Source organism: Drosophila willistoni (genome assembly GCF_018902025.1).
Source record: "Drosophila willistoni isolate 14030-0811.24 chromosome 2L unlocalized genomic scaffold, UCI_dwil_1.1 Seg196, whole genome shotgun sequence".
Classification (NCBI taxonomy): Eukaryota; Metazoa; Arthropoda; class Insecta; order Diptera; family Drosophilidae; genus Drosophila; species Drosophila willistoni.
Window position 1 is genome coordinate 7914323 of NW_025814048.1, and position 72089 is coordinate 7986411.

Genomic DNA, 72089 nt, shown 5'->3' on the forward strand with positions numbered 1-72089 from the left:
TTGATCTTGATTTTGAAATGAATAGTAATATTCCCAAAGGACCATGTAGTTGCCAGTGGATTTATGCCTGATAAAAATTTCTAGTGGTTTGTTAAAACGTAAAATTAAGCAAAAAGTGTATCGAACCTTTCATTATTTTAATGCAGAATCATCAGTAACTAAACATCTTGTTTTTCGACTTTCATTTTTTTAATAAGAACTTACAAAGTTCCCTGCACTAGACCATTTAGCTAGCACATCGGATTCACCATTTAGCTAGCCATCAGAAATACTGTATCAAATATATCAAATTTTTTACATTTCTGGCACAATTACTAAATTTTCAAAAGAATTAGGATTAGAATTAGAAATTTTAATAAATCTTGAAGTTGGCTGAAAAAGCACCTTCGAAAAATTACTAAGCAGAAAATCTTTATTTTTTTAATGGAACACACTTGAAAATGTGTTCTTGATCTGTTCTTGCCGCATACGATACAAAATCAGGAAAGAGGAAACGATTGGTCCTCAATAAAATAATTATAAACAAAAGGGCGAATTTACAATCCGTGAAGTAAAGTTTAAAATGCTCGCTTATGCGTAAAAAGCAGACCAAACATCCATGTAGCGAAGGAACTCTATTCATGTTGTTGGTTTTTTTTGTTGGCCTTGGAAACATTTTCTCTTGTCTATGAAAAGTTACAAAATTTCATTAAAATGGTTGACATCACGTATAGTTTTCGTACATATAATAAATGCATTGTAACTATTGCTCCCACCTTCAACACTCCCTCTCCCCGGCCAGTCAAATATTGGCAACATAATGGATTTAGTAATGAGAAAAAACTATGTGAACGTTTGGCAAAATAAATTTCCACACACACAAATTCAATGCGCGGCGAAATCTATGCTATACAAACAACCCAATCATTTAAATGAATTATATTCCCGCGATGAACTGAGATGGAGAGAGAGAGAGAGAGAAAGGGAGAGAATGTGGGAACAATAATGCCAATGCCAAAAAGGATGCAGGAAGGGAAATCAATGTCTGCCACCACCACCAAAGACTGTATGGGGTTTTGGATGAGTGTGGCCCAGGAACTGGATATGAACTGCTGCAGTTGGTTGATAGGCGAACAAATTAGCGTGAAGCGTGCAGAAATGGTTGGAAACAAAAAAAGGACGTCATTGCATTTCATGTCGTTGCCATTATTTTTCAACATATCTAAAATGAAACATTTCTTGACACTTTTTTTTGTTTTCCCTGGCAGCTGCAGCCACTGAAGGGAGAGAGAGGCAGCAATCTGTATATAGGGGAATCGGATGAGGAGGAGGTGAAGGCAGCTTGCTTAGGGCAAAGATAGATTATTTTTACGCTTATTTCGATCTGCTGGGTGGATGTTTGCTTTGGACTGTTAGAAACGCATGGTGTGACTGAGAAAGCACTATTACTTCCCTTGGCTTTAATTTTTAGGGTTGTGGAATTGTTATCCAGTTTAGCAGCCATTTGCAAACGCATAGAAAAATTGTAAAAAGTCGTTTTCAGTGCGAAATCTTGTTTCTTGTGCAGATGAGGAAATGAGTTATTAGTATTTGACACACTCGTCTCTTAATTAACTATGTAGACTAAGACAAATTGCCAAAGTCATTCGCATTTCTAGGCTGCAAGGAAAAAATAACAACTCTTGGACACCTTTAAAGGACACAACTAAAGCCGTTAATACGCCATGACCAAGTTGAATTTGATGCGCCGAAGGAGGCAACTTAGATCAGGTCAGTTCTGGGCGATAGATTCCTGATCTAAGATTGCGCACTGCTTAAAAACTAAGCTGAAAATCCAATAAAGCCCAATAAATATTGCTCAGAATCAGAAAAAGGTGCAAGAAATTGTGTCAGGGCACAACATGACGTTGACTTTTTGACCCATGGAGGCGTTTACTCGACTTAGCAACAGTTCGAGATCAGGATCAGGATCAGTGTCTGCCAACCTGCTTCCTCTCTCTCTCTCTCTGTGTGTGTGTGTGTGTGTGTGTGGTTGTGTGTGCGTGTATGATGAGTTCATCTTACCATTTTTTTGGCTCTTGAACTTGCTCCTGGTTCAGCCTCAGGTTGCTGCACAAGTGTAACAAGTGCAAGGATAATGATAATCCGTTGCACACGCGCAACGTTGTTCCTTACCCTCCTCCTTCTACTTCTAGGTCTACTTCTTGCTTACTTTTGGCCAAATAAATAAATTGTAATCCGCTTTTGTGTGTTGATTTCAATCAAAATGCAGCAACGCCCTCATTGCCTTTGGTCCAAAAATCTGATGCCCTTCTTCCTCTTCACCTTTACCTACCGTCTCTATCTATATGAAGATTTAAGCTTGCCCTGAGGCTTTGGCTGAGCCATTTCAACGTTTGACAACATGCCGTTCTCTTGAGCTATATAATCGGATATAGCAAAAAAAAAAAAGAAAAAAATCTTTTGATTCTAGTGAAAACACAAGAATTCCTAAGGTCTTAAGAAATTCTAGAAAATATTTTGAGTGATATTTCGATTTTGTGACAATTTATGGATTAACTTGTGTGATCGCATAAAACCATTCTTATTCTTGTGAATGAAGGAATGTTTTTTGCTGCTGTTCAATGTCTTTAGCTCTCGTTTTAATATTAACTTGCATATGATTATCCAAAGGATAAATATCAAGAGCAAAAGGCTAAATTGCCGTTAGACTTTTTCTTTGTAGTTTAGCCGATCACATTGTTCATATCGAATAACTAAATCGACTTGATCTCATGGCATCAGCAACATCACTTTGCCCCAGGAAATTGGCTGGCTCAAACACTATGGATCACTTGGAAAGAACAAGACTCTAGAGCAAGGCACATCTTTTTTGACCAAGAAGAAGAGAATTGACCATTAACATCTTCAGGCCAAAAGAGGCGTTTGGAAGTGCTCTATATTCTGGCAACCACTAGTGAATTGAAGAGTAAAACGAGTAAAAGCCAATCTATCGATTTCTTTACTGGCAAACTAAAAAAAAAAAATTAAAAGACATTTAACTCGAAATGCAACGGCGCAATTTGTGTGTGTGTGTGTGTGTGTGCTCACTGAAAAGGAATGAAAATGGGAAAAAATGGCTAGCATCCACTAACAAGTCCAACAAGAAGCAAAGTTTACAATTTTTTTTTTGGATTTTTCGTTTTCTAATGGGCTGTGTGGGTGGTTCATTACATGACTTAAACTTGAACATGAAAATGACAACGAAGATGACAGCGACAGCGACGACGATTTGGACCCTAATTGATGATATATGTTTGTTGGTCTTTCTAGTCCTAATGGTTTAATGCATCCGAAGGATTTGGTTAGAGTTTAAACACTTAAAGCATTCGAAGCAAAAGAAAATTAAAAGGGTCAGACTAACTGCTTGCAGGTTTTTGTGTCATTCTTTCGTCCACTAAAGTGAAAGGAAGAACTCTTTAATTGAAAAAGAAAATTAATATATTCTTCAGTTTTTAAGGATGTAATTTAGATCAATTAATTTCAAAGAAATTTAGATGAGTTTCTATTTAATTTTGGTATAGTTTAATTAATCAGTTTCAAAACAATTACTTTAGAAAATCGGAAAGTCCTTTAAAAATATTTATTTCTAGCATTCTTCTAAAATTTGAATTCAACAAGAAAATATTTCTAGTCATTGATGTCGTTTGCCAAAGGAAATCCGTTTGAGTGCCAAAGGACTTACTACCCCAGTACCCATAATCGGCTGTCTTTATAACTGAGGTTTCGCCGATTCAAGGGGAAATATTTGGAATAATTTTGAATTATTTTTATGCTGCCAACTACTGATTCTTCTAAGTGCTTGGAAAATTTGTATAAGTTCTTTAAAAGTGACCCCTCAAATATTAACGTGTTTTCTCAGCCAAAAATCTAAAATTTTTGATCAGTTGGTTGTTGAACTCAATGAATCATTATTCATCTTGAAAAAAAAAACAGAGATGGGATTGATTTTACCTGGAATAGCATATCGCTGAATTATAGCCAAAAATCCCTAAATCCACACTATATCCTAATATGGTGGGCACTTTTGAAGAGAATTGAGAATTCTTAAAATATCAGAAATTTATGTTGCTGTTATGCTAAAATAACATTTTAGCAGTTTTACCTCTGAAGTATTAATAAATATTATTTGTTTTTTTGGTAGGTGGGCTACATTTTTTCAATCGAGTTTTTTTTTAATATATTAATAAATTTTTCAGTCAAGGTAATTAAATAATTTGGTTTCTATTTATTTCTGATGTATTTTAGCTTGATTTACCTAAAATTTATAATGAAACTCTATTTTGATAAGACGATATTAAGTTTGAAGTAATTGGGTCAGATGGGGTGCAAATCGACTGTTCATGAATGTAGAAAGTAAAAAATTAAAATAAAAAAATAAAAGAAAATATAAGGGTAATAAGAAGCAATTGTTCAAGCATCACATCAAAATTACCACTTGTAAAATTTCTTATCGTATACGAATCTCTTTTGAATATACCTTCTGATTAAATGAACCTAAATAATATCGTTATCTGATCTTAAATGACTCCTTTGTGGGGATAATTTTTACCCTAACTATGCCCTTCTTTTAATCAGTTTCGACTGCATTTTAAAACATATTTATATTCATAAACGATTTGTTCTATCGACTAATCGTGCACCACTCGTTAGAATATGTTAGAATCATACTTTGTATCATGAGCCAAGTAATCTAGAGTGATATTTTGACTCGTGTCCGAATAATTTTAGTGATACTTTGATATTTATAGTCGTATTTTAGTTAAGAAATAAAATAAAAGTTCTATATAAACATCAGGTTTTAAAATATACTTATCAAGTTTACTTCTGTTAAAACAATTTTTCCAATGCAAAGTAAAATTTTCTAAAAAATTTTCCCTATGATTTTTCGAACGGATCATGCCTCTCCAGAGCACATGCCAAGATGTTGAAGCCGTTGGCGATGCGGATGCCCCTGGGAGTGAGCAGCATAGCACTATTGCATTGCCTTAAGAACGTTGACACACCCAAGTTGCAGTCACAGTCCCCGTCCCAGTCTGGGCTCGAGTTAAAGTTGGTATTTGTGAGTTGTGAGGTGAGTCAGGGTTGATCATCGGCAAAACATGACAAGACACCGCAACGAATCGCCATTTTTGCGCTGTCCTTTTGGTCGGACGATCCTGTCACGCGATCGTTGTTTCACGTTTATGTACGGGGTGTTTGCTATTTGCACAAAAACATTTTCAAAAGGTAAACGTTGAATGTTGGAATATTCTATATTACAACGAATAAAATAATGGGCAGAAATCTCTCGAAAATGACACTAAAAATCGTTCTCTCTCTCTCTGTCTCTCTCTTTCTTTTGCTTATTGGGTGGGGGTTCTCTCCAGGCATTGATTGGATTTAACTTCACACATTGCATTTTATTGTTTTCACAATTAGTTACGATTGGATGGATAAAGACTGCCTATACCAGTGCCATAGTCAGGATTCATTTGGTTTAGCATGCAGGCGATCCTGTCGGTCCATTGCTTCGTGTTGCTCATTTACAGCAGATTAGCGACGGCGGCTGCCAATGGTTAGACTATTGTGGTTAAAGGCTCGGGCTTGGATCTAGGGCCAATTGACTTGAGGAACTGAAAATGTTAGGTATGTCATACACACACTCACACACACACATCTGCCGCTTATGCAATTTGTTGCGCCTCACTGGGATTGCCTCCTACTTGCCACATTGGCACGGTGTATTCTACCCTCTCTTTCTAGAATTTATCGTGTGTTTCGTGCTGTTTATGAGCGATTATTTATGACTTTTAGTCTTAATAAGGAAGGATTCAATGGGGGTTGACCATGTCGCAGATGCATCTGATGGGGGAGGAGGAGGAGCATTCTGAAAAGGTGCCGTATAAGTGTAAGGAAGAAAAAAAAGTAAAGGAAAATAAGCCAAACAATCTAAATTCAAAATCTAATCAGGCATTAAAAAGTCCTGATTACAAAGACAAGACGCCTAAACAAGGATTGTTTTGCTATCCCAATAATGAATCCTACGTAGTCTATAATTGTTTAATCAAGACCAAAATCTAATAAGGCAAATATATATCAGACTCAGAGATTACTGCAGTTAGACTCCAAAATGTAAAGGATAACAACATTTCTATGCGATGTTAATGTTAATTCTGCTCAGTGGCGTCAATAAAGGAACATAGGATGTTGTGCTCAGTGGCGGCAAAGGCCTAGAGTGCAATGATCGCAAGGATAACACATGGCTACCAGTATTTACAGCATATCGTAGTCTATGCTCAGTGGCGCCAGCAAGTCTTAATATCGTAAATAGTAAGATGTCAAGGATAACAATGTTTCTATGTAACCAATATCGTAAATTGTGCTCTGTGGCGCTAATAAGAGTGAACCCAACGATCTCAAGGATAACAAGGATAAAACAGCTTTATACGAAATTCTCTTACTCGCCCCTTTTCAAGTCACATTTCAAAACAAATCTCAATCGGCAATCTTCTTGTCCAATTTGTGCAATGAAATATTTATGCTTCTTAATAGACATCAACACGTTTCAGAACCGAACGATGCCAGAGAAATTGTTGTATGTAGATGTGAAGGAGGACTCTTCCTCTTTACTTATACATGTATATATATATTCTGGTTATTTTATTACCCACGGCTGGGGCTGGAATTGCAGCGGCGACCTGCGCTTCCAACAATATAATAATTTTATCTTGAATGTGCCCTGCAACGCCCACCACTACAGACACGCCTCCGTTGGATCCTCAAGGGTACCACAACAACAACAACAAAAGTTTGTACGTGCTGTCATCGAACGCGATCGTGGGATATATACAGATATATGTATGTGTGTTTGTAGGTATGAAAGGAAGCGAAAAACTTAGCAATAGTTGGTCAACATCACAGAGAGTGAGAGACCTAAGCTTGCCTTTGACTACATGGGGCCTAATGTGATTACAGACTTTAGGTTTATAAACATCGACTGGCCGCAATGATGATGATCATGACGATCATGATGATGATGATGATGATGAAGATGAGGCTGCTGTTGTGCTGTTGCTCCTGGTCTGAGGGGAGTTTTGGGGCCCTCCTGTTGGGTTGCAATTACGGCGCGTGCAGGCCTTCTCTCTACACACTTCCCCCGTTTCATTCCGCCCTTCTTTTCGGTATACATGATGAATTCTTATTAGCTGTCGTTGGCCGCGGTAAACATCACAACCGTTGGCTTCCTTATAACTTTTGCTCTACTTCTTGGAACTTACCTTCGTCTTTTGTGGGATTGGGATCTCCCTGAAGATTGTGGATGCCTCCACACTGTCTGCAATGGTCAGCAACATATTAGTTGTTGCTGCCGGGCCTCAGCTGGGCGAGAAAATGGTAAAGAAGAAAACAACCAAAAATTGGAAAATCGATGCCAAGGCACGTGCAAATTCCTATTAACATTCGGGTAGAGGTCACAGGGCATTGCCTGGTTGTATTTTTGGGATAAACTATCAATAAACTCTTTTATTTTGTATAGATAAATATTATTTTACAAGCACACATTCATTCTTTCAAATTCATTCGTTCATTCATTGAGATCAACACCCTCGCCGTTTACTTGAATGGTAATGTGATCCCTATCTCCGGGATTGACAGTCTCAGGAGCCATTCCAGCAGCTCCAAAGCGGCTGCGACCCGCTCTTCTGGGCAGGGCACGCAAGGATATCTCATCGCTTTCTCGTCGCATGAAACGACGTCGGGTCCGAGCAAAATCAAAAGTCTCTGTTTGCCTTTGACGCGATTGGGCATAGGAGGCATCTGTTAATTGCTGCAAGGCATGCGAAGAACTGGAGCGACGCAATTGATTAACCTCTTGAAATTGTTGGGTTGCGGTTGTTGCCTCGCGTGGCACCTGCTTCTCATCCTGTCCCTGTATAGATGCCTGACGTTGACGTCCACCAAAACATCCAGTGCTATAACGACCATCTGCCGAACGTGAACGACGATGACGCGCCGAGTCACGAGCACTTAGGAGTTGCTAAATAAGAAATCAGGTTAACAATGTAAAGGAAAAAAGGTTTTCTCTCTTACCTGTTGCATTTCGTCTTTGCGTAAACGTCTTAGTCCCTGTTGTTCCTCTAGCTTATTACTCATCAGGCACATCCAATCCCTGGCTTGTCGCAATGACAAAGAACTCTGCGATCGCTCTGGTAGACGAGTGGGAAATAGAATTTCCCTAGCGCCTACCACACTGCCGCTGTCGAGAACAAAAACGCGTGGAAAATCTATTACGAAATCCCGACTGCGAATCAATTCCGCTAAGGCGCTGGGGCGTGATGGTCCAGCAGCCGCAGCACCAACAGTGGAGGTGCCTCCATTTGTGGGCGCCAGTATAACATTCGAGGCCGCATTTGCATTTGCTGGCACTACAACACGTTCTGGTTCATACTCCAAAATACTTTCCTCGCTACCCAGAAACTGCAATCGAATACAAAATGGAGACATAGACAGACGCCTTCTCTATTCAATTTAAATGCGACTGATACAAGGAAATGGGCGTTTACCAAATAGAAAATTCGATTTGTAGAATGATTCTTTTTAAGCATTGGAAACTTGTAGTGTTTGGTAAATCAATCAAGCAAACCAAACTTCCTTTACTTCTAAGCATATGAGGGAGAAGCAAAACAAGCAACAAAAAGCACTTTTAAATTCAAGTATTTATTTCTTATATTCTTATATATTCTTGAGTCCACATTTACTTTCGAGTTTAGCCAGGGAGTTGAAATCATACGAATATATGCTTATAGCAATTCAACGATGCTGTAATGCAGGCAAAGATGGCAACTAAGGAGTTTAAATTATGTTGAACTCATATATAAAAACAAACAAAAAGTGGAACGAAATCATATTATGAATACATATTTGAATATATAGCGGAGGCAAGGGGATAAACTGGGGTTAAACTTAATCTTTTACAAGAAACTTTTGCATATTCAACGCATTCACAGTTTTCTAAAAAACATAAGGACTTAATTTGGTACTCAGAATGATCTAAATTACTTTGGGTTAGTTGTTTCTAAGCAGCACCGGAAGGGCACCAAATACCGATTTAAGGAGCAATGATTTCATGTTGCATAGCAAAAATGTGCTAGCTCGCTCACTCTTACAAATCTTGAGCACCTTAGCGCCGCTACTGGCAAACGGCTAATTTCGCCCTTATGGCCTACCTATTGAAAAACGGTACTCATAACTTAACTATTTTAATTCCATTTTTAAGGAAATTTAGTGAATTGATGAATATTGCAATATTAAATCATTGTACCAAGTTTAATTAGCACAGTTTAAATATAAGGATAGAAAATCGTTTTTATTAAGAAGACGTTTGAAAAATTTGAAATAAACTTGCTCAGAGTGCATACTGCATGAGTCTATGTATATATCAAATTTGGTGGCTCTTGCACTTAGAGTTTCAAAGATCTAACTGTTTCAAATACGGACGGATGGACATGACTAGTTCGTCTCGGCTGATGATAATGATCAAGAATATATATTGTTAATGGGATTGAAAAAGCTTCCCACTGCATGTTACATACATTTCGGAGACTTTAATAGACCATTTCACCCTGTGGGCAGATCTACGACTGTAAAATGGGGGGAAATAAACTCCTTTAACTGTGCAATAGGCTGGAAGTGCTCAATATTTGCAAAAAGTTAATAACTTTTCGTATGTCTTATAGCTTCAAAATTCTGTATAAGCAATGCTAGATTTAGAATTTTCCAAACCTTCTTTATATGTTTCAAGAATCGAAATCTTGGTCGGCTTATTGCATAGTTTTGGGAGCAAAATTTCCCTCATTTTCCCCGCCCTGAACCCCACAAAACTTTATATCCCTTAAACAAAACTTTTATCTATTCCAAAGGATTCATTTTATCAATTTTCTCCCTTATAAATGAAATCGCTGGAATCATATTTACACATATTAAGCAAACAATAAACCAAAATGAAAACAATTGAAAAATATTTATGATTAAATAAATAAAAAAATGAAAAAAAAACGATGTAAAATAGCTAATTATAGATTTATTCAATTTGAACAACTAAAAGCAAATACTTTGGCACCTTCGTAATGAAATATTGTTTAAACATTTATGCATAATGTGTGCTGCATGTGATTGCATATTTTGTATGAGGAGTGGCGGTGTGTTCGGGTGTGAGATGGGGAGAGCATGTAATTTCTCGTTTTGCCCTTGACTAGCAAAATAGGCGCTGGATTTTGCTACAAATTGTTTGCATTCAACATTACAGCTACTTGGCTAGGCAATACAGTTTATCGTTTAAACATACATATATGTAATAATATATATATTTATATATATTTAGCATATGTAGTTAAGTTAAATTATAGTTATTGTATTATTCTTAAGTATTTCTCTTCTTGTTTTTTTCGCGTTTCTTTTATGTTTTTTATCGACAATTGGTACACTTATGAAATTAGATTTAGATATATGTATATATAACTTAGAACTCTATGCGCTTTAGGGATACATCCGTTATCAAGTTGAACTTCTAGCGGTAATTTTCAATGTGCGTGGGTTGGTTGGTTTGTTTGTTTGTTTGTATTGTTTAGAAACTAAAATTGAAGTCTTCTTATCAGCATTCTTTAAGTACAAATGTAGATCTAGGTTTTGTTTTCTTTTTGTTTTTTTTTTTTGGGCGACATGTTTTAGTTAACTTAAACATCAGTCACCTGATGACTGGCAGTACAAATTATTGCATGGGGCATTGTGGCTGGAGCCGAATTCCGCCTTCCACGCTGGGGCTGGGGTTGCTCATGGCTCTGACTCGGAAACTGTCCCTGTCCCCCATTTATTTGTGGATTTTGTGTTATTAGGGGCGGCTGCAATTGGAGTTGGAGTTGGAGCTGCTGGGGTTGCTGCTGTGGGTTACTACTACTAGGACTACGACTACGCAGTTGATGATGATGATAATTGCTGGCACTAAGACTACTGATGTTGTTGCTGGCCTGCGGCAGGGCCACTACAATAACGGGCACATCCTCATCGGAAGCGGATAAAGCCTGAAAATGTTGTTGCTGTTGTTGCTCCTGTGGGGGACTAGCTGCAGCTGCCAATGCAACTGGCGCATTATGCTGCGGACTGGGTGTTTGATAGATTTGATCACCCACCACATAGCCATAGAATTTCAGCACATCCAATTTACACATTGGACAAGTGCGATGCTCAATAAGCCACGGATCGATGCAGTTCTTGTGAAATTCATGCCTGCAATGGAAAAGTATACAAAATTCAGTTAAATAGTTAAGTGCAAACATTAAAATTTTACTCACTTGCAGGGCAAAATTCTTATGATATCAGATGGTTTATAGGCTTCAATACAAATGGCACAGCAGTCGCTGTCCAAGTCTTTCTCGTCACTCATTTTACCCGTTTTCGTTGGTATTTTCATTATAGCCTTTTTCGTAACAGAGCAGAGATTGCGCTTAAAATAAAACAAACGTTTAGTAATTTAAAGTTTGCAATTAAAAGTGTTTTACGCTTACCGATTGTTGGTCCTTGGCCTGCATATAGCGGAATCTTTGTATATAGTAGAAAATAAGCCAAACCAAAGAAATGATCATCAGAACAATGAATGAGATCGATACAAATAACACAGAAGTTCTGAAAATACAAAAAGAGAGGAAAAATTAAATAAGTTAAACCAAGTACTGTATCATTCGATAATCTTCTAAAAGGTATAATCAAATGAGTTTACCAAACTTGTAGTTAAAAATAAGATATATATGAATTTATAAGTATTAAATGAAAATTATCTGTCTTAAATGGCATTCCAGTCAATCAAATAAATCCGAATCTGCATTATCTAGAATTGCGAGCAAGGCAATAATCTTTAAGCCGATTTTCATTATATTTTACGATATTATAGAGGAAAGATAGATTTGTCTAGTCCATATTGGTTATTCTTTTAAATATTTAACACAGCCTACACAGTTGTTCTACAACATATCCAAAATTCATCAAAATCGGTGATTCCCATACCTGAAGTTTCCCTTGTAAGATTAAAACTGCCAAAACGACGGCTAAAAGAACTTTAAATCTAAATTTTTCATTCAAATTTGTCGACTTTGTCGCCATTTTACAACTATAATTTATATTGACAAACTTATATATTTATACTGCATAATAAAGGAAACATGATTACCTGTCAAAAAAGACATCTTAAGTAACTTTTGGAAACAAAATGTGCAATATATGCAATATACGATTTTATTAATTTTCCTTGTTTTACGTTTAAGGACTTCCATCTATATTTTTCTTTAGATCTGGGGCAAAGAGTCAAGCTGTCGTATATGTATGCAACAATATATTTTACTATATATTACATATAAAAAACTAATATTTTTAAGTCCACTTCTCAAAAAATGACATCCTTTTGGATTAGGAAAATATTATATTTAATTATTTTTGTCGCAGATTCTGTTAAATTCCACAAACTTAATATTAATTATAAAATAAAAATTATATACTAATTAAATATATTGAATATAAAAAGCTAGACTAGATTCTAATACTTTAATTTCATTAAATTGTTAAAAAAACAAAAAAAGGAAACACAATTCCAAACACTATCGAGTGGAGACGCCGGGGTTTGAACCCGGGACTTCTCACATGCGAAGCGAGCGCTCTACCACTGAGCTACGTCCCCATGATACCTCGGCATGACTAAAGTGCCAATTGATATAAGGAAACTGCTTTACGCACAGTGTACAGAGCACACTGCTTTGCAAGTGTCGATAAAGCAGTGTGTTTGTTCAAAAACAGCTTAAAGCTTGCCTTAAAAGCTCGATAGCTGGGCGCGAAATTTAAAAGCGGAACATTTCACTTACCGATTTAAACTGCTAACAGTTCTGACGCCGCGACGTCCTTCGGTTATCCAAAGGGTAACATTATATCCTTTGTCCACCGAATTGGCCAATTCCTGTCCAATATTCTGATATGTTATCACTGCTGCAATGTTGCCTATGGAAAGAATTATAAATTTAATGATGATTTGAGATAATTTTGAATGGGCATTCTATGAGACTTACGTGTTTTCACCTTAATTTGCATCTTCTCCAGCTGCATCACCTGCTTGTCATTGTAGATAATAACACCGACGGCATTGTGCTGATAGACATGTTTAACCTTATCCTCGAAAGTGCAGCGACCACGGCGTACCAGCGCAATCCAGGTCACACCCTTCTCTGGCAACGATGAGCCCATTGTGCCGTGTATAAACGGAGTGCAGGCATAATCATCGGCAATATCATCCGCCGTGCTAATGTGCACCAATCGTCCGGTTACATTCAGGACACGGCCCTCACCGTAACGTGCTTGCTCCTGTGGGAAATCCACGGTCTGTAATATATTATCATGATCCACATACGACCAATTGAGGAAGGCATAGTTGTAGATATCCGAGGCCATGCGATCATCAATGCTGGCAAATGTGTGGGTGGCATTAGCCGGCCGAAAGAAACGCTCCAAATCCTGATTGGCAATCGACATGGCTGCTACCAAAGTGGTTGTGGTAGTGGTGGATGTTAAATGGGGCAAGCCACCCAATAACAACACAATGCAGGCTAACAAAAGCTGTTCCCGGAAGTACATGGCTGTGTAACTCAATGTGTCTGTCTAATCACAATGCGGCATTTACTCTGGCCCAAAGTCAAAAAAGTACTAACTGAAATGATACAAAATAGTAATAGACGGGTGAAATTTCTATTTTTTTTTGTTTTTGATTTTGCTTATCAACCGCGTTAAGTGGCTGCCAGCCATATTTGATCATTTATAACCGTTTTTATTTTTGTTGTATTTTAAACTTAAAACATTTGATAAGTAAATTTCTTATCAATTGTGCGCAGTTCTTTGACACACGGTGGAATATGTGGATGCTAAATATATTTACAATTGGCTTACAAATTATTACTAAACATTAGATTAAAGTTGTCTAGGTCAAGTTCATCATATGAATACCATGCTATTAAGAGACTTAAGAAGGCATTTTAGGCCTAAATCGGCTTAGATATATGCTATACTTTATCCGATATATCAGACATAAGTCATTGTGTATGATAATAAAAATCTTAGAAACTACAAGTACTACTTATAAATTTAAAGTTGATTTCCTACTTGACACATTTGACACTTTACTTGACAGGGTATACCAAAGTCGGCTCATCGACTTGCATAGTTTATTTTATTTTACCAAAAAGAAAAATAAGAACTAAAATCTTTATTAAGATTCTAAACCTAGTAAACTGCTATAGCCTAACAAACTGAATAATCAAAAAGTAACTTTTTCTATAGCATATTTTCGCTTTTTGACCATAATATGTACTTATAACTCAACTGGGCGTCACATTGCAAATTTTGTATGCATCGATGCATTTTATTTCAACATTCGGTTGTTGGCATGTGGAATGGCTTGGACAAGGGCAACTGACCAGCTTGGCCAGCTCTGCCACATTGCCAACCAAACCATTTAACGGAGACAAAAACAAGCTGTGCCAAAAAATAAAAAAAAAAAGACAACAACAAAAAAGAAACAGCAACCCGTGTTGCCTGTTTAGGATAATGACCCTCGCAGTCTGTGAATATGTATCTGAATAAAAGTGAAAAATGGCATGAATTCATATTCACTTTGCTACACATGCAAAGAGGTATACACACACATACATATACACCTAGACCTCGCTTTGCGTTGGGGATACGTTCCAAAAAAACACGACGCAAACTGAAACGACGCAAAGTGAATTAAGATTTTCTATAGGCAACCATGGAAAAATCAAAGATAGGTTCCCGGGCTATGAAAATACTAATTTCTAGAAAGAAAAATTGAACAAAGTAAACTTTTAAAAACAAAAATGTTATTGCATTCATTCATAAAAAAAAACTACTTCCATTAAATCAAAATAACCTATTCAATTATTTTATCTATATGAGTTTTTAGTAGCTTCGTTCGCCAAAAATTTGTCCAGAGTTTGGTGAATAGCTTTTTTTTGTAAATTTAAATAAATTTCTTTGTATCAGTTGATGTTTGCAGCTACCGCCTGGGATACCTTAAAACTTTTGTCATTGTCAGGATCGTTTTTTATAAAAATTCTCCATTGCTTGGTCAATCAAGCCCATCGCTTTTTAAATTTGTTTGGAGGTTAAACACTGTTCTACGAACATTTCTACTAAACCTTCCCCGAGTTTTGATAGCAAGACGCAATTATAAACAGAAGTAGGTAAGCTAGATGTAAATGTTGAAAAACGTAAAACAGCCAATAATTCAAAGGCAATGTTGGTAAAAGTTGGTATTGGCGTTGCCACAATGTCTGATTTAGAAAAAAAAGTTAAACACTCGAACTCAAATCAACGCAACAACGAGAATATAACAACGCACAGTGATAATTAGTACTAATAAAGCAGCGACGCAACTTCGAAAAAACGCAAAACGAAACGACGCAAAGCGAGGTCTAGGTGTACATACATACATTTATTTATTCATTTTTATGTATTTTCTTATTTTTTTTGTTGGTTTGACTTTTGATATTGAAAACAATGTTCATCGTCCTTTTGTTGGTTTGGAATCAGAATGTTGGTAAAATATTTTGTATTTGGTAAAAAGTGGTCAACTGAATGCATATTTGGCAAGATAGTTGAATATGCAGAAATATGTAGGGTATTTGTGAGGCAGTTTGACAGCTTACAAAATTTATGTTATCTTGCGGTGCCAAAAACAAGGCTTACTTTACAACCAGAGTCGGATGAATGAATGTTTTTTTAAGAAAATAAAAATTGTATCTAAAGACAATTTAATGAAAAATTTTAAGTAGAGAATGGAATTAAAATAACTTTGGATGCTTTTTACAGTTAAATTTTGAAACTTAACTATTTGCAGGTATAATATATGGTTTTTAGAAGAAAATATCCCTACTTTAATGTTTCGATAAAATAGAAAACTAATATTTGAAAACAGTTATGTAAAAGAGTTAAAGAGAAGCACAGAATTAAATTGGACGGATCAATAAATCTAGATTTTCAGTGATTTCGGTAATGTTTGTATGATGATACACGATCTCTTCAAACACTCAGACGAATAAAGAGGTGAAAAATTTTCAATAATTATTTGAAATATTATTAATTTGTTGGACCCGAACTCCTCTCCTGGATCCGCCAAGGTCATGACATATCAAAGAAGGTGGCCCTTCTTGGGAGGGGCAGATCTGGCTCAACATTTTGGTGGTGATAAATCTCTGATTAAGGGCAGAGGGTATTTAATAGGGAATATGGTTCTTATTTTCAAGGGTAAAATATTGGGTTTAGTGGAAGACTTCCCTCTTTCTCTCCCCTATGAGGTTTTGTCTCTACATATTGGCTAATTGAAATTATAAGCCAATCGAAAAATCTTTCTTAGTAACTTGGTATAATAGAGGCTCTTGCTTATCTTATATTACAAGGTGGCGCAAAAGAAGTCATCCGATGTTGTTTGACTCTCATTTTTTTCTAATTTTTTTTCATAATTTAAAAACAGAATCAAAGTTTTTTATAATGACTTCTTTTGCGCCACCTTGTATTTTATTATTGCATATTGTTTTATTAAATAGCTTGATGTTCTATTTCTTTTATAATTTATATTACTCTTTCTTTCACAAACTTTTGCTGGATATATTAATACATATGTATATACAACTATAATTACCTAAATTGATTTATTTGATTTATTTTTCTATTTTCCGAAATAGGAATTCATTTTCATTCATTAATTTAACCACTTTGAATAAATGTATTACATTTGGTTTCTGAGATTAATATTTACAGTTAAAAGTTCATGCTAAAATTAGGCACTTCCTACTTAGTTATATGTACATACATGGGTAGCTACTAGCTAGTTAAATACTGTTACCTAATGCATGTTTTTCATGTGGTTCGAAATATTTAGAAATAAAACCCATTGAATGCACAAAGGCAAAAATATACTAAGGAATTTTGGTAAAAATGTATTATTCGAAATATTTTTCATTCCAATCGTGGCAAATTGATTTGTTTATTGTTGTGGTTATATGTACATATATGTACATATGTAAGTATAGTATAAAATTTAAAAATATACATAGGTGTGATTGTTGTCGTTATTGCACTTTTCTTTGTTTATATTTTCGCCCAACTGTTTTATTCATTTTGGCAAATCGCCAATACAATAAAGTATTTCCCCACACTTCCCACCATAAGTATGCCTCTAGAATAGCATATTCTATACGTACATATATATAATATACTTTAATTTGTTCTCTGTGTCTCTCTTTCTATATATATAACATTTTTTTTTTGTTGTTTTTGATATATTTCTTTGTTTACTATAGCAGCAAACGTTAAAGCTTTTCATTCACATACAGATCTACAGGTGTCTCTATTTTTAGTCAATATTGCTTCTTGGTTGTTTTGTTATTTTCTTTTGTTTGTTTCTTTTTCATATCTAAATGAATTTAAGTCTAATGGACAAGATTGAGTTATATTGGATTGCTAATTCTATATTCTTGATAAATCATAATTTCTACAATATTTAGAAACTCTTGCACAGTGTTGACTTTATTTTAAATATTTTTTTTCTGGAATATAATAGCCAAAAAATGAAATTTATCATTATAAACAGTAAAAATATAAATGTAAAGTCGTTGAACTAAGCCAAATAAGTAAATTTATGTAGTTACCCACATAAATAATTAAATACATAAGTACTTAGAGATAAATACTTTTAAATTACTTCCTCATTCAATTCACTTTTTCTGCACAGGCTTGAGGTATTGAAAACCAAAACTATTGAATGCCAAACAAAAAATCGCATATCTAAATCTAAAAATAAATGGTAAACATTTGTATATACATAGTTATAGATTAGGTATACATACAAATATACCTATGTGTGTGTGTGTGTGTGTATTGTATTTATTTCGCTTGTCTGACTGTCGGCTGGTGTATAGACTAAAACGTGATTTGGCAAAACGTGCTGCGAATGATAATGATTTATTTATGTTTATTATTCTTCAGTTTTTGTCTTTCCCTTGTCTATTTGCTTCACATGTGTTTCGTTAAATAAATAAATATTTAATTTGTTTGCCGCTTTGCATATCAAATGAACCAACAATATGAGAAACTCTACACACTTCTCGTCTCTGTCGTTTCCTCTGGCCCATCTGATGACCAAGGAAGTGGCCAGCAAAGATTTGATAAAGGATAATCAAACAAAAAAGGGTCCAAAGGTACAAAACCAATTAAAATTGAATTAACAAATTGTGCAAAAATTATCGAAATTTGAAATTTTCATTCATTTTTTGCGATCGCGCTTGGAATTTGGAATGAGGAAGCTAAAATTTGTATACTACAAAAAAAAACTCTTAAAATATTTTATAAAATATTTTCAAGTATGGCATAATTTAAGCCGTATTGCTTCAAAAACTTGTTATATTGTTTTCGCTTTTGATGCAGAAATAAAAAAAAAAGTTTTTAAAGTAAATATTTATGTTTAATTTGCAGAACAAAACTAGAAAAATTCACAAACCTTTTTAATGACAGTTTTGAACATAAAAAAATTGAATTTTTCATTCAATTGCGTTTCATTTCTCTATGACAGTTTTGAGCATAGAAAAATGAAATGAAATTGAATATAGAGAAGGGATATACATATAAAATTTTACCCTGAATATAGAAAAAAGTGATTTTTCATCAAGATTTATAACCGTTTAACCAATTTTAGTTAGACTCAACAATACAAATTTGTCTAGATTTTATTGATACCCTCTTTAAAAACGTATGTAACTCTTTTTCCAAAAAAAAAGGGAACAATCGATGGATATACACATGGATATTTGGAGAGATTCTGCAGCTGATAAGTCTATATGTAATAGATATTTTATGAATCAACTATCGTCTGGGCTTATGGTTAAGTAAAATTTACATAATATAAATACTTGAATAATGTAATTAAAGTGTAGCCATAATAAAAGTAAAGTTTCTCTTTTAAAGCATGTATTCAATATTCAGATATCTTTATCTGTTATATCTACAAATCATGTCATTATGCCATAGAAACGTTCTTGGAAAACAAAAATGAAAAACAACACTTTTTAATGCACCTCATGATAAATGGCTCACATTTGTGCAAAAGTGACAAAATGAGATAAATGAGAGACCACACCTAATTAGGACAAGGTGGTTTGATTTTTTCTATGCTCTATTTCTAATTAACTTTTTACATTATATGCATACACCTGCAGAAGTAACATATGAGTGATTCTGTTGCATTTAATGCGCTCTGTTGGCTAATTTAATGCATTTCGCTGAACTCGAAATAACAAAAAAACAAACAAAAAACAAAACTTTAACAAGAGGGGGAGAAAAAAAAACAACGGAAAAACTAGTAGGGAACTAAATTCATGGCGAGCTTAGCACGAAAAGGAAATATGCACTGATTATGAATTTAATTTCTGGCGCCCCATACCCCTTTCCCCTATGTATGGATTTCGTGTTGCGTATAGACGTACATATGTACTTAAATAATACATAAACAATTGTAATTGAGTAACAACAAAAGCTGGGCAACAGTAATTAGTATTGTGCAAGCAACCAAACTGAATTATCTCGAATTGGACTTGCGCCATTTGGCTTCACTTTGATATCTTTGGTTGATTGTTGCAGTTTGATGCTCTTGCCACGATGCCTCAATTGCATCACAAGCATTTCAATTTGCTTAAAGTGCTTTGAGAGACAGAGAGAGAGAGCTAAAGATGCAAAGTGAGAGGGGAGAGAAATGAACATTTTGTCTGATTCAACTTTATTAGCAAAATTTGTCTGTCTTCTGCTTCAGACTCTCTGCTTCTGATCTGTCATTAGCAGTTGAAATAAAAGGACACTCAAGTCTATATAGACTCGACAGGATGCTGACAGCAGCTGCCTTTGCTGCTTAGTTATCCTTGTTGGCATCAAGAAGTGAAACGTTCAAGGCTGCCAAGTAAGTATTCTAAGTATTGGTAATTAAAGCTTGACCCAAATCCACAAACACATAACAACAAATGGTAGAAAGAAGTCAAAAGTTTTCCAACTTTTTTCCCAACTTTGCTTCTATATACATATCTCTCATGTTATATCTTACTACAACTTACTTCGCTTTTCGAAAAGACTTGGTAAAATACGTTTATAAGCACAACTTGGCCATAACAATCAATAAAAATTTATGCAGAATCGATTGTATCTATTGATAATTAAATGAAAATTAGTTTTATTCGATTTATGGGAGCGAGAATCCGACAAACATTTGTAACACATCTTGGGATGTCTCTAGCTATAATTGTTTCCGATATCTATATGCTCATAGGGACGGACATGGCTATAATGTCTTGATCAAATCTCATCCTTTATATATGTATATATCTATGAATGAATGGTAATTCATTCGCAGTATTTAAGTATCATTAGCATGAATAAACTCTTCAACCTATCAGCACAGAAAATTAATTTCAAATCAAAGCAAAATTGTAACATTTCTGCACAAAAACTTCTACAAAGAGTTTGTTTTTCTTTTTAAAGTTTTAAATGAATGTTTAAGGCAATAAAAACTAACTAAATGGAAATATCACGAAAAGAAATTGATATATACTATGTTGATAATAAATTACAATTACTTCAGACTTTACTCGGAATGCCACAAAATATTTTAGACTTGAGTTTAATTTCAATTTTCAAAGTTAGTGCTATCATTTTTCACTTGCCTGCGGTTTAGTCATATTCGTATCGTTGGTGGAAAACCACAAGCAAGTGGAAATTAAGTAAGTAACACACACCAACACACCAAAACACACACACATACACACACCCACAGCGACAGTTACAAGAAATATACACCAACTTTGTATACTATATTTCGTATTTATGCAAATGTTTTTCCAAATGCTTTTATTTACATAGACCGAATGAAAATTTCTTCTTTTTTTTATCAGCGTGGTAGTTTCCTTAGTTTGTTGCCTGTTTCTTGCAATTTGGAGACGTTGTCCATGAATATAATTCAAAATTTTTCGACATGGACGTAGCCATCTAGGGGGAAGGTTGGATGCATAACCATTTCATTATCTTTACAATCTTATAATAAGAAGTTCTTTACTTTTTTTAGAATGACATTAGTCTTCAGTAAGTATTGTTTATTGATTTACAATCATTTTCCAATGATTCAACATTTAAGAGATTTAAACCTAGGGGTTTAAAGGAAAAGCTTTATCAAGTTTTAAAAAATAGACACCAGTCTCTGGTGGGTCTTAATGTGAGACTTTTCCATTGTCGAGGAAATTGAAGTCTTTACTCGTAAGTGCTTAATGACCTTTCAATTGTTGCAATTGTTCATCCTGAACAAGTCAATGAAACGTTTCAATATAAGAAGGATAAAGGTATCATATTGCATATAAAACACTTTTCTTTTTCGAAATCTTAAACTAATGTTGCGCTAAACGACTCATTTTGATGAACCAGTTCACTGATTCACTTTTACTCATCTGTTAATTAGGGAACAAGTTCATTTACTCCGTCACTCAACTGAGTGGCAATTGCCCCATTGACTTACTTGTTCACATGGCTCACTGACTCACTTTACTTTACTGTACTCACTGAATCCCTTGTTCACTTGGCTCACTGACTCACTAGTTTACTGTACTCACTGAATCACTTGTTCACTTGGTTCACTTATTCAATGTGTATTAGTACAACAAAGTTAGTTTTATTGTGTTCTGAAGTCCCTGTTGAGTTCTTATACGCCTTTAAAACAAATATATTAACAGTAATCGAAAGTTTTCAACGATTAAAGCCTCTCATATTATGGATAGAGCTTGGAATACATTTTGTCAATTTTATTATTTTAAAATTTAGATACTAATTAATCAGATATGTTTTTACCGTTTGTCTAGATTTCGACCTTTTTTTGAAGTTAATATAAACTGGGTTTTACTTTACTTGAGGTCAATAAATCTTACTAATTTCTAATATGTTTACCTTTTTTTATGTTTTTGTTTTTATCTTGATTTTATTAAAAATATAGATTAAGCATTTTCAGAAAAACACCGAGAAAAGTAAACTTTATTAAAATAATTTTGCTTGCAGTGTGAGAAAAACTGAACTAGGAAGTCAAAGAAACAGGTGAGTCAATGAGTTAGTGATTTGATCAATTCTTTTCACACATTTTTAAGCAAATAGCGAGAATGAAAGTGTTTTCTCTTTAGAAAACAAAGATTTAAATCGATTCCTCTGTCCTTACAGATTACCCCTTGGTAATCACTCCGAATCACTTACATCGATTTTATGTTCAGTAGAAATCTTAAGGTTGACACAGCTGCCCATTTGGCCACCCCCTCCCCCCTACGCCCCTGTTCTTAAAAGAGTGCAAGGCACAATCTCACTATCCCTGCCTTCGCGTTGTTCTCTTCTGTATGCTTTTTCACTGTCAGCTGCCACCTTGTTCTGGCACTGGTGACTGCTGTTCCGCTTGTTTGCATATTGCAACATCTGTGCAAGCGAGACCAATTTAAAACATATCCCCACACACATGCTCACACAGACACACCCACACATCCTCTTCATATTTCTTGAATCTAAAAATATATACATATCTCACACTATATTTTTCTTTCTCCTCTTTTTTCTCTTGATTCTTGTGAGTTTGGTATTTCACTTAAGTTTGAACTTCAATCCGTTTTCATTACTCATATGTATAAATATTTTAATGTCCTCTCTCCCAATTTAATTGGTCACATATTTGGCACATTAGCACTTTGATCTCTTTTCTACCCCAAGAGAAGGGGCGATGGGTAAAAATATTTCAGCAATTAGTCAAAAAATAAAAGTGGATTTCATAACGGCGAACTCATTTTTGAGTGACTATTTAAACAAGTTTGAACTCTTTAAATACCAAAGTTCAATTTCGTTACAAATCTTTGACTGAGATCACTTAATACTTCTAATAAACAGAATATAAAAAGCTATTCCTTTGCTAGTTTATGCCAATGTCTACTTGAATTTGAAATCAAGTTTCATTTCCTGTATATTTTAAGACAATCCCAACTAAGTAACCCAAATCAAAAAACAAAAAAAAAACTACAGCAACAAGATCAAAATGTAGTTCTTTCAGTATTTACAGGAAATGTACATACATATAGAGGAAAAAAATCTCTCTCTGTTTGTTTTATTTTGACACAAATTGAAATTGCTTTGCCACAGAAAAAAAAACAAACTAAGGGAAACAAACTCTGAAAGTTTTCGATGAAGCTGCTTCTGAGACTTCCTCCCAAGTTTTCTGCAATTGCGGAAATCTAAAAACTTGCCACTTCGTACTGAGAGGCAGGCAGTGTGTCTGTGTCTGTTGCTGATGTCTGACATGCACATAAATTATTTACAGAATTATAGACAAAAGAAGTCTTAATGTTAAGTTTAAAGTAAAGAGAAAAAAAAGGAACAAATCAGCAATATTTCTTCATCATAATTTTCAGTTTACATTAGAATAGTTCCCAATTATCCAAATCTCAACGTTCTTTCAGTTTATGGTCCATGTATATCTTCACTTTTGCTTTCACTTACAATTATAAAGAGCTAGAGAGGGAGAGAGAGAGTTGGGTCCATTTGTAGTAAGAGTTTTGGCCAAATGCCAATGTAAAATGACTAGAACTGAAAATGGAGCTTGGCTCTGTCTAGGACAGGTTTTTTTTGTTTTTGATTTGGCAATTGCATAGCCAATTTTCATTGCTGCAATTCCTCATAAAGACAATTGGCTTCTCAATTGTCTTTTCTTGATTGTCATCAACATTTTATTCCTTCGTTCACGGTCAACTTTGCTTTTGATGCTTTAAACATCATCTATGTAGGGGAAAAAATCAATAAGGAAATGTGTTTAAACTTTTGAAAAAAATTGTCGCCATTATGCGGTATATAAATATTTATGGGACATGTAATAACAACTATCAATTTTATAGACCGGAGACGGCAGCGATTTCAAGTTTCTTCTGCATTGTATATCACAAACAGTTAGAAATGTAATAGTGCTTTCCAGTTGTAGGTGAGGGAGCAGGTAACATCTTTCTAATAAAATGCATTTGGTTAAGATATATGTATTTTTCCAGGTAGCCCAAGCAAAGACATGGAAATGGAACATAAAAATATTAACACCAGAAACACATGCGACAAACATTGGAAGAGAAAGAATGAGACGGAGAGAGAAAAAGAGAAAGACCAAAGACAATGAAAATCACGTTCACAATAGTCACGTTAAAAGGGGGGCAAAAAAACCAAAAATAACTGCAGCCGACTTTTCATTTATTTCCCTTGGTTCGTTGCGTTGGTTGGTTCTTGTTGTTCTTGTAAGTACCCCAAGAATAGTGGGTGCGGCTATGGGGGGTGGGGGCGGAATTAAGGCTAACAACATGTGTAAACCCCAGCGCCCCGTCAATGTCATAAATCTCCACACACCTTGCCTTGGTCCACCCACAAGCCAACAATCCCAACCCCTTTCACCCAGTCGGAAGCAGACTTGGTTTGGCATTTTGGTTTGGACTCGTTGCCTGTCTCTCTCGCTACCCTCCCCACCACCACCACTACACACCCAACTAGGCCTGTGCCTTCCTGGCATTAGCCAGCCACTCGAACGTCAGAATTGTGAAAACGTGATTTCCGCTATTTGCCCGCTACATTTGTTTACATTTACAGAGAGTTGATCCCCCACTTCTTTGTCTACTACTTACATTTTATACAGAAATAACGGTTTATTAATACTTGTTTTAAATATTTATCGTTGAGATTTAAAAAATCTGATTAAAATTAGTCGACATTCTGTTATCCCAAAAAAAATGGGCTATGTTTTAGAGCTATTGGAATAAATCTTGTTGAGTTATGTTTTCCAATTATCTTGTTCAAAAACTTTGTTATATTTTAATAGATTGTAGTAAAATTTACTATTAGATCGTACCAAATCAGATAGACGACTATATAATACAGTTTCTCTAGGAAAGATGTGGTGGAAAAGAAATTTTGGTCACAAAATATGTTTCTAAGGGTCACAAAAGTAAAAATACTTACAATAGTCTTTGTGGAATTGCAGGAAACTTAATAGGGATTGAAGGTTTTTTGCTGATGTCTCTTATTCTGCTTGATAGTTGAATGGTTTCGATCTATTTGTGGCATTGTCAATAGCAACAAAACCCGCACACCATGTAATGGAACCAAATTGACAGTTCAGTTCCAGGTCACCCCATATCATTTGTTTTCTTCAGAAATCAAATTTAAATTGCATTCGAAGCTAACTTTAACCTTTTTACACTTGTTTTTATTGGCCTCACCGATGATAAGATATTCTGTAGGACATGCTCATGTAGGTATATGTGTCATGTGCTTTTCATATTCTATTTATATACCCTTGTATATATTATTTATTTGTTGTGTAGTCGTCCCAACATCGGCAAAAGCAAGTGACATAAAAGAAAACACACGTGGCTTGCCACGCGCTATTCCGCCCCCATCACCTGCCGTTCCACTTACCACCCAATGTACCCATCTTTCAGCCATTAAAGGCCCTTCCACCTAGCCACAATTGGTAATACACATTGTTTCATTGTTTTGCAGAAGAGTCGGTAAAAAGTTCGAGAGTATTTTTTATATAGAACACTGAATCTAATAAATATTGTAATTATATCTACATTTCAATCTGATTCTCAACTAGAGACACGTGGCTACTGTACCTACTTAATAAATAAAGAATTCAAATGAAATTGCCAACATGATGCCTGAAAATGAATTTGTTTTAAACAAAATTTTCGGAATTAGAAAACACTCAACATAAACAGAGAATATACATGAAGTGCTGACCTCATATACCCACCAAAAACCAAATTCTCATCACCTAAGATGCTATTTTATTGAATCAAAAAAGTCTATACTTGTATGAATTTTAGAAAAACAAATGTTTTTATTATCTAAATATACCCTTTGTACCACAATATTTAATATTTTGTACACATTTTTGCAAGTTAAAAAGGAAAAACAACAAATTTATCTAAAGTTCAATTACAACTTTGTCTTTTAAGGTTTTAGATAAGGTTGAACATTTTTTAATTATTGTTCTATTAGTTCTTCGCACAATGTGTTGTTAAACAGATAAGGTTTTTTTTGTTTTGTACGCCAAAAGCCAACAAATACCTCCAAAAGTATTTTTTGCATCATTTAAATTAGCCAACCGCAAAGAAAAGTTAGATAATTATAATGTTGACTTGTTTTTGGCGGAAATATGTATCTATGTGTATATCATTTGACTTGTTTTAATTAACTGACTGTCACGAAAGTTGACACCATTTATTTTGAAATATGTAAAACTAACTAGAAATATTTGTAACGTTCAAACTTTCACGTCCTAGTTACCAGCATTGGAATGTCAAAAAAAAATAGTTGAAAACAGTATAAAAGTTTCTGACTCTTACCACAATTTTCAATTTCCCTTATTCAGCTGGCCAGAAATAGTTGGTTTTGTCCACAAAAACTGCAATTAAATCAACAATCAATAATTCAAATTAAATAAAAAATCAGTACAAATATATGCATGTGCTTATATCAATTAGTAAATCATTGTGATTTAATGAGTTGTTTAAATATTTTATTTGTCAAAACAGTGCCGGATTAGCAAACGCAAGGCGCATGGCCCCCTTGAGGAGCCACGCGATATTAGAGGGCTGCTAAATGATTTTTAATCATTGGAAAGTTTATTTAATTTTCATTTATTTACTAAAATTTTGTTCTGAGCTACATCTATGAAACTGGCAAAAATATAATTTTAAAAATTCTGAAAGTATTAAAAAACCCTTATCTATGCGAGTCTTTAACTCAACCAAATTTTAACTGATTTTCGAAAGTAATATCTAATTTTAAAACTTTTGAAGTCAATTTTAAGATTAAAATGTAAGTTACGCTAAATATTAGATAATCTTTGTAATAAAATAAAAAATGCCAAAATCTCTTAATTTTATGATGATCCATTTCAGTCAATTTTTAAAGCATTTGAAAACTTTATGTCATTATTACAAAATTTTATGATAATCAGTCAGTCAAAAATTTTATGATTTTAGTCAATTTTTTAAAAAACTTGAAAAATTCAAAATGCATTTACATATATTAAATTTGCAAAAATGTCTTTCAATCTGCTCTCAAATCTGGAGTACTAAATTTATGCACTATTCCCGCAAAAAAAACGTGAATCAAATCGATTTGAAAAAAAATGTTGTATATATCGAATCGATTAGAAAAATTTGTGCAAATATCCAACTGTTGAATACCATTTAAATTGCGTTTTAATTGAGATATAACTGACCTCAAATCGGTTCGAAATTGACTAAAATACAGTCAACAAAATATGGTCAAATGTTCATATTAGTCAAAAAATTATTTTTAAAATATTCTAAAAAAAACTAAAAAAAGGAAATCTAAATCTAAAAATTTCATCTTTGCAAAAAGCTTTTGACCTATTTTTATCCACGTTCTAATTTCAGTGATTTTCTCATTTGCATTATGACTCCGATAGCTAATATTTTTTGTTACAGGCCCCTTGCTCTCTTAGTCCGGCCCTGTGTCAAAGTAAGGAAAAGGGTAATATATAGAGAAAACAATGAATTTTCAAAAAGGAGAAGAGGAGGAGGACCCCAATTGACCTTAAACCCACTCAAGTCAATATTTTCATATTTATTTAATATTGAATAAGTCAAGAATTTATAGACTTTAAACCATCTCCCGCCAATCCACTCACGTTTCGCTTTTGATTTGTTTAGTGTTTGCCACTTGCTGCCAAAACGTGATGGCAAAAAACTAAAAAAAAAACACACCAAACATTAGTTGGATGTACGAATGAGCCCCACCCCATGAGAGAGAGACATTAATACCAACATTAGAGACGTGCAGCGTGCGCGTTAAAATGTTTAGCACTTGGTAATTAGTAAGTCGCCAGCCAGGTCCCAGTCCCAGTCCCAATCCCAGCCAGCAAACCAACGAACCAACACCCACCCACCCGTAATTCATGCTGTGTGTCAAAGAAGATTCCGTCATAGCTATTGGTATGGCAACGTGCTGGCGATTTGCGTGCCCAGATTGTAAAACAATATTGATTATTTTTTTTTTTTTTCATACAATGTCGATGTATTTAATCATCGTCAGAACCAGAGGATTCGCATTTTGTATCCAATTAGCGAGAGGGAAGCTCTTTATTACGTTTTCTTTCTGATTTATTTTGAGTGTCATTTTTATTGATATTGAATTTTTACGCACACATCACACATCCATCCACCTTACGCTCATGTCGTGATTTTGCAATTAACAATTTAATTAATGCACAATTTGTGACTATATTTTGTACATTTTTTGTTGTCACTTTTTATTAGCACTCTTACTCTTTCTTAACGATATCATGTAAAAAACTATACCCTTTCTTGCTAAAGAGTATCAGAAAGTCATCCCCTACATTTGATTTGGAATTGATTTAATTTGATTTGAATTGATTTGCTTTGCTTTTTCCCCAATGCGGAAAATAGTTTGCCATAGTCGTCTCTCTATGCTGTCGATTCTATGTATTGATTCTGTGTCTCGATACTTTTATGCAAATGAATGGAATGCTTTTGTCCATTTTGTTTGGCTCTGATACCACTTTTAATTTATTAATTTAATAAACAAGGTGAGTCGGTGAGCCGTTTTCGCATTTTATTTTATTTTTTGTCATCTGTCAAAGTATCGTTTTGCTTCCGTGTTCCCGGTTTTCTGTGTGTAGTCAATCTTTATATTGTTATTTGCCAATAAAATGTGTTTGCTTTCTATCTATCATGTGCAAATTGGTTTAAACAAGTTTGATTTAGCAGGGGGAAATCGATATCTATTAGCTAGAATCTTGTATCATGAGAAAGAGAGAGAAAGTTGCTAATGAGTGGAAAAGTAATTGCAGAAATTATTGCAAATCGATTGATCAGTTTTCTTTTTTTTAAGCTTTTGTTTGCTTTCAATCCAATCAAAACAAATCGATTATTCGCTTGACCCTTAGCAACGTCATTATCAGAAAAAAAGAAAAAAAAAACTATTTTAGGCTAATTCATTTTATCTATTCATGGTTACTTTCACTTTGGTTAGTTTACGTTTTTTGCAGTAAATCGATAAAACAAAAAAGTTCGAGGGCAAATGCACCTAACAAATTGATTTGGTAGACATACCAAAACTTTATTACTATAATAATCCGAATAACCTCAGACATATGCACAAACTAATTGAACTGACTGCTAAAGTAGACATCTAATAACACGTAATAACCTACTACGAGCAATATATATGTACCTATATATTAAAACTTGTGTGCCCATATAAAGATATAATTATTCCCTTGCCAAATGGGTATATTGCCTTTGATCAGATATATAGAATGAACCTTTTCTGATAAGCTAGAGAGTTTATATTTTGACTGTAGTGTTCGTACCACTATATCATATGGCTTATATGAGAAAATTCGATCAAAAAGTTCGGAGTATTAGATTATATATGCCGTTGTTTTTCTTATGATTTTATCAAACAAGCTAGTACCTTTTAAGGACATTATACATATACATTTAAACCTTTGTGGAAATTTTAACAAGATCATGATGGTATGATCATTTGATATGATCCTCTTTTAAAAGAGAGCGAAAGATCTGCGTACATTCAACCCAGTGGGTGAAAAAGTATGTATATTAAAATCGCCAAAATTTATGAAAAAGAAGATAAGACTCTTTGAATAACCCATAATTTATATAGCCAAGTCATTCAGTCTGTCTGCCCTATCGACTTTCCTTCCATTTAAACACCTAAATCTCGAAAACTATAAGAGCTAGACATTTGATAACATTAATATACCATTTCTTTCTCTGGTTACATGGTATTAATATAGCTAACAACTGCAAATGTTTAGCTTAAATAGGAATGTTTTATAATTTTCCATTTGATTATTAAACTGTTGTTCACACAATCAATACTAATTAGCCTCCTTGAAGCTTAATCCTCTACTCTCACTCTGCCTCTCTCTCATTCTTTTTCTGTTAATTACAATGCATTGCAAGTAGAAAAACAAAAAAAAATAAAGAGGGGAGACCGAGAAAATAAAATAAATATTTTTCTTAAGCGTACCAAGCCCCAAGCAGCGTTTGTCGATCGTTTTCCACTTCAACACGCATCTGTTTGGAAAAACACGCTATAAAAAATTTAAGAAAGCATTACAACAAAACAATTTCAGAGTAAAACTGTCGACAGTAGAGAAGAAGTGGGTGGGGGGGCAGCACTGTTGGGGAGGTCGCCAGACTCTATCCAACATATTGGAGGAACAAATTTGTCGCTTTAATTAACGCAACGCTGCGGAGTTCTTCATCAGATTGGTGTTGACTGAAAGTGGGGGGAAGTGTAGTGGGGGGAGTGGAAAGTGAATGAAGGGCCCCAAGAAGGCTGCCATGAGAAGGATGGACGCTGTATGCTACTGCCATTGAGTCTATGTGAATAAAGTCCATTTGAATGAGTCACTGAAATATTTTACAATTCAGTTTTTAACATGCAAATGCGTCTCCTGCAGCGTTGGAATTAAGGCGCCCTTTGACATGGATTGGTGGTGGATTTCCCAGCAAGTTAACCCTGACTATGACCAAGCCCATGTCTGCAATTGTGGGAGTCCATGTGACTCACAACTTAATAAGGTAGAGATCCTTTGTACTACCTACAGTTTATTACTGTTTTGTTTGCCCCTCCTCCTCCATATCTATATTGGACCATATTATACGTAGACAACATTTTTCGAGTTTTTTTTTATGAACAGTGGCAATCCGTTATCTTGTGCACTTGTTAAAGTGTCCGTATAGATAATAGAGATAATATTCCATACATAGTATCAACATCGATATCATTATCAATTTGTGTGGCTTAGCTTCAAACAGTTTGAACATATTTATTTTGAGCTTACTACTGTTTCTGTTACCAAAATGTAATCACTGTTTGTTACATGAGAATCTTAGTCCCATTTCTGTTAGCTATGACTTAAATAATAATTTTCAAAGTAATTTAACTTTCTCGACACTTAAAAAAGTCAATATATAGAAAGCAGAAGGCAGACTAATTGCAGCCAAAACGAGGTTTATACCAAGTTGGATAACCAAATTCTTGACTGCTACCATCCGAGATTGATCATTAAGCATGGTAGTGTCGGATTTAGTGATAATTTTGTAAGAAAGAACAGAATTTTTGATCTAAAACCAAACAAGAACAACACAAACTCTATTCTTGATTAATTTTCTATGCGAGCTTGGTGATTCATTTGTTTGATCTGGCTAAATTCAAGACGATAAGACTTTGTATTAGTTTTGATCTGAAGTTAAGACTAAAGAGACTGAACTCATAACTTAAGAGTCTTAACTTCTGTTCAAAACATATAGTCTTTTTGTAAGGGCGTCTTAGGAATTCGTTCTCTAGAAATAGGTAAGCTATAGTATCGTTTAAATAAACCAGAAAGAGAGATGGAAAGCAATTTTCACTTAGCCCCTTCTATTAACTGGCTTAATGTAGTAAAGTATTAGCGTAATTCGACAGGGTTCGAAACAGTTAAGTAAATCTGTTAAGTAAGTAAATCAGTTAAGTAAATCTGTTTCGAACCCTGTCGAATTAACAACCATTAGAGAGCTACATCAATGTATTCAATTCGACATTTAAGACTAAAATACTAATCTAAACTAAAATAAATTGCAATGCTAGCGTAGACGACGAATTTATTCATTCAGCTTCCATAAATTGATCGCCTATTCCAAGTCGTAACTTCTAAAAATACTCTGTAAAAGTGTCTTTTGGAGACATGTATCCCAGCCGAAGCTTCCTAAAGGTCAAAGGTCACAGAATAGCCGAATGATTGAGTCTATAATTCATTCGGTGACGTATGAGTATTGAAAAATCTGTGAATAATCGGAGCATGCCATGTTTTTAAATGCTTCGGTCATTCAATCATTCGGTTTCCTTTTCTTTTAAGTTTCTAAAAATTACTTTAAGGAATTCTGAGAAATTGCGAGAATGAATACTTGTTAATAAGCACTTAGAGTAACCAATATTTTGAATGTATTCATGCAGCTTTGTACTAGGTATATAATAATATATTATCAAAATTAATTGTATATTTATCAGTAAGATTATTTCAGTTACTTTGCTTTAATCACTTGTAAAGTGATATCTTAAGAAAGAAACGCCTATTTCTATATTGATATCCTATAAAATGAGACTTAACTCATGTAGGAAATTAAACTTAGTTCAAGTAAAATACTGATCAGTAACTAAAATTAAGATAGAACTTTGTTAAAAAACTCAATTTAGAAAAAGTGTAACTTCAAGTCGTCCTAATAATTTCTTTAAAGAAATTTGGTGATATTTTTCCAAATTAATTAAGAAATTATATCTACAAATTATATCTTTAATCCCATATACATATGCGTTTAGACATATATATGTACATTATGTGATATGTTTGTAGTGAAAACATGTCTCTTTGGGTATTTACTGATTGAAACCAGAGCAAACTTCACAACAGCTGTGCAAAGGCAATGACAACTGGTTTGAGCCAAGTCAGTGGCCTCAGTCTCAGTTTCAAACTGAAAAAAAAGAATTGTATTAGACAAAAGTCAAAATTAAATATCATGCCAGTGGCTTGTCGACGCACTTGTCTATCTCTCTATCTCATAACGTAAGTACATTTTCATTTGTATATATATGTATGTATATATGTATTTATATTTAATTTGTCCCGCTAACGAATTGCCATGACATGCGTTGCTAATTTCTCTGTCTGGGTGCGAATATCCTAAAGTACTTTATACACATACATATGTATGTATATCTGCTTTTCTATACCATAAGGCCATAGTCATTGCCATTGCCATTGGGCACATCGCATCATCGTTTTATGACTTGGCTGCTGCTGCTGCTGCTGCTGCTCGAGGGGTTTGTTAACTCGTAGCCCAAAGGCATTTGAACTTTTAACGGATTCTTATTCTCTTTCTAAAGTTCATTGTTAAATTGTTTTTCCCTTCTTTTCTTCAACTACGAAATAATTTATTTCATTTTATTTCTGCTTTGTACACTTGGGCGTGTGGATAATGTTCAGTTTTCTGCTAGTTTTCTAGGAGGATAAAGAAAAATCGATTTGTCCAATTGGTTTTTGAGAACTTTTTACTCTTACGTCTGCAACAAAGTTCACAAATGTTTCTTATCGCATATTTAGTATTTCTATTAAATGAAGCCAATAAGCCTGGTTTTCTGCTTGGAAACAACAAATCAATTGACTTAACACTTGTAAAAATTGGAAAGCATTTTTTTTTGGGTTTTCTGGATGTGTGTGGGCGACTCTCAAATTAAGTTGAGTCACCTGTAAAAACAAAATTAAAATGTCTTGATTTCACTTTTTTACCACATCAAGTGATTGATTTTGCGGGTGGTTCTTGAGGCCGTTTTTACTTTCATTTATAACGGTTATTTAATGATTGTCTTCTTTCTCTCTCTGTGTGTGTGTGTGTGTGTGTTGTGAGCGCGTGTGCAATTATGCCATAAATGCCTTTCCAATTAACATAATTTACACTTCACGCTTGAATCAACAGTGAGCAAAAGGTGGGTGGCAATCTTAACAACAACGAAAAAAAAGACTCTGACTCACATTTACCGTTCAATTTGTGGGCTTAAAGTGTAACGAATTTTTTTGTTTTTTGCTTAACTATTAACTCATTTCATCTTTCCCACCTCTGCCTATGTCATTCTCAATCTGACATTTTTAATGAGCCATTATCATAATCTTAACCATCATTTGCTGCTAGCCATTTCGTGTCACAGTTCCGTTAAGAAAGTATTGCAACGAAAGAGCTGGGAATGAGGAAGAGAGTTAACCATTTGATTTCACTATTCGATAGCTATTCTCATTAACCATTAACCTGCGTGTTGAGAAATCGCAAAAAAGCAAATAGAAATTGCGTTGAGGTCAGAGAACTACCTTAAGCCAGTGGCGGAGCATCGAGGGGGAAACGAGGGAAATTTCCTTCCCCAAAACCGAAAGTCAGGGCAAGTTTCTATATCCAAGACGCTTGATTTTATCCCTAATGGCCAATTTTTTCAACCAAAATTATGAGCTAGATCCGCCACTGCGTTAACTAGTTAATTATTATATCTAAACACGACATGACGCTGTTTTATCCTGGTTCCATAGTATAAAAGTGTTGCCAAAAATATATTCAGTCCATTCTCGATCCCTTTTCCGATCTCTTTTCCAATTTATCCATTTGTATTTATAAAAAAATCAGAGTCTATAAAATCAAATAATCTAAAATTGATTGCTATTGGATTCTTAACCTTCTTTTTAAGTACTCCACTTAGAGAAGAGTATTGCAAAGTCGTCACAATGAAGCACTTTCTACCCTTTTTAAGTACTCCACTTCGAGAAGTGTATTGAGAAGTCGTCATTATGATGCACTTACTTCTTTTTTGGCTCAACAATTAAAGGTCATCATAATTCCAAAACTCACATATTTCGCCTCTAATTTTCAATGGCTCAAAGTGTGTGTATATTACAAACTAGTTGGCTTGGCTCACAAAACCGGTTATGTAATGCACACATTTATTTATAAATATGTATTAATATCGTGTTAGGCTGCCATTGTATATACTAGTCAAATAATACAAATTAATCGTACTCATGAATATGCAACAAACCAAAACCCAACCAAACAAACAAACAACACAAACGCATCATCTGCAGCAGTTTCAGGGACTTTGGAGTTAGAAAAAATAATAACCAACCAAATACAAAGTTCCATTTCATGTAATAAATCACTAAATTTAATTAGAATTAGGCTTATCTTCTCAAGTTTGAGGCGTCAACCATGAGTTCAGGGCTAGGGCAACAATAATTATAAACAAATTAGCGGTGAAAAAAACCTTTTTTACACTACACTTATATATATAAGGCTAATCTGTGAATCTATTTGATTTGGACAGACAAATAATAAATATAGACCACGAGTTCAATTTAATGAATTAATGCAATAATAAACAATTTTTATTCGTTAACATTTTTTTCGGTTTTTATACCCTTGCAGAGGGTATTATAAAATTGGTCAGATGTTTGTAACGCACAGAAGGAGACGTTTCCGACCCCATAAAGTATATATATTCTTGATCAGCATGAGAAGCTAAGTCGATATAGCCATGTCCGTCTGTCCGTCTGTCCGTCGGTGCGTACGCGTTTTACTCAGCCATCTTAAGAGCTATCGGGATAAAATTTTTTTTGGGAGCTTTTTTTTACCCGGGTGAGATAAAGTATGAAAATCTTTGGGATCGGACCACTATATCATATAGCTCTAGAAGAAACATTTTTGCAAAAATTGGAGTATCCCCATGAAATTTACCAATATGATAGTAATAGATATAAAATCTCAGATCCCAAAATTTGAATCTGATCCGATAAATAGAACACAAGTTACAGTCAATATAAATCGGTTCAAACGCTGCCGGCAGCGCTGCTTGCTGCCTACTACTGCCATCATCAAATCAACAGAGCACACGCATACACACACAGACGCAACGCTACATGAACTGTATGTGTATGCGTGCCGTGCTTTGCTTAGAAAATGATGGAAGAAGAAAAACTTGTGGTAAAAAGAGAAATAATATTTTGTTTGTGTATTGATGAATTGAGTTGCAGGGAAAGAAATTTCAAAAAGGAAAAATATTATTGCCAAGTATACTGCAAGGGTATATAAACTTCGGCATAGCCGAAGTTAGCTTCTTTGATATTTTTTGATTAGAATGAGAGAGCAAAATGTGTGTGTTTGATACTTTTTACGAGTAAACCAGAAAACCAGAATGTGACGTTGTTGCCGGTCATTGCTGGTTTTAACCTTACCATCTATGAGGAACTAGATTCCCATATCTTGCTCTCTCTCTCTCTCATCTCTCTCTCTGTCTGTCTCTCTGTTTCTGTTGGGGTTTTTAGCCGGGTTTGGGGCCATAACAAATAGCAGCTGGTTTTAAGCTGTTTCATTTCAATCATGTGTTATTTCTACTTGTCTTACGCCTTTCACCGTCTCACACACACACACATATTGATTGACGTCAGATTTTAAGTAAAACCAACTCGAACTGGTCCTCTGGTGGTCACCCTGTACAATTTATAATTTGTCAAATGGTTTTTGCACTTGATCTATTAGATCATTATGCGGAAGGAAGTAAAAAACTTAAGCTCTCAAGGCAGTTTCCCTCTCTCATACCATCAAATACTTGAATTATATGTGAAACACACTGAACAAAAATGATATTTATTAAAGAAGTTTAGCTAAATTAGACCGGAAATAAGTATATCCTATATTTCCTATGAAAATATATCATAGTTTATTTTATAGAAATCCATTTCGTACAAAGTCTTTGCTTCTTTATGTCCCTGTATCTTGTATTATTTCACAGAAATCATTAAGGACATTTTCATAAACATAAGTTTGGTGGAGTAAAGTCAGCTATATCGTGTTCAACTTTTATGGGGTCACATGAAACCAATTACAACTACAATATGCATGTGAAAACCATGCGATAGGGCGATTAATGTAATTAAATAAATATATATACACTATATATGTATATGTATCTGTATATGTTTATATAGATAGAGAACATGTGCTTAAATTGTAATGCAATGTAAAATGGATTTGCCTCTGGCACGAAAGAAAATGAAGCTGCAAACTGCACAAAAGGTTGGTCCATGCGATAACACAAACATTTCAGGCGATTAAAAATTTAAAGCAGATTTTCCCCTGACTGACAGGCGGCAACTTCTGCTGCCTCTGCTGCTGCTGCACTACTGAAGCTCAGAAGTTGACTTAACGGCATGGCCACACATTGCATGACCAACAAAGATAATGCCAAACCTCAGCCCTCCACCCCCCTTCGAATGGTGGTGGAGAAGGGGAATTGCAGGCGTAGAAAGCAGCTAATTGACTTTTGTGGGCGCTACAATTGTTGAGGGTGAGGGAAAAATTATGAATAATACAAAAAGGAGAGGCGAAATACAGACCGAAGTTACAGGACAGGAATGTGTCTTAAAGCTTTAACTGGCAAAAAGTAAATCCACTTCATTTCACCCACTCGGCACAAAACACACACCATTTCCCCGAAGCTCTTGATGATGATGATGATGATGTTTCGGAGTTTACTCTTGTTAAATGGTAGAAAATGAAAAGGGAAAATAGTTTTTCTACCTAACACGTACGTACGTATATAGACAGGTACCAACTAGTTGCCCCCTTTGGTACAATTTGCATGAACAAGCTGATTTGTAACCCCCAACCCTTGCAGCTTTTTGCTAACTCTCTATATCTAGAGTTGAGAGGGAAACATGAGAAACGATTAAATACATTTTGCACTTAATACCCCAGATGATTGCATTGCATAGGGAGTGGGTGGTGATTGAGAGGGAGTTCATTGCACTTTACCAAGGCGATAAACATTGAGAAAACATCATATACAAACAACAAGAGAGAGGGAGAGAGATAGCACATATATTGGCATTGGCTAATAAAAACATACACAATTTTCCTCAGATTAATTAGTCGAGAGAGAAAAACAGTGTAAAAAGTTAACAATGTCAATCAGGTGAAAAAGAACAGATTCATTGTTGAGGAATGCGGAAATGTTAAGTTTTACTTTTCTTTAATTAAAGACTCCAAAAGTCAAGGAATTAAGACTGGCAGTTTTCTGTTTGTATTTCAGTTTGCATAAATATTATGCTTATTTTTTCTGACATTTTCTAAGCCACCTTCTTGTTATGCACTATCACTTTGTATGTGCATCTCTAAGAAGTTTGCCAAGTGCATGAGGAACCGCCTTTTTCTATGATAAACACATCCGCTCTAGATATTAGTACAAGAATATTATTTCAATGTGACCCACTTGAGAGAAATGAATGAAAATATTTCAAATTAACATTAACGAACACGACTTATAAATACCCAGTAGCACTTAGTCACTTGAAGTTATTTAGGGAAAATTCATAATGTGAAGTCTAAATTATCAGATGTAAGTATAAGAAAGGGTATAAACGGAGTAGAAAGATAATAAACAACTAAAAATATATAACAAAAGAACCTATAAGTATATAGTTAGTTAGTATATAGTTCTTATATTATATATTTTTAGTCGTTCTCTCTCTTCCCAACATAAATCTGTCCATTTATTTTAAAAATACTTTCTTCTAATGACTTCAAAGTGTTATTAAGTTTGCATTTAGCGTATTGTACTTAATTACAGGGTAGCTATAAGTCGTTTCCCTTACTATGTATTCTGTTAAAACGTATATACAAAGTGATAACAGAAAGTCAAGTCGAGTAAGATGGAAAAATATAGTATTCATATGACGGAGGTATTCCGCTTTTGGGATCCACTTCTTTAACATGAAGAGGTTAAGAAGTGATTATGAAGTGGATATATTGTTGAACAAGTGACTTTTGAAAAATATTTGGAGAAATTTTTCCCTTAAATGTTTAATTTAAAAGTAAAGTTCGTTTTAAAGCTACTACAAACAAGGCCCAAAAAGTGTAATAGGGCAAGAACTTATTAATTGTTCTAAGACTTTTACTTATTCTCATTAACTTGAATGCTGCTTTTGAAACGTAAAAACGTTTTCTAAGTTGCATTTGACCATGTTAAATGGCAATTGTTATAACTTATGACGTCAAATTTACATAATTGTTATTGTAAACTTATTTTTAAACCTTTTGTCAGCCATTTTGACATTGACTTTGGCTTAAATAGTTGGCTAATCGCTTGAATAACTAACTAAATCTACCCTCAATAGAAAAATGTTCTCTTCATTTAGAGATATTCTCATATTTATCACTATATATATGTCATCAATGTGTTGTCGTTGGCAACTTTCACTATTTGGCCAAACTTGAACAAAACTGTCAATTGCAATTCAAGTGCGCTCCACATGTTTCTATGCCACGCCCCCTCCCCGAACCCAAACCGAAACCCAACCCAATTGCCAGACTGGCGGATTAATGCCAAAAAGTTGAATTGCATCGACTAAGTTCTTTGGATGGTTGAAAAATCCCAAACTCGTTTTTGGATTTTTTTGTTCATTTTTTTTTGTAAAGCGCTGCAATTTTGCCCATTAGCAGCTACAGAAACTGCCAGAGGTGGAGGGGGAGGCGGAGGAGGAAGACAACAAACTAAGAGTCTGGTGAGGCAGGAGCAGACGGAGGAGGTGGATAGGTGCATAGGATACATACAAGCGACACAAATTTCGTTGTGCCCAAAAAAAAAAGAGGAATAACAATGGTTGGTCCATTGTGAAGCAACAACAACAACAACAACAATAGTAATAATACCAACAACATAAACCAAAAGGAAGCTTTATCATTGTTGTTTTCAGTTAAACTAGATAGATGTATAAATGGAGAGAGACAGAGAGAGAGAGAGAGAGTGAGAGAGAGAGAGAGTAGGAGAAAGCTTTGCGCCTGCGCTAAGCCTTTCTCTCCTTCTGTTCCTCCCTCAAGTGCTTCTCATTTTTGTTTTTGTTGATGAAAATCGAAAAGAAAAACTGCCAAAAAAATCTGCTTTGTTGCTGATTTTCCCTTTTTTTTTTTTGTTTTGAATGACAATGACTCGGGCTAGGACTTAGGTAAAGAAAGGTAGGTAGGTGAGGGGAGAAATGAAAAGTCGTGGAGGGTCGACGGGTTGAGTGACTCCTGCTGCTGCTGCTGCTGCACTTAATCACTTAACTAACTTAATGAGTCTCATTTCAAATCAGCTAAATAAGTTTCATGGGATAAACCTTAAATATCCTTTGACAGTTGAAAGGAAACTACAAAAGTGGTTTGGGTGGGGTGTGGGGGGTCAGTTGGGGGCTTGTGGGAGCACTAGCCGCTAGTCGCGTGCGTTTTTATTGATTTTTCCCACAACGCAGCGGGGACTTTCGTTTGTTTTGTTTTTTTTTGTCTTTGATGTTGTTGTTGCATTTATATTACATGCGTGTTGTGTATGCATCAAGCTTCCTGTTCCTGTTACTGTTATCCCCGGACACACACACACACACAACAACAAAAAAAAACACGAACACTCACACTCAAAAGTTGAAGAGTTTTATTAGCTTGGTTAGTTTTCATATATAAAACCCGGCCAAAACTAAAGCCAGTGAAATGAAACGAGGTGCAAAACCAAAAAATTCTTTTGTCCTTTGACAATGCCAAAATTTAATCAGAGTGTTGGTTGCAAAAAATCTCGAAAAATAATTGCCAGACTGAGGTTTTTTAAAATTTATTCGTATTTCATTTCTTATCAGCATATGTATGTGATTGTAACAGGTACAGTGGGCACTAGGCTGCAATGGAACTTACCTATTAAATGTGTGTGTAAGGGTGACAAAAATCTGGTTCTTCTAGCCAAAGAATAAGTTAATTATTTGTTGGTCTTAACCAACCAAAAAGAAAATATGCAAAAAAACCAAATTGAAATCTTGTTGTTGTTGTTGTTGTTTTTTTGGTATTGTTGCTGCTGCTGCTTTAACAGCTGTTTTCGGTTGCCGCACTCACATCAACACACTCTCACACACACTAGCACACATGTATACAAAGGGGACACATAAATAAACAAATATTTACATATGTATGTATGAATATTTCTGTATTTAATTTTCTTCTTGCATATTGTAGTTAAAAATTTTTGAATATTTTTGTAGAATTTTTTTGTATGTTTGCACACGCGTTTTATTTTTTGTTTTGAAACCTTATCTCTGTTATCCTACGCAGTTGGTTTTAGATATTTCACTCAGCCAAAAACCGCAGAGAAGTACAAACTATTTTTCGTTTCACTTTTGTTAGCCTTTAAAAAATCTTATTAAATAATTTATTTGTTTGACATTTGATTTCGAGGGAGCAATAAACAAACTAGAAGCACTACTAGCCAGCACAGCCAGAGGGGCCCCAAGCCGGAGAAGATATATCTACAGATGTATTTGCTGTGTTGTTATCCAAACCGAACCGTTTTGGCCAGCGTTTCATTGACGAATGACATGGTGGTGGTTAACCAGACGCACGACCACGGTACACGACGTAGACGACGACGAGAGCTGTAACAACTGATTCGAGCAGCTACAAAACAAAAACTGAGAGGTCCACATTCAACCAACGCACATAGGGGTGCGGAGCCGTTTTTTTTAACCACTTAAGACAATTTTTAAAAGTTTTTGAAACCCAAATATTTTGATGCCAATTTATAGATAAAATATCAAACCACATTTCTGCATACTAGGTTTTTCAAAATTATTCAACACTGGTGAGAATAACGCTGTCGAAAACAAGTGTTGGGATCAAAACAAAACTGCTTTCATTTGGTGCAAATTGTTGCTTGACTTTGAGTGTATATAACTTTTAAAAGAAAGATGTTATGGATAAAACTGAAAATGCAAGTGGAAAAGTCGGATTTGTACTATGTGTTAGTAGATTTGTTTTGTTATAAATTTAGGTATGTTTCTTAAAATCTGGCTAATTCTGAGGGACTCTCAAAGACAAAACTTGTTACGAAATCTCAACTTTAGGACGATTTTAAAAAAGACGTCTACCAGTGTCCAGTCTAATACTTTTACTATTGGATAGAATAATAAATTTTTTGTAAAATATAATACAAATAACCACTTTTTTTGCAATTTAACTTTTTAGCGCATAACCTCATATTCCTGCATATGGACGAGATTTTTTGCACCAAAACATTTAGGATCAATTCGAATGTTTTTAAGTTCAGTTTTTTAGATGGCAGATGCAAACGACCTTTTAAATAATAGGGAATAGCTCCAATAACAACACAAAAATCGTTTGCGCGACTTTAATGTCTCATTTATGCATACACAAAGAGGAGAAAGAATCAGAAAATAATGTTAGCTACCGAAAGCGGTAAGGAGTACTACATAGTTCCTGGTTGCTACGTCACGCCAAGAAGAACAACAGAATCGCATATTTTAAAAACACTTTCCGTATAAAAGTGTATGTTCAGATTCCTTGATTTTCGCTTTAAGCCTAGAAAAAAGCATTCCTCTAATTCCACGACCGACAGAAGCAGTTGCTTGCTTAAAGTGTCTATATTACTTATGCTGATAATGATATTGACCAACTTTAAGAACATTTTCTAGATTTTTCTATAAATCTTGGCCCTAAACTTAAGGAAAATATTAAAACCACAACGGTTGTATGAAAAGTATTATGTTGAATAAGATTATTGTTAAACATACATTTTTTAATTAAATGCTCAAAAAACAGCTCCGCACCCCTATGTGCAACGGCAACGGTTGAAATTGAATCCCACGCAAGCGCAAAGAGCGAGAGAGAACTGAACTGAGAGAGAGAATGAGAGAGAGTAAGACCGACCAGGCAAGCTGTTTCGCTTTCAGTTTCCATGCAGTCAAAGATAGAGATACTAAGATACCTTTACCGTTGCACCGTCTAAGTCTTTGGCTTAGCTTGTTATTTTTAGACGGGGCAATAGTACTTTTTTTTTTGGTGTGTGCGGGTGACCCTGTCACATGCCGCTAGTCTTTGTCTTAGATCCATCCGTCTGATTTGGCAATGTGACCAAGCCACCAAACCCCCACACATCATACACATCATTGGGGGAGGCATTGTTAGGTTGTTTTTGGTTCCCTAATTGTCAATGCATTGCAGGGTATTAGGAGCGCTTGGTGCCAGTATCGGTTGGTTATTTCCAATTAGTGCTGGTAATTAATAATATAGCATGCCAAGTACAAGTACAAGTACTAGTAACTAGTATATGTCGATTTGTAGGTGTATAAGGTTACGCTCAGTGGCGTCTTATCAAAAGGAACTCGAGAATCGGAGACCCTTTGACCATGTTTTATTTCAGTATAGAGCCTTGCCTGTCTAAACTTGAACGTTACACGCATAAGCACGCATAACGAGCTGACTTACTTGGAATATACAGTAGCGAGCAAGAAAATAGTAGCGTGTAATAGTCGCAGCAAGATAATATTTTAATCTGCTTAACATTTCTAGGTACCGTTATCAGCAATGTCTAACACTTTTCCATTACATTGTAATCTCAGTTGGTGACTTAACTTTTTTGCTACTTCATTTTTAAGCTTGATTGCCGAGCAAAGTAATAGTAGTGAAGGAAATTTCTTTTCAGGAAATTTAAACTATTGCTAGAAGTTCATGTGTTTGCCATAAAAGATTCATTAAAGTATTCCAATTTGCAGATTTAAGTGGGCAGCAGCTGTATGTGAGTAGTTTGTAAGTGGGGTTTTTCCGCGAAAACCAAACCAAAAGATTGCTCTTTCACTAACGTTATCCTAAAATTCGCGTAAAATTTCGCCAGTTGAAAGGAAAAGTGCTGTATCTGAGTAGTGCGAAGTAATCCCGTCGAAAAAATCATTTATTTTTATATTTTTGTGCGCCGGTATATATGTATTTTTTATATATTTTGTGTAACTTCTTGAATCGTCTATTCATGTGGATAATACTTGACCCCAACAAGGAACATTTTTTCAACTTTGAGCTCAAAAAACAAGATGTCTCGAACACAAAATTTTAATATTAACCCTAGACGACGAAAAGAATTTAATTTTTAAAATCGTTGAAAATATGGTGTTTGATTATTAGTTTTACTACATTTAGATAAATCTAGAAATATTATTTTACTTATCAATTCATAGTCAGATGAATACACAAGATAAAAGTATTGAAAAATTTCAGCCTTGGGAACATACTAAAGTTTGTCGTAGACAAAGTGTGATCAAAAATGTTACAGAAAGGATTTGCTTGTGACAACTATTTATAGTAATAAAGGTTATAAAGGTTTTGTTCGAAACTGCATACCCCTTCCTATAGTAAGCCACTGTTAATACTAACTGCTGGTTGCATTCAGGTTGATGGTACATAAATGTATGCATACAGGTTGCTTGGGTTCAGGTCAGCAAATTGAATGACTGATAGAGAAAATGAGATAGATGAAGCTTCTGCTTGCCTTGGCCTTATTATCATACACACACACACACACACACACACACACACACACAAACATACTTAAATATAAATAAGTATACTTGGTACACATATAAAAAAAAACGTACTTCCCATTGTTGTGTATGCACACACTCTGCAAACATTTTGCTAATTCCATTCAATCTTTTTATTTCAGTCTTCAGACACGTGTATATATATATGTATATGATAAGATGCGATTCCATATCTCACACAGTGACGCAACTGACCTATGGAATTCCGAAAAATAAACAAAAACAATCATCATTATTTAGGTAATTTTGAAATCACATCAAATGCAAATCGTTTCTAGTGCCATTCAGAACACAAAGACAACACAACACTGCAGTCGCACTTGACTTAATGACGACGGGCGGCTAGAGAGTTCAATGCCTGCGACGGCGACTAGAACAATAACCATTAGGTTAAAGAGGGCGGGCCGAAAACATTCGGATGGATTTGCATGCAAAAACACATTCGCAGATAAAGTTCCAACGGCAGACAGTGGACCACCAAATGACTGACATGATCCGGGCTGAGACCCAGACCCAGACCCAGACGACATTGCTTTGTCTTTTTGAAAACATTCTTTGTTGGATTTCTGTCAGCATCGTCACTGGCCCGTAGAAATACAATACGCCGCAAAGCATCCTCACACATGGTTTTCCACCACACTGGACAGGCCCAAATATTGATGAAGCATACAGAGCAATACAAATGAAGTGGGTACCTTAGTTTATGTTAAAGTTTTGCCATCAAAAGAGGTGACTTTAACTTTACCCCCCAAGCGCATTCATCAGATATGAACGAACACACATATAGATAGATATGTTGCTTGCTGCCCGGTTATTTCAGCTATTTGCTGTTTATTCTCACATTGCAATTGGTAGGAGGGCGGGCGACGGGGGGGTCTCAGGTCATGCTGTCAGTTGTCAATGCATTGCAGTTTGGATTATTCCTGGGCCATCGTCAGATATGTGACAGTCCATTGCATTCTTGTTGACAATATTCACATGATGTGGGTTATGGCCGCTTGAATTAAGTGGGTGGCTGGAAAAACTAGCCTGAACAACAATGAAAAAGACCAGTTCAATGTTGAACGAACTGATGGCCAAATCCCTATTATTGTATTTGGCTACTGCAGCACAAAGGTTCTGCATGTTTAAACGACCAATACATGTACTTTGGCATTTCAATTAAACCAACCTGATAAATTGCTACTAAAAATTGTTTGTATAATAGGAGTCTTGGCAATCGAAAACTCAATTTATCACAGGTAAGATGTAAGATTGACATTTTCTGCTGAAATAAGAATTTTTAAGTTTTGCCACTTTCGTTTAACGTTCAATGTTTTATTGTTTCTTCTGCTGTGTTATATTTTAAATTATGCCGCTAATGTCGCAAACATTTATCGAATTATCGATGCTATCGAACCATCTCTAGTTGAGCATTGCTCATGAGCATGTTCACTTTTTACTCACTTGCTCACGATAGTTCCTCATAAATATCGATAAGTTTTTTGCCCAGCAGCGCCATCTGCAGAGCAATTTGCTAACTATGACTTTATTCTGAAACATAGATGGCTACATAAAACACGTTAAGTTTTAAGTTCATTTGTTGATTTGAGTTAAAAGTGGCCAACACAGATGTATTTATGTATATATCATCAGGGCCGCAGAGAGAAAATCAGGTCCCGGAGGTAACCATGTTCGGGACCCCTACTTCCCATCAAATAAATTCGCTATTTTCGACTGTGATGTTGGCGGGCCCTTCTGAAAACTGGTGGCCCGTTGGAAACCCACCCGTCAATTTCTAATCCACATAGCAATCTGAGTTGATATCAGTACTGTCAATTGCATTGTTGTAGGTTCTACTATCTAGTGAACAATCGGAAATTAGAAATCTCAGAAATTAGAATTTTACAGGTACTTTAAAATTTAGGGTAAGCCCTTTTTGAGTAACATTTTCTGCGAGAAAGTCTTAAATATGGCACTTTTCTCTAGTGTTTGTAAAATTATCCGGCCAGAAACTGCATTTTTTCAGATGTTATCGGTCGAATAATTACAATATACGACTTCAATTAAAGAAACATGTAAAATATGTAGGTTCCATTAGGTCTTCAATTATTAATAATAGTACATATAGCACACATAAAAGGTTCATTCATTGTTCCGAGCATAATAAATAAATTGACAAAAATTTATAATTAAAATATTGTATAAGGTTTTTATCAACATCTAACCGATTTTTACTCTATTTAATGCTTTAAAATTCTCATTAAGCGAGACAAAACTATCAATTGACAGCAATATAATCCAATAAATCTTAATTTAATAAAGTTTAAAGACTTATTCAGTCAATTTTTGGAGAAGTTAAAAAATGCATAAATTTATATTCAAGTTCAATATTCATTAAAATATTGAAAAATAAATAAATTCTGATTTTTCCCAAAATTTGATCAAATTTAATGAACTTTTGTGAAATATCTGATGTGTTTCATAAAGTTTAAGAATTGGCTTTAATATTTTTTCAGAAAATGGGTTGAAACTAATGCATTTTTGTAAGATATCAGATCTTTTTGAAATGGATTAAAAATTGGCCATGCAGTTTTTTGAAATATCTGATGTTTTTGAAATGGTTTAAAAATTGCCCATAATATATAGTCTGTGTAATATGCACATATATCTATCGATTGATCAGAATTTATTTTTAAGAAATTCAAAAACCAGTTTTCTTTTCATTTTCATAAAGTTCCTAACTTATATACTGCAATGCGATGTTCTAATACGCATTCCAGGACATATTGAAACATATGTTTGGGTTTTGCGATTTCTTCAGCCCCCACATTGGCTTAATACAGAACTAATATAGTCTCCCATACCTTAAATGTATATGAAACCCCCAGAAAACTTTCTCCCCATAATGGCCAAAAGTGTGTGCTTTTCATTTAACGTTTTTATTTAATAACTTTTTACTATTTTGTATATTTTTATGCCATTTATATAATTTCGGTTTTGTTGTTTTTACTTACAATTACAATTTATTTTATTTTATTTTATTTATTATTTTGTTGTTGTTGAATTATGTTTAATTAATATTAAAATATTTTATACTTAATCCATTTACGTTGAGCTTATAAATTACTAAAACTATGCGCGGGGGAAATGAGTCCACAAATATATAATTTGCAAATTTATTTGTATTTCTTTACAAAGTGAATTCAATATGAAAACGAACCTCTAAGGGGGGAAGATGAAGAGAGAGAGGGACTCGGGTCCTTACATTTACAAAGCCGTCTCTATGAAATGCCACTGAAATGTGGTTCTGTTTTTTATACTTTTTCTTTTTTTTTTGGGCGGGGATTGTGCACAACTATGATTTCTATTCCTGTTATGGGTGCATAAGATACAATTCGATTTTTGTTTTCTTTTATACAGATACAAATTGTCTACTATAAATACTTAAGAACTACAACTACATAATTGCCGCTTGTTTTTGTTTTTTTCGTTTAGGTATATAAAATAACATTACAAATTTTGGTACAGTCATCATCAATACTACGATGAGTCGGGGTACTCATGTGGAATACCCCTAATGCTGATGTTGCCTTGTCTGCTTTTGGTTTTGGTTATCTTTCGTCTTTTGCCTATTTACACATAAAAATCGTTTCATTTTCACTTATTATTTAAAATTATTTTTTTTTTTTTGATTATTTCGTTATTGGTAAAAAACTATAAATATGATGAACTACATACATATATATGTATATATATAGATCGGTGTGAATATACAAATAATATATTGCCTCAAATGCTTTGTAAGCTTTGTCATATTCAATTACTTAGCCTTAAACTTAAATAATTCTTTTTTTTAAAAACAAATTACAAATGATTACAGAAACTGTGGAAGTGGAATAGGAACTAAAAGCACCAAAATCATAAACATATACACACTATACATATTTTAGTAGTTAAACATATATAAAATATAAACTATAAGCCAATCAATCGTTGTCAAATCAAATATTGTCTCTTTTGAGAAAGGGGGGGGGGGGGTCAAGAGAGTGGGAAGCTTTTCGGGGTTTATATATAAACTAAATAATATTGCATTAAACTTCACATCGTTTTTGTTTTCGTTCACAGTAGTTTTAAGTTCTTAGGGGCGTTAGCGGTGGGCGTGGTGGTGGTGGAGCCACTGTGGGCCCAGGGACCTGCATTTGACGTTTCTTGATACGCTCCCGTTTTAGTTTGCGTCTCGCCATAATAAGGCCCGGATTGAAATTGAACTCACGGCAGGCCTGCTCCTGTTGCTCTTGTAGCTCTAGATCGAATGGCGGGAAGTACATTGGATTGGCAGTTATAGCTCCCCAATCCCGCCACATATTTCAATCCTGCCCATTACCCGAACCATTTGCTTGCGTCAGTTGTTGTGGTCCATTTTCGCCAGATCTACGCGGTTCGGTTAGGGGCAGTGGCAATCCCTGACCGGGGACAGGATAATCATCGTCCAGCGATGAGGATTGCTTGGAGCCCACCGATTTACAATCCTCATCCATGGTCACGCCCAAATGGTGCATAGCCGCAGCTGCATGATGTCTTTCGGCAGGCGGCAGAAGATTCAGCATGCTTAGGGGAAGACCAGGGAATCCGCCAGCGAAATCTGGATAGAATCCTTGGGGATTGAAGGGATTGAACAGAGGATTGGGACCACCGAGAAGGTCGGGCTCCGAACTGCCACTGCGTGGTCCTCCTGGCGGACCCAATGGCAAACCCAGCTCCAAGTCCAAAGGACCTAGGGGACCCATTTCACTTGGATGTGGCATGGGTGGCAGGCCATTACCGCCATTATTAGAGCAGCTGCCCGAACTATTACTCGAACTGCCGCCCGATCCTCCACCTCCTCCGCTCTTATCCTTATCCTTCTCCTTGCGTTCCTTGTGCTTCTCACTCTTACTAGAGCCTCCACCGCCGCCACCACTGATGCCCATCTGCAGCATCTCAATGGGGGGCCCACTGATGCAATCCTTGCGCAACTGTTCCAGCTTCAGACTCTTGCCGTACTTGCCCCTCACATACATCAGCAGCGAGTTGTATGGTATGCCAAAGATGCGAGATGCCTGAGAGGTGGTCATTTTCTTGTTCCACACATGTTGCAGTGCCTCCGTTAGCTCTGTGTTGGTCCATGAACGCGGTGGACCACCTCGTGGTGCTGAATGCTGACCCTTGGGGCGTGGCACTGCAAAAAAAAAAAACGAAGAGAGATAGAGGTAAATTAGTCAAAAGGATTTAAAAGGATTGAGGCGCCACACCAACAACCCAAAATAGTTGCTTCAAGAGTTTTTATCTTGCATTCAAAATCTTTCGCTAATGTTTCAATTTTCTGCGACTCCACAGACACATATGTATATGTTTTGCATCTACAACAACCTAGACAATTTCGTTGAAAGTCAACCATTGTCTGGAAATATCGACAAGGAGATGGAGCGGAGCGGTCTATAGACAATGTTGAAGTTTGCCTTCAGCTTATACACACCCTGCTGCGGATGTGAAATGCTGAGATCGCGCTGCGGTGGTTCCCTAACCCGTTCTTCTGAACCCGGCCCTGCCCTCCTGCCTTCTTCTTCCATATGCAAATTGCGAGTATGCAAGCGACGGCGGCGGCGTCACATGCGCCGCTAAAACTTAATTTAGATTCGAAGATATCGAAAAAAGAAGAAAAAAACACAACACGATGTGAGCGCCACAGAAAAGCCACAGGTTCCTTTCAACCACAGACCCTCCTCTTATATAAGAGGAGACAGAGGAGTTGGAGGTAGGTCAAATGTGGCAAAATTTGCAGATCTTAGAAAATCATTTATAGCTCATCCGGAGGGGCATTAGATAATATGATATTTGTCGCTCAATTTCTTGATTAATAGAATTATCAACAAAAAAAAAACCAACAAAAAATTCGTCTGGAATTTGCTGTAAGTTATGTTCGTAATAGGTAGGCAGGATCACAACGTGGGTCTGACCTTTGTTTTCCAATGAACAAGTCCAAAAATGCGCTACATTCTCTCTCTCCCCTCTCCTTGCTTTTGTTTGCTAGACTTTCACATAAACGAAAATTTGAATTTGTTACAAATCGCAAATCACGTTTCGGCAACAAAAACAATCGCAAAATGAACAAATGAATGTGAACAAATCAGTTAATCACACCCACACGAATACAGGGCCATGACGACGTCGACGTCGACGACGACGACGACCACGCCGATTGAGCGCATCGAACCTGTGCGAGTGTGATGAGAAGAAGCAACCAGCTAGCAGCATCGAGGCACTAGCTCCAAGTCTTTTTTTTTTTTCTCTGCTCCAGCTTCTCTAGATTCTTATCAGTTGTCGAACGGGTTTTTCTTTTTATTTGTCTGATTTTTTTGCACTAAAGAATATCGTGCTATACGCCAGATTTGCGTTTTCTTTGTTTACTGTTTTTGTTTTTTTTTCTTTTTAACAATTTTTGTCATGGTTGAAATTGAGTTAAAGAGAGTCGAATGTAACTCTTGTATAGTCATGATAGTCTGCCGTCTTTTGTGATCACTTGAAAATGAAGCAATTATATATACATATGTAAAGGAAATTGTTGTCGTTCCTTTCACCCCTCAAAATGTAGTTAATCTGCTATTAAACTTCAGTCCAAAGTTGGCGCCTCATTCGGCTTAGTCTACTAGCTTGAAGCACTTAACCCATCAACGCCACACAACTGTCAAATAAACTGTCAAAGCAAACAGCTCACATGGCTCATATCAAGCCAAAATCTATGGAACATTTCCTCTCCTCATTTGTCAATCATATACATCTATGTATATGTATATGTATCTTAAGATAATTGATTTCTGAACCACTTTTAAAGGAAAAAAAAAACTTTATTAACTTTCTGAGGTTTCACTTGCATTACATCAACGGAGAGTCATGAATAAAAAACGAAACATTATAGTATAGACTCGCCTATTTGTCAATCAAAAACGCAAGAGGGAGAGAAACAAAAACGACGTGTTCACGATATGCATAGGTGCACATGTTGTTTGCCCCAATGAAGAAACCAATAAAGAAACAAATAAACAAACAACAATTTTCTTCAACGATTTCCAACCAAGCTGTGCACAGGAAAACCACAAAAACAAATTTGCCGCCTCACATGATCGCTCAAGTGATCGGCAGTGTGATCTTGCATCTGGAACATTTAGAATGTGGCTCTAAAGAGGAAATGAAGTTACATACAAGTGCCTTTTTTTTTTTGTGAAGGGCATTGATCGCATTGTGAATCAATCGATCGTTGAAAGCGTTCTAAAGGAAGGGAGTCATATGCTTTACCTTAGGGGAAAACATGAAATAATGATAACATCAAGTTGGCATATTAGGGAAAGTGATCTCCAAATTGGTCAAGTGTTTTATGCTTTAATGAGATCCCTATATTATTAAATTCAAGGAGGACCACGATGTGTTTTAGGAAAAGATTTGTTGAAAAAGTCAACGTAAAGTTTCTTGAATATCTTGTCTGAAATCGTTGATTTCTTTTTATATCTCACTAAATTGATCATATCTAAGAATTCATTACTATTTTAAACCAAAACTAAGAGTATAGACAGATGAAATGAGGGAAGTCTGCCCCTTAAAGTATGCAATATGATGGAACAGGATGTTTTTAAACCAATTTATAACTTTTCGTATGCTTTGTAACTTTAAAATTGTGTTTTAACAATGTCTAATTCAAAGATTATATCTTTATCCAGAGGACATTACAAAATTTCTTTCTTTACTTTTAAAAAGTTTCTCTATTATATAGTCGTAGAACCCCAACAGTCTAGGAAAAATAACTAGGTCACTATCGATCGAGTAAAACGAAAAAGTAATCCTTCAACCCGAACTATGACTAATCATTGTCTTTCATCTGCTCCACTAAGTATGATATTCCCTCCCTTAAAACTTCTTTAGTTAGAGCAAATATTGATTTCATTTCAGCTGATTAAAGTTGCTAAAAAATGTTTGCCATTCAATTGATTAATATTTTGCGATAAAATTTAGATCTGAAGAGCAGTTATGATCATTTCTATTTGCTCTTCAATTACCCATAATTGTTGGCTCTGGGCTCACACCAAATTGTTGTTCAACTACGTGAGCAAAAGTGCAGTAACAAAGCAGCACTGAGTCTTGACTTTTACCCTCGAGTTGAACTCACACTCACTGGAGAGTCGAGATCAATCAGTCAGGTGTGAAGCATGGATCCCGTTCCACTGCAACTCAACGTGATCGACGCCAATCAATGTTTTGAACCTTTCTCGTCTTGCCGGGTGTTTGTCAGGGATTAATTAGTTGTTTGTTTCTTCTTTTTTAATGTCTGGCGAAAGTTCATTTTCGTTTTGGGCTACTTACTTTTCTTTTTGAGAAATGGCGGCGGTCCGCCGGGCATATCTCGAGGATCGCTCATTTCCATGAGTGGATTGTAGAGTTTGCCGGGATCGATGCCTGGTGGAAACAGGCCAAGTGGTGAGTCTAGGCCAAACACTGAAAATAAAATGAAAAGAATTTCAAATATAAGAATATTGCTACTAACAAATCGTAAGATTCTATCATAAACGGTTCATTTTCCAGCTCAACGAGCAGTTTTATCATCATCATCATCATCATCATCATCATTTGAGAAACAATAGACTATGGCAATTGACTGGGATAGTAGTAAACAATAGTACATCATTATTCTATTAATAATTTACGCTTGAAGTGCACTTCTACACATGAGTGAAACAATTGAAGCGCTGATGAGGCAACGCGGAAAGGTAGTCAGAATCCTCCAGTGAGGCAGGAATAAGCCAGATAGACAGCACATGGATGAGATGGGTTGAAGCTTAAGGTGAATGCGAGGCAAACGCATAATATTGACATTGGTGGCTGCTGAAAGATTTCATAAGTACACGACTGCGGACTCACCCACAAGACAATGGCAAGCTCTGGCATATGAATAAAGGAATGTATCTGTAGCTTGTTTTCTCTATCTCTCTCTCTCTCTCTCTCCTTCTTTCTCGCTGTCGTTTCGTGTGTTTCTGCACTACATAATGACACAAATAACGAGCTCACATTGTTTGCCTCTTAAGAAGACAACATGCCTTTGCCTTGCCTCATATCCCACTACGTATACGTAATATGTTTTCCCTCTTCTTTTGATGGTATGCAAAATTAGTGGATTTCTTTTCACATCCTTTAGGGAAAACTCATCGACAAAGTTCCCGTTCCCTCTTAGCCACGTCACATGCTATTAGTTCAATGATTTTCACGCCGAAAAGAAGAAAAATTGCAAAAAGAAGGAAAATATATCACAAAATACCAGAATAAAAAACTCTGGCTGAATCTCTCTCCTTTTTGCCTGTCTGACTTCGCACTATGTGTGTGTGTGTTTGTGTGTTTGATTTGTCGTATCCTTGACTGGCATTCATTGCCCTGCAGCCTGTTTATGCAGTAGTTAGCGATTTGCCTGCATACATCGCGACTTCGTGTTGTTATAACCCCCCCTTCCCTCCCAGCCCAACCCAAAACCAAAATCCTTACTCTCCCCGCGATTTACTGTTTGATATGTTGACTGAAATTTTTGTCGCATTAAAAGGTATTGCGCTTCCTGGCTCTAGCTCTAGCTCCAGCTCCATCAAAAACTCCACCTCTTTTGCCTTTACCGTTTTCGTACAATTTTTCATATTTTTGTGCCTTAATTTATTTTATATCCTGTGTGCGCGAGTCTCGCCTCTTTTCTTTTGCCAAGGTACTGGCTGGGGTCCTCCTCAAACGGATATTATTAATATGAATATCGCGCGAGACTTATATGTTGAAGAAGAAATACTAGAAGGGAAGCCAAACCGCGAGACATACTCGAGCATACATTTGTCCTTCGGTCCTTCTTTCTCTTTACAAATATATTCTTTTTTTTCCTGTTTTATTTATGCCGCCAACGCTGCCAAAGTTATTTGCCAAAAGGTTTAAGTTCACTTTAGTCCTGTTCTGTACTGTTCTGTCCTGTTCTGCTTGGCATACTTTAAATAAAAACACATGAGGCATGAGGGAATCTTGCTACTGGCTAAATGGTGGTGTGGGCGTGGCTGTTTGGCAACTTAAAAGTCATTTCGCTAAACGTCTGTCGACAGTTTTTCAACTTAGTCTGCAAAACTCACATGTGGCGCGGTGGGGAGGAGGGAGGAGGACTAAATAAAAAGAAAGAAAGACACAACATAAATTTCTTGTGCTCTTTGCACGCAATGCTGACAGAAAAGGAAACCTCCTCCTCCTAAGCCTCAACCTCTTCCTGTTTTCACCTTTGCACCTCGATTTGTGTATATGTATGTGTGTGTGTGTGTGTGTGTGTGTGTGTGTGTGTATGTGTATTTGCCTCTGAGTGACATAAATATGAAAAATCATATAAACCGCAATTGAATTTATTTTCGACTGCAATTTCAAGTCGCGACTCTACCACGACCGCAAAATGCATTTGCAGTTGCCTGCCAGTCGTATTTCCCAGCAGATTTTGCCAGGCCCCCCATCAGTCCCTCTCCTTCCTCATATCGACCTGGGTGTTTTTTTAGGGAGAAGGCAGAAAACTAAACTGCCAAATTATTGGGCCCAGTTGTCAAGTTTCAGTTCATTTCAATATATCTTATGAGCTGTCAACAGTGCAAAACATTTTTATGACTTAATTAGCGTTGAAAACCCCATCGAAAGGGTGAGAGAGAGAGAGAGACAGAGCGGAAGAGAAAGAGGAGGAACTGAAAAAACGGCGGTTATGAAATCAACCAAACAACCCATGAAAAAGAAATGTCAAAGAAAGTAGCAAACAACAAATTGGAATGGGAAATAGGTGTCCTTAATACGTTTAGAGAAGCTCTTGACGGAGAGAAAATAAGGATGTGGAGCCACTTTGATGTTGCACAATGGCCACATGTTGCTGCTTCTTGAGGAACTCTGAAGTACCTTTTTTTATTGGGCACATCCGCTTTTGCTTGCCTTCCTTTAACCTATTGACCTCAGCATAGCTTTAAAGCTTAAAAAAATAAAAAGGATATACTACTCACTGTGATGGGGTGGCGTTAGCGTCAACGCCGATGACATACCGGGAAAGGGCAGCGGTGATGGCGGATGTGGTCCATCGGGTGGATTGAAGTGCCCAGGCAGACTCATAGGCGATGTGGGATCAAAGTCTTTTCCGAACTCCTTGCCGAACTCTTTGCCGAATTCCTTGCTGAATTCCTTGCCAAACTCTTTGCTCAAACGATTCATACTCTCCTCGAGGCGTTCATGTGGTGCTTGTCCGGGGCAGCCAGGTCCATTGGCACCGCCCGGAGTTCCGGGGCCACCCGGGCTTGGTCCAAAGGGCGGCATTCCCATGGGTCCCAGCAGATTGCCGGGAAATCCACCATGCTGATCTCTGGGTTCTCGTGGATCTCGCATTGCTGCTGCTGCAGCAGCTGCCGCCAGTGACATTTCCATCTGATGTTCCATGTGATGAAACGGATGCTCGCCGCTTGCTCCAGCGGCAGCAACGGCTGCTGCTGCTGCAGCATGCATCTGAGCTTCTAGTGCTTCCATGTTGCAGGGCGGACTATCAGGAAGCCCTGGTGGCCGCATGCCGGGAGGGGGAAACGACAGCAGTCCATTTCCTCCCGATGCACAACTCGTGGGTGGGTGTATGTGATTGTGATTGGGTGTGGACGATGAGGAATTCGGCTTGGCATTCAATTGCCGAATGTCTTTCAAGGATAGCATTATGCGTTGATTGTTGTCCTGCAGTTTACAGCTATTGTTATTGTTGTTGTTGTTGTTGGTCTCAGTATCGGATAAGGAGTTATTGACAGCAATTTTATTGCTAACATCCTTGTCCTTCTTGGTTGTACAAAGGTCCTCGGGTCCATCGCTGGGACAGGGTGAGGGTGAGGGTGACGGTGAAGGCGACATGGCCGCTGCATTGGCTGCCGCTGCCGCCGCCTGACGCCTCAATTCATTTGTGGTGTGTATAAGCTCTTCGATATCCTGTTCTTCTTCCTCTTCCTCTATGTGTTCATCCTCGGGCTCTTCCTCATCTAGCTCCTCCTCATTAATGTTTCGTTGTGGCTTCTCAGGTGGGTCAACTTCTTCGGGCTGCTTTTGGCTAGGCGGCTCTTCGCTCGTCTGGCTCTCTTTAGCATCCCTGTTGTTGTTGTCCTCCTCCTCCTCTTCATCGTCGTCGGCCACATTATGTTCATCTTCAGGTTCTGGGTCAGCTTCCCGCTCCATTCTTTCAAGTAGTTCATGTTTGATCACAGTTTCCGTGTCCGGCTTGTTCAGGGCAAAGTCATGAGGTGCGTCACCCGACCGTCTGCGTGGTCTTGCCTGCTTACGTCTCGGCATCGGCGAACTACCGCCTAGCTCTTGGTCACTCTCCAATTCGCGCTCACTGCATTCCTGATCCCGTTTCCGACGTAGACTCAGCGCTGCTTGCATTGCACTAGCAGACGGATTGCCAAACAGTCTTGAGGGCATTATGAGTTGTTTACTAGCTGCACTTGGTCTCACCATGGAGGGCGACTCATCCTCATAGCTGGAGGACAGCAGAGGTGACGCATCCATCATAGCAAAGTCATCGGGCGAGGCGGCCGGTGTCGGCGTATGCTCGGGCACTGAGCTCTCCACAAGTCCACGAACCTGCAGTGACTCACCCGCTTGGATGAGCGTCTGGAGGCGCTGTTGCGGCACACTGATCTCTCCGCGATACATAAAGTCCACGATGGCTTGCACTACCCAGCCACGAAAGTCCTTTAGCACTATGACCGGATGCTTGCACGGCGTCTCCGCAAAGACACGCTGAAAGAAAGGCGAACAGGCGGACAGGACCATTTTGTGGGCACGTATCGATGTCTCGGCACAAACTAAGGTCACGTCGACCAAAGTTTTTGTTTGCAGCAAAGCATCGAAGGCTCGCAGGATATGATTTTGATGATTATTCCATCGCAGACTGTAGTGATCAGAGGCTACTGGGGCTGCAGCTCCTGCTGCCGCTCCTCCATCTGCTGAGCCTGAGCTGTGCGCAGCAGTGGGCGTGGCAGGTGTACTATGACTATTTGGGGTTCTCGCCGATGTTGTCGTTGACATATTTAACGGCAACGGAGGCGGTGTGGGCGGCGTTGTGGGCGGTGTTGTATGCATGGAGGCATGCTCCGTGGCCGGCATTGACATTGTCGTTGGCGTTGACGTCGTCTTGGCCAACAGTGGCAGAGGCAACGACAACGGTAGCGGCAAGGGCATCGACATCGGCAACGGTAACGGCAACGGCAACTGGCGACCGTAGTCGTTCATGTGAAGCGACGTCAGTTTGCGGCGTTTAATCAGCTCCTCGACGTCCTTTAACATGCCCCGTTCCCCCTATTTACAAATATCCAGTTCCAGTCACGAGGCCTGTTGTCAGCTGTAAAAACAAGAAGACGAAGAAAAAAACAGGATGAAACTAGGTGAGAAGTGTACAAAAGTAAAGCTTTAGCATAAGCTTAAGGATAATGTATTCTCGTATTCATGACATATGCTAGGCTATGTGTGTCTCCGCGTGTGTATGTGTGTGTGTGTGATAATATGTTAATGAGTCGCGGCATATATCATTTTTTTCTTCCTATTTTTTTTTGGGGGATACATATACAGCTGCTTCACTTTCAGTTCATTCGACAAAAGGCAAAGAACAACAAAAGCCAAGACGCATGAAGATGAAGCAATCACAGCCGCTACGTGTCGTGTCGCATATCCTAGAGGATATCACATGCAGATGTATGATGTGTGATAATGGCGCACACCCGTGAATGGGTGTTTTTGTTTATCTCTGTGTGCTTCAGACAGAAGCACAAGAAGCACAGTGGAAAGAAAACAATATTCTCACATACAACTTTGGATTAAATTCTTATGAAATATAAGAATATTATGATAGACTGATGAAGAAGATTAAACTCCTTCAAACAGAATCATTTTATCTACATTTGAAACCTTATTTATTCCACTGTATCTTTTTGGCTCTCTCTCTGCGTGGCATCTAATTAATTCAGATACCTTGTGATGAGACAGTCCTTTTTTTCGTTTTTTTTTATATCTATCTCAACCCCTAACCCTATTCCTCTGCCTCCCTAGCGCACTCAGTTTGCTGCGTGTGTGAATTTTTTAAACAGTCGTCAGCTGAATTTGCAAAAAGACCTTCATACCACAACAGCGGCGACTTCTTGATGCAAAATTAAAAAACTTTACGTGGATAACCCGTGAGTAAGATAAACAATTTTTATTTGCTGTAGTTGCAGCGCATCTTTCATTTTGCCAGCGGTTAGCAGAAGGTTAGGTGGCTTGGGGTTGGGGTTGGGGCCCAGAATGGGGTTGCGGCTTGGAGTCGCTGACGCCAGAAGAAACCGCATATTAACACATGCTCGCTGGTCCTGGGCCCAAGACGAAAGCCCAAGCCCTCTAGAGCCACGCTCCAAGGCAACAATGTGCAATTAGCAGCGCGCTCCTCCAGCTCGTGCACCTCATTTGCGGTTCTGGCAGAGGAGCTGAGGCAACAATTTTATTTATTTATTTGCATTTCCTTCTCCATCAAACGAAGTCACAGTTTTTCTTCCACTTTATCTCAAGTTGACAGAGTGAAAAGTTTTTTTCAGGTTTTTTAATTAATGCCAAAGTAAGTCTTTGGGTTTAAATTAAACGTCACTCTTTTGCAGCACTTTACGTACCATTCAAAAAATCTTTAGAATTGCATAAAATTTTCAACAGTTCAATTTAGGGCACATATGATAATTCTGAAAAACACATACACACACACATATATATATCTTTTATTATGGTAATTGTTATTCTTTTCTTCTATTTTCTTTTTTGTGACGATCACAAATTCACGTATTCTAAGGTTATGTGTCCTTGTCGAGCGTTTGGCACTAACTGACTGAAATGCAAATAAATGTTTGCCTCACATATGCCTCACATAGATGAGAAACACCACCATAACCACCACCACCACTACTATCACCAACACCACCACCAGCACAATCAGCAACCAACCACACCATATTCATATCACATATGTGTGTGTATGTAGATGTATTGGTGTGTAGGCAGGATCACTGCATCTCTCACTCACTCACTCGCACACATTGTGCCCACTCACTTGCAGGTGATAATCAGGTGTGTGATCATGTATGTTGACAGGCTCATACAAACAAACACACACTGAACACACAAACAGAACAGGTAGTAGAGCTAATTGTATGAAAATAATGATCGGACAGAGGACAAAGGACAGAGGAGACAGAGTTCGGAGGTCGGTGTCGGTTTCGGTGTTTCGAAGTTCTACGGGTGTGCACCTTTTTTCCCAAATGGCCGACGCTGACAGGTCAATTTGTGGAACATTTACAACAAAATGTGCAAGAACAAGTATTCCTTCAAGTTTGTTTAGAGAAATTTCGCGGAATTATATTTGATTTTCATATGAAAATTCGCGTATAGTGGTTAACTTTTATGATAGGCGCGACCCAAGTTATATATTTATGCAGATTAACCAAAAGTTCCTTTTCAATAATTATGTTTAAAAGAGTTTTTAGTTCAGTTGCACTTCAGACATGTAGATGAAGAAATTTCTTCGGGCACGCTCACTCACTTCATATTATATAAATTCCTTGGGTTTAATTGATTGATTTGCTGATTGAAAAATGTTTTCAAAAATCCGTGCAGGTTTTGTTTTTTTTTCCGTGAAAAAGACGTCCAGACGCGTTGGTTAGAAACCGAGAACTGTATTCGGGGTTCACATAAGTTTCGGATGGAGTATCTTTTGACGTTCAAAAAGAGTTATTTGGCGAGTGACGTTGGCGTCGGCGTAACGACGTTAACCCGTATGGATAAACGTATGTGTGTGTATGTTTTTTTTTTGTATATTTTTGGATCGTATCTTGGCTTGGTATCCTTCGGCGTCGCGTGTATGTTTCGAACCGTTCAAACGTCACGAAGCGACTAATTCAAATGATGTCGTGGGGTTCCAAAAAACACACACCGAGAGATATGCGATTCGACAACGACCTAACGACTGCGTCGACAGCGTCGTAGCAGCAGCAACACACACGCTGTTACCCACCCACCCACCTCCACCTCCACCCACTCCCACACCACGCCCCCGTTCAGAAAAACCCAAGACGCCCACGTGCGCGCACACGTATGAGCAGACAGCAACAAACAGGCAAAACACATGAGAATGGATGCTCTACGCCGTTCGCAAGGACCCCCAGAAGCATACGAACGTCGAGCGCCAGCGTTTGGCGTTAGCTTTAGCGTCGGCGTCAACGTCAACGCCGGCGTCAACATTGACGTCAACGTCGACAGAGGTCTACTCCTTCGTCATATCATATATAAAATATATATTTTTTCCGTTATCACAAACTCGCACGTCACGTATACCGATAGAAGGAAAAAACACCAACAAAAACAAGAAAAAAGGAATTTATTATGTCTATGTATTTGCATACACATGCGTAGCACACCCGAAGCAGGGCCGAAGCCCTGCCGAGTACACGCATACACACACACACACACACACACACACACACGTGCCGCCGTACATGGGCATGTGGAGCTTTGGTTACTCGTAAAGAGTAGAAGCCACCACCAGACAACAAGGACAAAACTGGAAGAACCCCCTTCCTGCTACTGCCGCTCCTGTTTATGGTTGTTGTTGTTGTTGCTTTTGTTGTTGTTGTTGTTGGCTCACATGAAGTTTACACTCGCAGTTGTCACACGTTGGCCGCGCAGTCAGCGTCGCGAGTGTAACATTTTTCATAAAAGAGAAAAAAGCGCGAGATAAGAAAGTGGGGTGAAAGTGGTTGAAGGGAGGGAGGGTGAGCGAGGGGGGGTTGCAGTCGCTGTCTCTGCCGCAGTCAACGTTAACATATATCCCTTTTTTGCTAGCAGCAGCAGCAGCTTATGGAAATTTTTCCAGTTGTGAGACTGAGAGGGAATATGAGAGCAGAATGAGTGAATGAGTAAGTGAGCTGGCCTTAAAGACACAGAGAGAGAGAGAGAGAGAGAGAAAGAGTAAGATAGACAGAGAGAGAGTGTGCATGTGGAAGGATATAACGTACGTTGCGAGGGTGTATCGGTATATGTGTGAATACAACTCTTCTTCTGCTCATCTGCTGCTGTTGGGAAAGCGGCAGAGCTTCAGCTTGGTTTTTTTTTGAGGATTTTTCCAGCTGCCCGTCGCTTGCTGCTGTTATATTGCTATCTCTGTCGCATGTGCTCAGTTTTTAATATGTTATCTATTTCGTGCCATGCATGCTAGTAGGGAGCTGCGTTTTACATAAGAACGAGACGGCGCAGTTCAACGTAAAGAAAAAAAGGAAAATACACAAAAAGGAAAAAGAAAAATCATATACACAACATACACACACAGACACACATATGTACATACATATGTCTCACACATTGCTATGCTTTGGAAAAATCAACCCCTAACCTAGGCAGCAAAAGAAAAGCGGAAAAACTGTGTGGGCGAGAAAGAGAGAGCGTAAGAGTGGAGAAAGGGAGGGTGCGTGTGTGTATGTCATATGAGTACGTTTTTGCAACATTTCGATTTGTTGGCTTAAATCCCGAACTCACACTCACACACACATACGAATAGGTGTATATATATGTATAGCCATACATAATACAGGATACGTACATATACATATGCGGTTACAACGCCCACATATGTGTGTGTGTGTGCTTGGATTACAAGGTATCAGTAGCATTATGGTATTGGTTGAGAGCCTCCGAAAACCATTTTTCACCATTTTTATTTTTTGCAAATTTTTTGCCATGCAATTTTAGGTTGACTTTAATTGCATCTACACACTAAAGTGCAAACATTGTTTTTTTTTTTTTATATTTTCCCTATCTTTTGGGTAACACATTTTGCCATTTTTTTGTGTTTTGTTGAGCATTTGCATTTTATGATTTGTTGGCTTGAGCTTTTGTTTTTTGTTTTACTACGCTTTCTTTGCCATAAATTTTAATTGTTTTTCTTCGATTTTTATTTTTGCCGCCATTCGCCCCAAAACAGCGGTGGATGGACTCGTGGCGGGGCTGCTCCCTCTTCTCTAACCTAGGCCCAGACGGGTCGCACCTTTGTTCGTGCTTCGATTGCTCTGCTTTTCTTTCTATCTCCCGTCCTCTCCCTCCCCCCACACCATTCTTCTTCTCTTTTTTCTGTATTGTTTTGGCTTGAAACTGAACTTGCTCTTGAAGTCAAATAAAGCAAGTTTTCTTTTCTCTTCTTCTTCTGTTCCTTTTCTTTCTATTCTTTGTAGTTTCTTTTTTGGGCAAAGTTTTTTCTTTCCCTAGATTTAATAACTTGGATTTATATTTAAGTTGATTTCGGCTTTGTGGAAATTGAAATAAATCAAGATTCTTTTATTTGGGATAAAAGTTTTCAATGTTGCAATACGCAAATTTTGAAAAGAAGGGTAAAAAAATTTTAGGGAATATCAATTTTGTTTCGAATTTTATGGTAATCTTTTGCTTATTTTGTTTTAAAACTTTATCATTTGGATGATCTTTTCGCAAACACTTTTCCACTTCTTTACTCCTTACAATTAGTATTGAGATTTTTAAGGCATTTATATTGAGATCATTTACTCAATGTTTATCTTCAGAAACAGTATATAACATAACTAGAAACTAATTTTGAATGATCTTTTAGTAGAAACTTTTCCACTACTTTACTTTTTATAATTAGTATTTAGTTTTTTAATATATTTATATTGAGATCATTTACTGAATGTTTCTAAAGGTTTTTATAATATAAAAATCGATAACTAATAATTAATTCCAAGTTTTCAGATTTGTATTACATATATTTCGAATTCATAGTAAGATCCTGTCTTCATGAGAAACATATACAGTAGAATCCGGTTATAACGACGCACAAGGGACCGACAAATATCCGGAAGACGTACTAACCGGAGGCCCTTTTATATAAGTTTGTATTGGGACCAAACAATCACTCATCGAACTTTAGTCGCTATAACCGGAACCTATAAGCGGAATCGTTATAGCCGGATTCTACTGTAGTTATGTATTACCTAACTGGATTCATTGTTGCCTGATTCTAAACATGGCTCTATAATATTATAACTGATAATGACAAATTATGCTGGAGAACATTTTTTCCTATTTCAACAATTAGGACTACCTTTTCAATTCCTTTTCGAAATTATATTTAAAAAATAATCTATAGATATGAAATCAAATTGTAAACCATCTGCCAATAGACTCGATCGAAAATCGGCACAGGGTAAAAACCGGGCATAAAAAACTGCACGCATGCGCAGCTCGATTATGCAAATTTAGTTTTAGAATATTTTTTTTTTATCAAGTCGAAAGTGTTGCATTTCATATGCAAATGTTGCGTAGAGACAAAGCATCGCATAAAGGATACGTTTACACATTTTTTACACCTTCGACAAAGGGAGGGGTGGTGCAGTAACAAATAGATTCAAGGGGTTGGCATTGAATGGCTGCACTTCCTGCCATATGTAGACAAAGGGGTTTATGGACAATTTATGCAAATGAGCAATGAAGGATGATGAACTTCCTTTTCGCTTTTTCTGGTACAAATTTTCTCTATTTTGGTTGAGCTAGGATGTTTTTTTGAGTATGCAGCGCGTGCCTGGCGACCGCGATTTTGAGGGGTCTAGCCGCGACGACGGCTGCTGCGTCTCTGCGCGTCTCCGGCGATGGCTGGAAAAACGAGTGGAAATTTACATTTTCATTGCAGGCGCACGCTTTGGGCACACGTGCGCATGTCTCCGGCCCGGGAAACTGGGATTTTGCTCCATTTTTTTTTTGTTTGGTTTCTTTTCAGGTTACTGCTCGATTTTCCACGCTCGCGAAAATGAGCGCGCTGCTCATCAGAAAGGAGGCGGAGGGGAAGAGATAGAAGATATACCCCCTTCCTTGTCGTTCAACTCTTCGTTTAACTTTCCTTGCGCATAGATGGGGGAAGGGAAGATGGTGGGGGGTTTTGTGTTGTAGGTGCGCCTGTTTGTGATAAAGGGGTTCTTGACTCGCTTGATAATTATGAAATGTATGAAATGTGCTCTCTATATACATACGTATGTATATACGAGTCGAGAGGACCCTTTCTGGTCTGCTTGCTACACGAGCCACCATGGAGATAGAGCTGAGATGAATGAAGGGGGTTGGTAGTGGATGTGGATGTAGACGCCGCCATAATGGCCAGCATTTACTAATTAAGAGCTCACAAGAGTGGCCCGTTGCCGCGGCCCGTTTGAGCGTGTTGGAGTACCACTATCTTGGCGTCTTTTCGGATGCGATGAGGCTTGGGGGCATCAGCATCAGCATCGCCATCTTCGTCCTTATCCTATCGCCTCATTCGGTGCCGTTAAGCGTGGGTGAATCAACGGGGGATTGGTTCGTTTGTAATGCATGTTAACGAGATATCAGGTGGCTACACAAAGATAAGGGCTTTGAATTTCATGCCTTTGAGATTCAGGTTCATATTCTCTATTATGTATCCCTTTCCCATTTCCACAACCCTTTCACTTCACTTTAATGAGTATTCTGAATAGCAAAAGTGGAAATTAAAATGAACCAAGTCTATCATAGTTTCGAAACCACCAAATAAATTATTAAATATGAATAAATGAATTGAAAAGCATGTGTGGGGAAACTGGGAAATCTTTTACTCTCTTTTGTGAACCGATTGGACCTAGAATTAGTTATGGTTGTAATATTTTTCTGCTTTTAAAAATGCTTTTAGTTTAGGGCAAACTATCTAAACTGCTATTTAAAGATAGTTAAAGATAGTTGATTATGTTTCTGTTTAAAGAACATTAAAGAAATAAATACACTTATAATCGAATGATTAAATTGATTAGCTTTCAAATGCTTCAACTATATAAATTTCCATCTGTTTGATTAAGATAATGTAAATTCCTTTTAATATTGCCAAATTCTCCGTCAAAAGTCAATGAATATAGAGTAAAATGCAGACATTTTCTCTCCACCCTTCATGCTCCCTATCCCCGATGAGCCGTCTTTCGTTAACAACACTTGCTAGCCCAACTCAAATGGCTGACCAAAAGTTGACAAGGCGTAGACAACGGCAAAAACGTACAGCATAAAAGAAAAGAAAAAAAACACACACAAAGCCCATAAAAAACAAAAGAAACCTTCTTCTTTTCACTGACCAGTATGAATATAAAAGAAAAAGCAAAGAAAACGAGGCAAGAGAAAAGAAAAATCAATGCTCCACAAGTGTAAATATAACTTGACCACCAAGAGCAGCGGCTCCGGGATACGCCGTATGCCCCCCAATGGCATGGAGGAGGCAGCCAGAATGGCCGGCCACGTCCAGTTGTGGAACAGGCAACCAGAATGTGGCAGCAGGTTGCTGCTTTTTCTGCTGCCAAGAAAAACTCGCAGAAAGAAAATCAAAAGAAACACGGAGCGAGAGAAACAGAGAAAAGAGAGAGAAAAAAAAGCACGAGCAACGCGCGAGAATGAAAATGCTAAAAAAAATTAAATATGATTAAAAGAAAATAACGGAAAAAAAACGCACCCAACGAAGGCGACTACAGAAAGCCCTATGGAAAAAAGGGGAGAGACAAAGACAGAAAGAGAAAGAGAGGGAGGAAGAGACAAAAAAAGCACGAGAGAACGGACAGTGCGAGAACGCAGCAAAAGAAAAATTTAAATAAAGCAAAAAAAAAAGGAAAAAAAACGTAGAAAAAAAGCGAAAAGTTTGCCCAAGGAGAATGGCTGGGGGTGCAAGGGGGTTGGTTGAAGTGGCGGCCAGCAAGTCAAAAGCAACAAGCGAAATGCTGTGGGGGTTAGGCTAGGATGGCTAGGGGCTGCAGCCGTGTGGATGATGCAACGCCGTAGCACGTAGACCAACACGGGAGGGAATACTCCATCAAGGATGATTTTCTCTCCATCTCTCCCGATGTTTTGTTTTTTTTTTCTTCTTATCGTAAAGGAAAACCAACAAGAGGCAAGAAAAAGTTTTTTGGTTTGGCCTATGGCAACAGGAGAAGAATATGGAGAGGAGAGGGGAGAGGAGAGAATCGGCTTGGTTAGGTGGACATACCGAGTCCAGACATGGACATGCATAACAAACAACAAAAGCAGCGGCAACTACATTAAGAGCCGTCAACGCCATTTTCATTTTGCAACTGTTGACAGTGACAGGGCCTCAACTTGGACTCGCCGACTCGACTCCCCGCCTGAAATTAAAAATGACGAAAACAGAAAGCGGAAAATGTCCAACCAAGACCCTGCTAACGTTAATTGTATAACGTGTAACAGAATTGGCAGAAAGGAATTGTGATTTAAGAGTATATCAAGGGGGGGATATTGGTGTGGTTTAATGACCACAATGGCTAATCATATTATCGGCAAGTCCTTAAAATGATTTTATGTATTCTTCTCTAGATGTTCAAACCTTTAGAAGTTATAACCAAATATTCCTACAGGGGTCACTTAATATAATGACTGTCGTTCACAAATACTAGAGTAGAAAAGATTTTATCATTTATAGAAAGAACTGTGATATTACATTTAGTAAATGGAGGAAAAGCTATATATACTAGGCATAGACTTCGTTGATTTTCAGAATTTCAGAAAACAATAAAATTTTGGTTTATAAAAGCTTCGAGTGAATTCAATGAAAGGGTTTACACCAAGATTGATTAGATTTATCTCGTGACAACATCTAAGGTTAAACTGACAAAACGAAGATAATTGGAATTTAATTTACTTTCTTTTCTCTAAATTTCTTTCTAATTGTATTTGGTATCGATTCGGCTATTCCAGTAAAAGAGATTTACTTTTCTTTTCCACTTAGTTTTTTCAAATGTATTTGGTATCGATTTAGCCATTCTAACACAAAGAGATTCAGGATTTCAATTACGTATATTTACTTTACTTATATTTGTTATATTATATTATATACGTAAATTCGGTCATTCTAAGCAAAACGGGATTATAGGTTTCATTTCCCTTTTTTGCTTCTGGTAACGACTAGTTCATTCCAAGTTAAAAATATTCAAAAGTTCATATGCTTTTTAAATCGTTTATTTAATTTACTTATATTTAACTTTTAATTGGAATAAATTCGGTCATTCCAAGTTAAAGCGATTCCCTTCCTTTTCACATAATGTTTTCAAATTTGTTTGCTAGATTTCATTTACTTCCTTAATTGCTAATTTTCTTCACTTACATGTATTTCACTTAAATTTCGTATAGATTCGGTCATTCCAAGTAAAAGATTAAGCTTCGTTTAGGTTTCATTTTCCTCCTTTTAGATAAATTTCTTCACTTGCTTTTAGTAAGAATTTGGCCTTTCCTTTTTCGTGGTTTTTAATTTTTTACAAAATCTATTCACCTAACTTAAAACAACGCGGTAAATTGAGGTCCCACCTAAATTTCCAAAAATGTCTATTTATAGACAGACAGTCGGTGCATACTTTATTTTAGCGGTGTTTTGTTTTTATTTTTCCTTTTTTTGAAAAGGTTTATTCATTAATATTGTTGCCAGAGCATTTTCAGTTCAATTTTCTTATCCTTGGACAGGACGACCGAGAAGCGAGTGGAGTTGCCATGGAACATGCAGAGCAGTTGCCTGTCATGTCCGTTTTTCTTGTTTGTCTTAAGTTGAAATTTGAGCCCTAAAAGACAATAGCCGAGCTTCACTTGTGGTTGTTGTTGTTGTTGTTTTTTAAATAACATCCTGGGGTAAAAGAAGGCAAATAATAAATAACTTTGTTGGTTCTATGAGATGGATGAGCGGATGGTTGGACCGTTATTTCAGTTCGTTGTTGGTGGTAGGATGTGTGGGTGAAGTTGTTGTTGAAGTTATGTGGACAATTTTTTTTGTTGTTAAGCTTTCCTTTCTCTTATGTCTGCTCTGACGATTCGCCCTTGTTTCAATTAACATCAAGATATTCTACTTTGTGCTTACTTCTTATTAGCTGAGCTTCCTTTTGCTTTTTTTGTTATAAGAATGGCAAACGCAGCAATCTTGAACTGTCGCTTTGTTTGGCATTCAACTTCGTCTCGTTCGTTGACTATCCTCATTAATGACTTTGTCTCGTCCACTTCCCACTGATTTCTGGTATTATTAGCATGAAACTGGCAGCAAGGATAATAACTGCAATTGCCTTTGATGTGAAGGGGCTAAAGACGCGGGGACCAACATTACAGACTTGAGACAGAATCGAAAAATCTTAATAAACAACCAATTTATGTGAGATTCTACTCCTCAACTTTTCCACTCATTATGATTTCAAGAGACACAAAGTGAAAGTTTCTCCAAAGTGCCTACAAAATGGAACCTAAACATAACGAATATTTAGATAGCGGCAAAAGGAGTTGAAGAACCACAAGTGTTTTATTTTGTCCTCACCAATGTGGTGGGAAGCTGTGCAAATGTCTCAACCCACACACACACATTTAGGTCCTCCCCTTATCCTTTTGGATGGAGGTGTTGTTGTCGTCATCATCAACTCTCCATTCATCTATCTCATTCACTCACGTGTGTGTAGGTCTCTCTGTGTCTGTGTATAAAAGTTTTTCCGCCAGTCGTGTTTTTCTTTTTTTACGTTTTTCGTCGTTTTCCGCCCACACGAAAAGTTCGTCGTTCAGTTTTCCAACATCTTTCTCTATATACGTTGTTTACACACACACCCCCTTAGAGGATTTTGTGTTTGTGTGTGTGTGTGTGTGTGCTGCTATATACTCACCATCTACTCTGCTCATATAAGAGTTATGCGCGCATTCATACGTTGCTCCCTAAAATATATGTATTCATTTAGTGGGGAGAGGACCCCAAAGGGATATCTCGGGTGGCTTTCTACACCATTCCCTCAACTAATCATTATTATTATCAGCCTGTCCCTACCAACTTTGTCTTTGCTTTGTCATTCTGTTTGTATGTACATATAATGCTGCTAAACGGGGCGTATACGTAATGATAGTTACTACTGACTTGAAAAGTCACCTTGAACCTAATTTGGTTAAACTGAAGCTAAAAGGCTTTAATGAAACGAGTTTAAATAAACAGTTAACTACAGTTTTTGACTTCATTGAACTGATTAAATAGACTATTTCAATAGTTTTATAAAATGTTTGTACAATTTGAACTCGCAATTGTTTATCATTTTGTAAAGGGGTGGAAAAATTTTTGTATTTAACATGAAAAAGTGACCTTTTAGCATACATGAAATCCAAGACCACGGCTTTAAAAGTCATTTTGAAGGTTCATTCGATGCAATTTTGATTTTGTAAACATTGTAATTTATTCTGTTTTATGATCTTAGATTATATGCGAAATATTCGCCATGAACAACACTTATAAAACGTAAGTAATAAGTAAGAGTAATCTCATATTAACATATTTTTCAAGCTCCACAAAAAAATTTAAGTTAAAGAAAAATAGAATTTTATGTTAAAAGTCAACAAAATCAAACTAAATAGCTGTATACTCACATTTGACTTAAATATACTTAAATAAAATACAAAACTTTTTTAAAATATACAATATTTTCTACTTAAAAAGTCAAACAGTTTTCTAGGGGTTACAATTTTGGCATTTTTCAAAGAGTTTTCTAGGGGTTTAAATTTTGACTGTTTTCCTTTGAAAACAGGATCTTTATCCTGCCTAAATTTAGTTGCGCCTTTTATAATGAGTTGTTTTTAACTTCTACTCTAGTATAATGTTAAAAAAATTAACTTTTTATGCCCTGACTCATGTACATAGTATCCTCTAATTTATATATTTAAAGAAAAAAGCCAAAAAAGTTAGTTGAATTTTTACAAAATAGCCAAATATGAACAAAAGTTTATATTTTGAGTCGTAAGAAGGTATAAAGTCTATGCTGCTGCTATTGAATGTTTATATCTCATTTTAAAAGTAAACTGTTAATAGAAAATTTTCAGTATTGGCAAAATGCGCAAAGAAAACATCAACAAAAATAGACCCAGAATCGATTTTTTGTAACATTTGCGTCCTAGATTTTCTTGCTAGATAGAAAACGAAGCTTCATGTCTTTCCAAAATTTGTAGAGTGGCAAATTCTTAGAAACTTCATCAAAGAAAGCTTGTAAAAAAATTAATATCTTAAAAGTTTGAAGCCAACAGAAAATGTGAATTGTTTCGAAAAAATGGCAACTTTGATGAAAAACATTCAAAACCATTTTTTCTATGAAACCATTGTGAAAACATAAAGAACTAATGTTGCAGTTTGATACACAAGACCCGAAATAGGTTAAAACCATCGAGTTTATAGATGTTTTTTTTCTTATTTACTTACCTAAAATACTTTAAAATCGATAAATCTATTTGCAAACTCACCAGAATAGAAATATACATTTACATTTCAAGAAAGTGGGCAAACATCCTATGTTATATCTAAATGAAATCAATTTCATTTAATTCCCATACAAGACCAAACAAAACAAAATGAATCTGCTGCCTTTTGATAATTTCTACAAAATGGTTTAATATTATAGAAATCTTAATTACAATAGAAAACGGCAATTGAAAGGAAACGCAACTTGAGAAGTAATTAAAAACAATGAGAGTGACCACCATACACAAAGAAAATAGAAAAAAAACATTACTAACAGTGCTCTGGTAAGAAAAAAAAAAAAACAAAACAATTGATAAAGAGAGAGAGAGAGAGCGGGGTTGGAGGGGTCATCATAATGGTCATATAACAGTAGACCAGGTCAAAGAAATTCAAGTAGAGACACACCTCGACTATGATAATATCTCTCTAAGGCTAAGGTGATTCCCAGCGCATATTATGACAAAAGATAAATATCGTTTAAGGCACAAGAAGAAGTAAAGTAAAGTAAAGTAAAGTGAAAAAAATACAGGAAAGAAGTGCAATAGAAGAACAAGAAGATGAGATGAGGGAGAGACAGAAGCCGAATGACCAACTTAAAGGCCGGCCAAGTAAAATGTAAATTTACGTTGACCAAAAAAGGAAAAGACCAAAAGAAAAGTGCAAGAATAAGGTAGAAGGAGAAAGAAGTAAAGAATAAGAAGAACAACTTTCGGACAATAAAGGTTAAGTTAGGAAAGTTGCCGGACGGCTGGTCAATTGTTGTTGTTGTTATTGTTGGCGTTGGTGCCGACGACCGCGAAAATCGATTTTTATCTTACAGAACGTTTTTTCTTAGACGCGGGGGTGGTTGTCCCCTTACGGGAACTAGGTGCGAAAGTTAATGAGGCGGTCACGGCCTGGTCAACTTTCTTAAAGAAAGAATGAAAAAAATAAAAATTTAAATTAGCCTCCATCTCTCTCCCTCCCTTCGAAACCCAAAAAGACAAAAGGCGAATAAAAAATCTATGCTCATGTGGTGCCAGTCAGCATATGGAACTACATACATACATATATCTGGGTGCTTCCGAAAGATAACAAAAACAACCCAAATAAGAAACTAACTGAAATTATAATTTAAGCGTGTGAACAAAAAATTAAAAAAAAAAATACAACACAACCCATTGAATTGTGTGAAAAAAGTTAAGTTTTTTTTATTGTAATTGTTGATGGTGTTCACATTTGAGCAAAGGGCAAGCATTGTGGGATTATGAAGAGTATGTGGAATAAGAGTGTGTGTGTGGGTGTGTGTGTGTATGAGGGTGTGTGTGTGTGTGCCCTAACTTTATGTGTAATGATTGGGTTTGCCTGAGAAAGTGTTACTTCAGTTAACAACTAAACACTGCTCTCTCTTTCTCTAGTAAAGGACTTTTATTCCCATCTCCACATACGCTTTCTACGTTTTCGAATTAACATAATCATTAAATTTATAACTTGATGATTACAAATGGAATGGGAAAACTTTAAATGTTTTTGACTATTTTGGTT

General features: G+C 36.5%; 2 protein-coding genes and 1 non-coding gene across 5 annotated transcripts; all 3 read right to left on the minus strand.

The window, feature by feature from the left end:
* Positions 1-7501: 7501 nt before the first annotated feature.
* On the minus strand, positions 7502-40764 carry LOC6640163 (protein goliath). 2 transcript variants are annotated; one of them, XM_002063035.4, is made up of 9 exons: positions 40506-40764; positions 26538-26596; positions 13104-13738; positions 12903-13035; positions 11559-11676; positions 11346-11497; positions 11184-11280; positions 8089-8475; positions 7502-8035 (listed from the first exon to the last, which is right to left on the minus strand). In XM_002063035.4, the coding sequence occupies exons 3-9, from the start codon at positions 13663-13665 to the stop codon at positions 7583-7585; spliced, it is 1902 nt and encodes a 633-aa protein (XP_002063071.2). In that variant the 5' UTR covers positions 13666-13738; positions 26538-26596; positions 40506-40764; the 3' UTR covers positions 7502-7582. The 2 variants fall into 2 exon arrangements, with proteins under 2 accessions (XP_002063071.2, XP_046866192.1); XM_047010236.1 differs by lacking the exons at positions 12903-13035; positions 13104-13738; positions 26538-26596; positions 40506-40764 and adding an exon at positions 11771-11994.
* Trnaa-cgc lies at positions 12650-12721 on the minus strand. Its single transcript has one exon. It is a non-coding gene; the product is annotated as a tRNA-Ala (tRNA).
* A 7148-nt stretch (positions 40765-47912) lies between the features above and the next one.
* Positions 47913-58996, minus strand: LOC6640162 (protein jim lovell). Of its 2 annotated transcripts, none has more exons than XM_047010237.1 (4): positions 58903-58996; positions 55282-57608; positions 52565-52696; positions 47913-49391 (listed from the first exon to the last, which is right to left on the minus strand). In XM_047010237.1, exons 2-4 carry the CDS (start codon positions 57551-57553, stop codon positions 48541-48543), a joined length of 3255 nt encoding a protein of 1084 aa, XP_046866193.1. In that variant the 5' UTR covers positions 57554-57608; positions 58903-58996; the 3' UTR covers positions 47913-48540. The 2 variants fall into 2 exon arrangements, with proteins under 2 accessions (XP_046866193.1, XP_023037973.1); XM_023182205.2 differs by having other exon boundaries at positions 55243-57608.
* Between the last annotated feature and the right edge of the window lie 13093 nt (positions 58997-72089).

Coding starts and splice junctions, on each gene's coding strand:
- LOC6640162 (XM_023182205.2), bottom strand. CDS start 57,553: ATGTTAAAGGACGTCGAGGAGCTGATTAAACGCCGCAAACTGACGTCG. Junction 52,697..55,242: donor GCTAACGCCACCCCATCACA/GTGAGTAGTATA, acceptor TTTTATTTTCAG/TGTTTGGCCTAGACTCACCA. Junction 49,392..52,564: donor GCCATTTCTCAAAAAGAAAA/GTAAGTAGCCCA, acceptor TTTTTTTTGCAG/TGCCACGCCCCAAGGGTCAG.
- LOC6640163 (XM_002063035.4), bottom strand. CDS start 13,665: ATGTACTTCCGGGAACAGCTTTTGTTAGCCTGCATTGTGTTGTTATTG. Junction 11,498..11,558: donor AGGCCAAGGACCAACAATCG/GTAAGCGTAAAA, acceptor TTTTATTTTAAG/CGCAATCTCTGCTCTGTTAC. Junction 11,281..11,345: donor ATAAGAATTTTGCCCTGCAA/GTGAGTAAAATT, acceptor TTTCCATTGCAG/GCATGAATTTCACAAGAACT.